The following is a 56,641-nucleotide window of genomic DNA, read 5'->3' on the forward strand; positions in this document are numbered from 1 at the left end:
GATCCCATTACAGATGGTTGTGAGCCACCATGTGGTTGCTCGGAATTGAACTCAGGACCTCTGGAAGAGCAGTCAGTGCTGTTAACCACAGAGCCATCTCTCCAGGCTCCTTCCTTCCTTCCCTCCCTCCCTCCCTCTCTCCCTTCTTCCTTTCTTCCTTCCTTCCTTCCTTCCTTCCTTCCTTCCTTCCTTTCTTTCTTTCTTTCTTTCTTTCTTTCTTTCTTTCTTTCTTTCTTTCTTTTCTGAAAAACACCAAAACTGCCCTGTCCCAGAATGAGAGTTAAATGCATTTCTGTAACATTGCCCAAGCCTTTTGTCCTACCCCTTGGTCATTCCGATGAGGTCCCTTTGCTACTGGAGGGTTGAGACAGCAACAGTTTGTGATCATTCATTCATCCCAAAACAGACTCTATCACATCCCTGGGACCGCGCTACACCCTGGGGTTTCACCAGTTCACAAGGCAATCTTAGATAAACTTAAGGATAGGGTGGACGGGTGTTGGATGATGACAGTTGACTAGGAAACAGGACAGGTTTAGATGTTAGCAGGCAAGCCACACAAGCTGGTGTGCACCTGTAATCCCAGTGGCCAGGAGACTGAGGCTGGAGGATTATTCTGAGTCTGAGGCCAGCCTGGGTTATACATCAAAATGCTGTCTCAAACAAATAAACATATAAGCAAAATACCACAAAAAAGGTGGGGCTCATCAGTAGAGCATTTGCATAGCATATACAATACCTTGACCTTGGCTCTCAAAACCACAGTAAACAAACTCAAACAACCCCCAGACAGACTTCCTCCAAGAAAATCAATCAGAGAACGGAAGCTAGATACAATGGTGCATGTCTGAAATCATCAAATCTAGTCTTTTTTACTTTTAATCATGCTGGTTTACCATACTTTCATTGATGTATTTCATTAAATATGCAGCACGTCTTTTAAAATAACGAAGTAACCCAGGTGGAGGCAGCACATGACTTTAATCCCAGCACTCAGGAGGTAGAGACAAGCAGATCTCTGTGAGTTCAAGGCCCACCTGGTCCACAGAGTGTGCTCCAGGACAGCCAGGTCTACCAAAAAGAAAGAAAGAAAGAATGAAAGAAAGAAGGAAGGAAGGAAGGAAGGAAGGAAGGGAAGAAAGAAAGAAAGAAAGAAAGAAAGAAAGAAAGAAAGAAAGAAAGAAAGAAAGAAAGAAAAAGTATAATAAGGGCTGGAGAGATGGCTCAGCAGTTAAGAGCACTGACTGCTCTTCCAGAGGTCCTGAGTTCAATTCCTAGCAACCACATGGTGGCTCACAACCATCTGCCATGAGATCTGATGTTCTTTTCTGGTGTGTCTGAAGACAGCTACAGTGTACTCACATACATGAAATAAATAAATAAATCTTTTTTTTTTAAATAAACAAGTTTTTTTTAAAGATTTATTTATTTATTTATTATATGTAAGTGCACTGTAGCTGTCTTCAGATACTCCAGAAGAGGGCGCCAGATCTCATTATGGATGGTTGTGAGCCACCATGTGGTTGCTGGGATTTGAACTCTGGACCTTCGGAAGAGCAGTTGGGTGCTCTTACCCACTGAGCCATCTCACCAGCCCAAATAAATCTTTTTTAAAAAATAAAGAATAAATTAACCATAGCATTTGGAAAGTAGGAACGGGAAGAGCAGGGGTTCAAGGTTTGCTTGAATTACAAAGTGAGTTTGAGGCTAACTTGGTTTATACGAAATTCTGAGTAGACAAACAATAAAAGTGACTGAAGATTTATGCATACTTAAACATTATGGGGGGCTGGAGAGATGGCTCAGCAGTTAAGAGCACTTGTCAGCTCTTCCAAAGGTCCTGAGTTCAATTCCCAGCAACCACATGGTAGCTCACAACCATCTGTAATGGGATCTGATGCCCTCTTCTGGCACCCAGGTGTACATGCAGAGAGAGCACTCATATGCAAAAATAAATAAATCTTTTTAAAAAATGTATGACTGTTTTGAAATGGGGATCCAAAGACTGTTAAAATATGAGGGCTCATTTTCACACGAAAATTATCACATGGCGGAGTGACTTTCAACTTACAGAGGGCAATGGAGCCAGGAATATCTGGTCACACCTGTAATCTCAGAACCTGGTAAGTAGATGCAGAAATATTAGTTCAGAGTTGACCGTGGCTGTAAAGAAAGTTCCAGGCTAACTGGGACTTGAGGAAACCCAGCCTCAAAAAAAATAAAACGAGAGGAAGTTGAGAGAAGTTGCTGTTCTGTCATGAGATCCCAACATCCATAACAGATGCTCCATAATCGACGTGCCAGCCTGAGGTACCTAGCAAGACCCTATTGGAGAGGACTGTAGAAATACACTTTTTTTTTTTTTTTAAATACACTCACTGTATAGCCCAGGTTAGCATTAAACTCCTGATTCTACTGCTTCAGCAGTTGTGATTACAGGCATATTCCATCACCCCACCTCATGGTTTGCTTGTTTTTGTTGTTGCCATTTATAGATTTCAATCCTCACAGGTCCACAATTTCAAGTTTCTTTCCTTCTCAGGACCAGCTCTTCTCAGCCCACATCCTGCCCTTGTTCCCGCCTTCCCTACAAAAGAATCAGAAGCCACCAACTGGGAAAACTCTTCCCATTAGTTCATCAATTTTTAAACATCATTTTTAAACATCCACTCTGTAGACCAGGCTGGCCTCAAACTCAGAAATCCACCTGCCTCTGCCTCCCAAGTGCCGGGATTAAAGGCATGCGCCACCACTGCCCGGTTCATCATTAATTCTTAATTGTAATAGTGACCCCTGAGTAACCAGTGACCCTGGCAGGTCACAGGCACAATCTGACTTCCTGGTTCCGGAGGGAGGGGGATCGAGGTAGGTTAGGCGGGATTCCCGAAAACATAGCCAAAGCCGGGCAGGCCACCCTAAGCCTCGCGGGGACACAGCGCCACCGAGTGGCGGAACCCGGTATGGTGCGAGAAGACCGAGCTAAGTAGCCTCTGTGTCATGCGCAGAGCGACGTACCGGTCCGGCACCTCCTGCGCAGGGATCCACCCGCCCACAGCCCAGGACACAGGAAAGGGGGCGGGACACGAGAGCGGCCTGAGTGTCCATTGGTCAATTGTAGGAAAAAAAAGAGGCGGGGTATCCACGCGCCTAGACTTTCTATTGGCCAGCGGCAAGCAGAGCGCGAGAGAGGCGGAGCTGGGCGGCGCGCGCTCCGGGGCGTGCGGCTTGACGGGCGTGGAACGGCCGTTAGGCGACCTGAGGAGCGGATTCGCCGCTCGTGCGGACGTGGTCTTCGCCGTCAGTGTCCCAGAGTGAGGGGGGTCGCCGCTCGCTCTCAGGCCTGTGTAAGTTCTTTTGGGGGTCGGGTGGGGACTCCTGCCGAAGCGGCGGTCCCTGTCCCTCATTCCGTAACCCCGGGAAAACCTTGGAAAGTCGGGACCTAGCTACTTGGGGGTGGGGGGTGAACCCCGTGGAGAGCGAAGCGCATGCGCAGACGGACGGAGCGGTAATTCCACCCCAATCTCTCCTCTCACCGGCTGAGGTCCCTGGCTAAGGATCCTCACACGCCCCCCTCGCGTCTCCGTCCCCTTTCCCCCTGCACCTCGCATTCCCCTTGTCAGTGACCCCACGGCGGGTTCCATACTTGGGTGCCAGACGCCCCCTGCCCTGGGTAAGAGCCCACGGCCCGCGGGAAGAGCCGGGCAAGAATAGACGTTCGGCAAGTTGTCACTCGGGGGTGGAGACCTTTCACAAAGGGCCGGGAAACTGAAGGCGCCGGTGTGGTGGGGTCAGCAGGCGATCCCCGCGGAGGTGGCGTCTGAGCTGAGGGGTAGTTGAGGGGCAGAGGATGCCTGGGGATGGCCTAGACCAGGGCTTTGCTACTCCATCTAGCACCAAGAGGCTAGCGATGCTGCTGGATTCCTGTACGTGAGACAGCCCCCTCGCCCCGACCCGCAGTTCGCCGGAGCTAAGGTCAGCCAGTCAGTGGTGGGCAAGTTGAGTAACCTGGTCTGAGGTTTGGGACGAATCAGAACTTTAGCTGAGTGTTAGAACATTTGACTTCGGTAAATCAGGAAGGTCAGACGGTGTCTTGTTTTGTTGTTGTTGTTGTGTCTGTTGTTGTTGTTGTTGAAATACTGAGCATTAAATAAGCCCTTAGCCCAGACAGGCACTCCACTACTTAGCTGTGTCCCCTGCCCGCCCTCCCTATTCTTTCTGTTTTTAGGTCTTGATATGTAATCTAGGCTGGCCTTTAGACCAGGCTGGGCTTCTGCTGTTGTTGTTTTGGATTTTGAGACAAGGTCTCACTATGTAGTCTTGGCTGACCTCGAACTTACTATGTAGCCCAGGGTGGTGTTGAACTCACAGAGATCCTCCTGCTTTGGTCTCCCTTGCTGGGATTAAAGATGTGCAGCACCATATCAGGCCCAGACTGTCTTGAATTCATGTTAATTTTGCCTTAGCCTCCATAGTTAAGATTGCAGGCTAACATATGACCAGTAGTTTTTCTTTAACAGGATATATTTCTAACTTGGTGCAGAAACAGGGAAATAGTAGGTACTCAGTAACTTTGGGTTGATGAATCAGGTCAGGGTTTCTTAAACACACTCTCTCTCATACTGTTCATTAGTGGTTTGCCGCATGCTTGTCTGTGTGAGGGTGTCAGAAGTCCTTGAACTGGAGTTATAGACCATTGTGAGCTGCCATATGGCTGCTGGGAATTGGGCCTGCACTCTGGAAGAGCAGCCAGGGCTCTTAACCAGTGAGCCGACTGTCTTTCCGGCCCTTACACTGCCACTCTTGATCCCGTTTTTTGCTGGAAATTTTTTGTGACATCTTGAGTGTGTAAGTATATTAAACATTACTGATAAGTGATAAACTTACTTTGAAACAATTATTTGAAGCTTGTTTGGTAGCTCATGCTTGTAATCTGAGCACTCAGGAAACTGAGGCAGAAGAATTTGTAAAAGTACTGGCTAACTCAGTTGGTAGAGCGTGAGACTCATAATATCAGGGTGGTTTAAGCACCACATTGGTCACCAAATGTAAATGTACTGGGGACTTTTCTATGCCCACCCTTGTTCCCAAGTAATGACAGAGATTTTTATGTTTATTTTAGATCATATATATATATATATGATATACATGTAATAATATATATATAATAATATATATATATTATTTATTAAAAGGCTTCAGCACTATAACTGGGCAGGTTTGAGCTATTCTAACATGACTATGTTGGCCTGGCATACTTTCCAGCCATGAGGTGCTACCTGTCATCTTAGACTCACTCTAGCACTTCTTTCTTCATATATATCTTAATGGTGACTTCCTCTGTCCCACCTGAGACACACACTCTCTCTCTCCCTCTCCTTCCCTCTCTCTCTCTCTCTCTCTCTCTCTCTCTCTCTCCCTCTCTTTCTCTCTCTCTCTCTCTCTCTCTCTCTTGCTCTCGCTCTCTCAGTCTCTCTCTCTCCATCTCTGGGCTTGGAAGACCCACCTTACCCTCTCCTACCCAGTTACAGACTGATCAGCTCTTAATTGACCAATCAGAAGATGATGGAGAACAATGTGACAAAATTCTGAGTCAGGAAGCACTTCCTAATAATGACAGTGCCAAGTCCAGACTGCACGCAGATCTCTGGGGTTGCGTTGAATACACAATGCACAAAACACCCCCACCATCATTGCCTGGGAGTTCAGTGCTAGCCTGAGCTGCACATTGAGTTCTAGCCAGGCTACATAGAAGACCCAAACTCAAAGCAAGAAAACACAATTCTTTGGTATGTGTATAATTTTTATTATTTATTAAAGACAGCAGCTAAATTGTTTATTAGTGAGGTGCTTATTTTTACATAATTAAATATTGCCGGTATGGTGATCCATGCCTGTATTCTCAGCACTTGGAAGATAGAGATTTGAGGATAATCCTTGTCTACACAGCAAATGCTGGGCCAACTTGAGCTACATGAATTCTTGTCACAGAAACCAAAAGCAGATTTGGATGACAGTTTGATACTGCAGGATACAGACCATCTTCAACATCTATCAGAGTTGGTATTTGATGTTATTACTATTAATACTGAGAACACTGCTTCCCATAAATACATAGTACAAAATGGCAGAAGTGTGTTTAGGTATATGTGATATTTAGCAGAGTGAAGTGTGTGTGTGTGTGTGTGTGAGAGAGAGAGAAAGAGACAGACAGACAGACAGACAGACAGACAGAGAGACAGAGAGGTGGTCTATAAAGTTAGTTCCAGAACAGCCAGGGCTACACACAGGAAAACAAAATGAACAAATATAATGTGCTGGGCCTTCAGGATGGCTCAATAGATAAAGGTGTTTGCTGCCAGGCCTGAGAATCTGAATGTCCATACACACATGCACACACGATTACACAGGTCCAAGGTTGATGGCAGTAGTCATCATTGATTTCTACCTTTTTCATCAAAGCAGGATCTTATCTCAGTCAAACTCGGAGCTTGCCAATATAGTTAGTCTTGTGAGCCAGCTTGCTCTTGGGATCCCAGGTCTCTGCCTTCTGAAGCTGGAATTACAAATAAGCTCCCACTCCCACTTGGCATTTCCTGTAGTTCTGGGTGTCTGTACTGTTGTTCTCCCTGTGTATGTGTGAGCATTTGAACTACTCTGCCGTCTTCCCAGCCCCTCAGTCTAAACCTTTATTTTCTTATCTTTAAAAGGAGGCTGATAATAATAACTGACTCAGAATTGATGAGTATCAAACAGGGCGCATAATGTATATATAAAGTATTTAGCACAAGGTTTAGTAGGAAGTTTTACCTACATGTTACATTTTTTATGAGTGAACATTTTTGTAGTGTATGCACTTTTAATTTAGTGACCAAATTCTTCCTGTTTACATTCAGTTGTATTTCTTTAGCTGTATAGTTGATTAATTGTGTTAGGGTTTTGTTGTTGTTGTTTGTTTGTATAATATCTTATTTTAGAGAATCTATAGCCTTCAGTGAGTCCTAAAAATCTATTTGTTGTTGTTCTTTTGGTTTTTCCAGACAAGGTTCTGTATGTAGCTCTAGCTGTTCTGAAACTCACTCTGTAGATCAGGCTGGCTTCAAAATTGTAGAGATCTGCCTGCCTCTGCCTCCCGAGTCCTGAGATTAAAGGCAGAACGGCATCAGGCATCAGTCCTTGTTTTTAACTTGTTTGGGACAAGGTCTTTGTTGTTTGTCGCTGCACACACCAGACTAACTGGCCCACAAATCACTAGGGATTCTTTTGTCTCTGCCAGCTCAATGTATAGGAGCACTAAGAGATGAGCTACTGTCTTAGACTTTTTCTTGGTTTTGTTTGGTATGTTGTTGTTATTTTAGATTCACGCACAAGCATACACCTGTGAAATTTCTGCAGAGATCAGAAGGGGGTCTTGGATCCTTTGAAGCTGGAGTTATAGGTTGTGAGCTGCCTTACATGGGCCCTGAGCAGTAAGCACTTGTAACCACTAACCTATCTCTCTAGTCCTGATTTGATGTTTTAGGACAGATATTCTCTGGGTAGTCCAGGCTGAAGATCCCCTGTGTAACATCCAGAGTGCTGGGTTTACAGTGTGCACTATGTTCAGCCTAAAAAAATTTTATTGTTGCTCATCTGATTCTAAGCTTATTAAGAAAAAGTCTAGAATAGCTTATACAATTTATTCTTTATGGGGATACTTTTTAAAAATTTATTCACAGATTTTTTTTAAATTTTTTTTTTCTATTTTTAAATTTTTCATTGATTCTTTGTGAGTTTCACACCATGGACCCCAGTCCTACTCATCTCTTTGTCTCCTTGTGTCCACCCTTCACCCTTGAAACCCCACCAACTAACACACACACACACACACACAAAACAAAGTCAAAGCATAGAAAACATTATGGAAGCTGTAGTATGTCACAGTGTGTCCCACAGTGTATCCCTCTGTCCACATATCAACACTAGCAAATGTTTATTGCAATGAGTCATTGGTCTGGTTTGAGAGATCTCTGACTTCTGTGACACCATCAATATTGGATCCTCACTGGGACTCCCCCCAGTTATCCTGCAGCTTTGGATCAGCAGGACTGGCCCTTTCATGTATCTCAACCATTTGCAGATGATACAGATTTGCCCTGGATCTGGGCCTGGCTAGTAAACTGAGCTGGTCAGCCCCCTGCTCTCCCTTATCAGCACCACCAGGGTGAGTTCTACAGCACTGCTCTGGGTAGGCCACCCAGTGCCACCATCAGTAGGAGGCAGGGACAGCTCTCCCTCTCATGACCTGGGCCAGTTTTCCCCAACTGCTGCAGATAGTGAGGGGTAATGGGGAGAGGGCATCACCCCACTCCCATACCACATCACCACAGATGAATCATGGAGCCCTCTCTCTCTCTCTCTCTCTCTATATATATATATATGTGTGTGTGTGTGCTTGAAGATGGCTCATGGAGCTCTCTCTCTCTCTCTCTCTCTCTCTCTCTCTCTCTCTCTCTCTCTCTCTCTCTCTGTGTGTGTGTGTGTGCTTGAAGATGGCTCATCTGCTGCTTCTCAGTCAGCCCAGTAATACTGTGCTGCCCAGGTGAGGCACAGGGCCCACTCTTCCTGAGTGCTTCCTGAGTGCTGCTACTGTTGATGTACAGAACTAGCTCTCTGGCTCTCATGATCTCTGCCCAGCTGCCTCTGCAGACTGAGGAGGCGAGGGGACAGAGAGCATCCCCTCCTCCCACCCAGCCTACCTCATAGCAGAGGGGTGCCTGGGCCAGCTCTCTTGCACTTTTGGGGCTGGCTCACCTGTGTCCCCTCTACCAGGGCCATCTTTATTTACTGTGCTGCCCAGATAAGGTGCAGGGCTTGCTCTCCCAAGTACTGAAGCTGTCAAGGGCTCACCAGCTCTCATCACTCCAGAGCCAGTTCTCCTGACTGCTGCAGGAGGTAAGGAGGGTGGTGAGGGCATCAACCACACCACCTCACACTAGACTAGTGGTGGGACTGGCTCATCTGCTTCCCCCATCAGGGCCAGCACTACTGTGCTGCTTAAGCAAGATAAAGGACCCTCTCTCCTGAGTGTGGCAGGCAGCAAGGGGCAGAGCCAGCTCACTCTAATGACCCTGAGATCAGCTCTCCTTACTGCCACCGGAAGTAAGGGGCAAGGAGGGGAAGGCATCACCCAGGGGCCATCACCCATCTACTGTCATCTCATGGCAGATGTGGGGCAGGGCCAGCTCTTGCTTACCTGTCACCCTGCCTCCAGGGTCAGCTCTAATGTACTGTTTAGGCAAGGTACAGGGCCTGTCCTCCTGAGTGCTGCCAAGGGGGTAGGGCTAGCCCTCCTGAGTTCATGATCCTCTTACATATGACTGACAGAAGTGTGGTGGCAGGAAGGGTGAAAGTCACCTCTGTGCCTGTGCTGCCTCACAGTGGATAAGTAGCAGGTCCACTCTCCTGAGTGGTGCCATTAGTGAGAGATGGGGCAAGTTCTCCAGAGCATTGCATCCAGTGAAGGGTTATAGCAGTTACACATAGCTGCTGGACAGCCACATGCTCCCTGCCTGCTGTCCCAAGCAGGGACATCCAATAGGGATACTTTAAAAAAACAAAAACAAAAACAAAAAAAACTTTGAAATACAAAGTGACATGATAACCCAAGCCTCTAATCCCAGAGATAGAGGCAGGCCAACTTCCACCACATATGGAGTTAAAGGCTAGCTAGAGCTCCATAAGACATGTCTCAAAACAAAACAACATAGGGGGGGTGCAGAAATTGTCATGCATGCCTGTAATCTGTCTCTGCCTTCAGTGATCTTCAGTAGTTCTCAACCTGTGGGTCACAACCTCTTTTGAGGTGGGGCAGGGGGGGTTAACTGACTCTTTCACGGGGTTTGTATAACACATATTTACATTATGATTCATAATAGCAAAATTATAGTTATTAAGAAGCAATAAAAATAATCTTATAGCCGGGCATGGTGTCGCACACCTTTAATCCCAGCACTTGGGAGGCAGAGGCAGGCGGATTTCTGAGTTTGAGGCCAGCCAGGGCTAAACAGAGAAACCCTGTCTCGAAAAACCAAACCAAACCAAAACAAAACAAAAAAAACCTTAATGGTTTGGGGGTCACCACAGCATGGGGAACTATATTAAATGGTCATAGCATTAAGAAGGTTGGGAACCACTGCTCGGGAGGATGGTTCTGAAGGCGAAGACTGAAGAATCACTGCAAGTTTAAGCTTAGCCCAATTTACATAAGACCCCAAAATAAAAAACAAAACTCTGAAATACAATTGGCATTTGTTTTATGCAAACATTGTAGTTTTTGAGAGAGCTGTGATTGCATACACTAACATAAATTCACTGGTTTTTTAATATGTCCCACTGTAAAATCTAACCCCTAAATATTTGATCACCCTGAAAAGGAAGATCATATGTATTCGCAGTTACTCTCTATTCCCTGCCTGCTCAGCTCTTATTTCTGTGAAGTTAGCTCTTCTAGACATTTCATATGACTGAGACCATGCAAAATGTGGCTACTGGTGTTTGGCGTTTGTGCAGGTATATCTAGGGGCCATTGGTCAGCCTCAGACATTGTTCCTCAGGAGTTATCACTTGTTGAGTCAGGCTTTCAGTGGGACCTGAGGATCCCTGATGACGCTTGGATATCTGGCCAGTAAGCTACAGGGATCCTTCTGTCTCTACCTCTCCAGTGCTGGGATTATAGGCATGTGCCACCATGCCTAGGTTTTTATGTAGGTGCTGGGGATGGAACATAAGTCCTCACTCTTGTATAGTAAACATTGTATTATCCTACCAACTCCATTCCATTTCATATATGTGTGGGATGTATATTTACATGTACATGTTTGTATGTATATATGTGGGTATATGTGTAGGTTAACGGTTGATGGTAGGTGTCTTCCTCTATTGGTCTCCACCTTGTTAAAAATGTTTTATTCTTCCCTCAGATACTTCATCCCATCTGCAGTCTTCCCCACTCCCTTCCCCCGAGTCTCTCCCCCACACCTTCCTTCTTCCCCAACTCCTGACAAATGCCTTTCCTCAGACATGAGCAGGCCTTCCAAGGATATCAACCAAACATGGTGTAACAAGTTACACTAAGACCAGACACATACTGTCACGTCAAGGCTGAACAAGGCAACCCAGTAGGAGGAATAGTGTCTCAAAAGTAGGAAAAAGTCAGGGCAGCCCCACTCCCTCTGTTGGGAATCTAACAAGAACACCAAGCTACTCAGCCATAGCACATATGCAGAGGACCTAGGTCGGACCCCTATAGGCTCCCTGAGCTCTGTGAGCTTTCATGAATTCTGGTCACTTGGTTCTGGGGGCTGTGTTCTTGTATGCCTAAGCCCTGTGGTTCCTTCTATTCGTCCTCCCCTTCCTCCAGGACCTCTAGTTCTCTGGTTTGGCTAGACTGCCTGGCCAGCAAGCCCCTGGGATCCTCATGTCAATGCTGCTGTAGCACTAGGACAGCAGGCAGGCATCAGCTTTTGCATGGGTTCAGAGGATTTGAACTCAGGTTCCTCTGATTACAGTCAAGCACTTAACTGCTAAACTTTCTAGTTCACTTCATTCCTTTTGTAGCCAAATGATACCCGGATTTACAGTTCTACCACATTTATCCATCATATCTGATTAATGTACTTAGGATTGTTTATACTTTTTATATATAATTATTTACTTTTTCTTTTTCTTTTTTAAACAGAAGTTGTTCTTTTTTTTTAAGATTTATTTATTATATGTAAGTACACTGTAACTGTCTTCAGACACACCAGAAGAGGGAGTCAGATCTCATTACAGATGGTTGTGAGCCACCCTGTGGTTGCTGGGATTTGAACTCAGGACCTTCGGAAGAGCAGTCCGTGCTCTTAACCACTGAGCCATCTCTCCAGCCCTATTTACTTTTTGTAAGTAATGTTAAGGACATTCACAGGGATTCTTTGTGCCTTAGCTTTCTCAATAGTTAACAGTGGACTATTATTACCTAGTCTCTAGGGATGATTCTTTACAATGGACAGGTAAATATGGACAGCTGTTACATGCAAATGCTGTACCATATAAGGAGCATGAACATCTGCATTTTACTGCATTCCTGGAATTCGTTCTAAATGGTTATAGGAGGACCATTGTACAGTAGAACCACTGGGTTCCTAAAGAGCAGTTTTAGGGGGCTCTGGGAGTTCTTTTTTCACTTCCTTCCGAATTTAAAAATGTTTTAGAATCTACTGTGGCTTCTGTTTGGTTCTTCTTTAAAGGATAACAAAATAAAATTGATATTTTGTACCTAGTACTGGGGTTGGCAGCAGAGAAAAACAATTAAAAGTTCAAAGTCATCCTGAACTTCATAGTAAGACCCTTTGTCAAAAAAAAAAAAAAAAAAGGAAAGAGAGAGAAGGGCAAAAGAGAGGCCCAGGGAGAGGGTAGATTGGTGTGGACAGGAAGCATCACTAATAAAGTGGGGGGTTATGCTGTATCACTGACTCACTGGCTGTCAGTTGAATGGCTAGCTATAAGTTGATGATAACTAGCCATAAGTTGAAGATTTTGTTGTTGTTGTTATTTTTAAGGGTTTTTGGTCTTTATTTTTAATGGGTGTTTTGCCTGCACACATGTATGTCTGCACTATGTATGCTGTGCCCACAGAGTCTAGAAGAGGATGTCAGCTCCTCTAAAACTGGAGCTAAAACTGCTTGTTTTGTGGTACTTTTGTGGTGGGTGCTGGGATCCAACCCAGGTCCCCTGAAAGAGCAACTAGTGTACCTACCCACTGACCCATCTCTCCAGCCCACCCACTGACCCATCTCTCCAGCCCACCCACTGACCCATCTCTCCAGCCCACCCACTGACCCATCTCTCCAGCCCACCCACTGACCCATCTCTCCAGCCCACCCACTGACCCATCTCTCCAGCCCACCTCTGACCCATCTCTCCAGCCCACCCACTGACCCATCTCTCCAGCCCACCCACTGACCCATCTCTCCAGCCCACCCACTGACCCATCTCTCCAGCCCACCCACTGACCCATCTCTCCAGCCCACCCACTGACCCATCTCTCCAGCCCACCTCTGACCCATCTCTCCAGCCCACCTCTGACCCATCTCTCCAGCCCACCTCTGACCCATCTCTCCAGCCCACCCACTGACCCATCTCTCCAGCCCACCTCTGACCCATCTCTCCAGCCCACCTCTGACCCATCTCTCAAGCCCATTTGTTTTAGAGACTCAGTGTGTGGCTCAGGCTAACCTGGATCCTCAGGCTTCCGGTTTGTGCTTCCTGGGTGCTCACTTGATACTTTTATGAAGGAAATGTGGCTTTAGAGTATGGTTCCATTATGTTAGTACTGTAGTGAGTTGATGGCCCCTTGGGTTGTTGCTAAGATAGCACTGTAGAGATCAGTAAAGTACATTAATTAGTACCATATAACCACCTTTTTTCAAACCCTTTCAAAAATGAATTTCACCTCTAAGAATTGTATCCTGTAAATTTTTTCAAATTATTTTGGGCACTCATAAATTCAGAGTTTCTGAATTCCTGTTGTGCCCCCCCCCATTTTTGTTTGCTTTCCTAATGACATCTCAAATAATGTCATTAAAAACAACAGATAATTGTATACTTAGGGCTGGTGTGTTTGTAGTCTTGAGTCTACCATATTAGTACTTCCACAAATCTAAACAATGCACCTCATGAAACGATCTTACAAAAATAACTAAATTAGGTAATATATTTTTACTGTAATCTTAGACTTTGCTTAATGGTAACTCTTGTTATAAATTACATTCTTTGAGCAAAAGGACTTAGCCACAGCATCCTAGCTGTTGTAAAGACACCTTAACGAAGTCCTCTTGAGAAGCCCATACCCATATCCTGCATGTATACAGTGTTTTTTCCTATGTGTAGCTGTTTAAATACTTAATAAATGGAACTTAGCTTCACTTAGTGACCTGAGTGAAGGGCTGTAAGGAGAAATTCCACTCATTGCTGGCCACAATGCTGTCTCCTTGTTAGCATTGACAGTTGACTTCATCCTCCTCTCTTTCCATCCCTCCTTCCTTCCTTTGTTTATTTCATTTTGGTTTTCTGGGATAGGGTCTCATGTAGCCCAAAATAGTCCTTGTTTGTTTGTTTTTCCAGACAGGGATTCCTGGCTATCCTGGAACTCAATCTATAGACCAGACTGGCCTTGAACTCAAAGAGATCCACCTGCTTCTGCCCTCTGAATGCTGGGATTAAAGGCAAGAACCTAGAATAGTCTTAACCTGTGTCTCCCAGATAGCAGTGTTCAGGCAGGCATGGTGTAAGAAGAGCTGAGAGTTCTACATCTTGTTCCAAAGAAGACTGAACAAACACAAGACTGGCTTCCGGGGAGCTAGGATGAAGGTCACAAAGCCTATGCCCACAATGACACATTTCTTCCAACAAGGCCCCACCTTCTAATAGTGCCCCTCTCTGGGCCAAGCTTATTCAAACCGCCATAGCTACCCACTTATTTTCTACACATGCAGTATGGTACACATACACATCAGAATGATAATCATAGTATGAATAATTTGTTTGAAAATTTAAAACATGGTTTCTTAGGTCTGATATCTCTGCAGTCAGGAATTAGAAGGATGAAGATCACAAGTTCAGGGTCATTTTTAGCTACCTAGTAAGTTTGAGGCCAACCTGGCATAAGTGAAACTCTGTTTTATGCCCTCACCCTAAAGTTTTCATGTATTAGTACTTTGAAAGAAATAAACAGAGAATGGCTTAAGAAAACCCGTGTGAGCCGGGCAGTGATGGCGAACACCTTTAATCCCAGCACTTGAGAGGCAGAGGCAGGTGGATTTCTGAATTCGAGGCCAGCCTGGTCTACCGAGTGAGTTCCAGGACAGCTAGGGCTACACAGAGAAACCCTGTCTTGAAAAAAAAAAAAGAAATAAAGAAAAGAAAAAAGAAAACCTGTGTGGGACTTAGGGAGCTGGCTACAAATCACGAGGAACTGGATTTGGATTCCCAGTAGGCTCAGCAGTATGCGTCTCTGACCCGAGTACTTTGGAGGTAAGGGTAGTATAGCCAGCCAGTCCCGCTGAATCAGTGTAAAGAGACATTACCTCAGAAGAGGCCTCCACAGTTTGGGTGAGGTGAGTAGCATGTAGAGGCCCTTGTCTCAAGCCCAGCCATCCAAGTGGGATCCTCATCTGCATGGTGGAAGTACAGAACTGACCCTGACAGTTTGTCCTCTTGCTTCCACAGGTGCGCTGTTGTGCACACATACAGTAAATGTTAGCTATTTTATTTTATTTTTTCTCTGTGTAGCAAGGGCTGTTCTGGAATTCATTCTGTAGACCAGGCTTGCCCAAACTCTCAGATCCAACTGCCTCTGCTGTCTGTGTGCTAGGATCAAAGGTGTGAGCCAAAAAAAATTTTTTTTTAATTTTAATTTTATGTATATGTGTGTGGTATGAGCATGTGAGGTGTGAGTGCAAGGGCCCATGAAGTCCAGAATAGGGGATTGGGTCCCCTGGAGCTGCAGTTACAGCTTGCTGTGATCTGTCTGACATGGGTGCTTAGAACTGAACTCAGGTCTCCTGTGAGAGTAGTACACTGACTGACTTAACCACTGACTGAGCCTCTTTCCAGCCCCTGTTTGTTTTTTTGAGATGTGATCTTGTTAGGTACTTCCCAGGTTATATATTTCTTGAACTTTTTATAGTATCCAGCAGTTTTTCTATCCCAGCCTCTTGAGTAGTTGGGAGTACATGTGTGTGTCACCATGCCCCTGTTTACTTAATTTTTGCTGTTGGGTTTGGTTATTTATTTATTTATTTATTTATTTAGACAAGGTCTCTGTGTAGCTTTGTGAATCTGGAACTCTCTGTCTAGGCCAGGGTGGCCTTGAACTTACAGAGATGTCTCCACCTCTGCCTCTTCATGCAGGGATTAAAGATTTATATACGGGTGTTTTGTCTAGATAGTTTTTTGGGTTACGTATGTGTACCTACTGCCTGCCACCAGAGACCTGAAAGAGTGTTGACTTCCTAAAGTTATAAGTAGTTATGAGCCACCCAGGGAATGCTGGGAATCAAAGTTTTGTTTTTTGTTTTTTTTTAAGTGATTTCTTTTTAAAGATTTATTTTATGTATATGAGTACACTGTAGCTGTCTTCAGACACACCAGAAGAGGGCATTGGATTCCATTCTATACATGGTCATGAGGCACCATGTGGTTGCTGGGAATTGAACTCAGGACCTCTGGAAGAGCAGTCAGTGCTCTTATATGCTGAGCCATCTCTCCAGCCTGGGAATCAAAGTTTTGTCCTCTAGAACAGCTGGTGCTCTTAACCGCTAAGCAGTCCCTCTAGCCTTAAAATACTGTGCAGTGTAAAATATGGGAAAATGAGTATATGGTATGCTTTTGTAAGATAGGTTTTTGTTTCTTCTCTTGCTTGTTGTATACTAGTAAAATAGCCTTAAAATCTTCAAAATGCTATGTATCTTTCATATGCTAATAAGTATTTGTTGACTGATAGCCCCTGGGTAGTTTTTGTAGTTCTTTTTTCTGGGGTGGGGGGAGGTGGTACCCAGGATTACTCTGCCTGCCTGGCAGAACTCACTCCTTTTGATTTGGCAGTAGAGCTTAATGGGCAGCAGTCTTGGTGGGCAAACCTTTACAAACCTTTATAACATCCTTAGTAACTCTAAGCTTCTAATTGTTAGGAGTAAAGCCCTATTTTCTTAGCTTTCTACAGTGCCCAGCAAATCTGGTTAGTGTGCCACCTATATCTTCCAGTCATATTTGAGGCAGTACTCCTTTAGCTAAATTCTACTTTTGTGTAACTTATATTTTCTCAACCAAGTTTATTCGTAAACCCTTTATGAGACAGTTCATCATTTCTAACTTCTCCATCAGTAGCCAACGCAAGGGAGTGAGTTCTCTTTGAAGCTTATTTGCCTTTGACATATGCATCTCTTTACCTGTGTCTCTTGTAATATCCCACTTTCCTCCTTTTTTCCTGTTTTGTTTTGTTTGTTGAAGGCAGTCTCATTGTGTTGCACAGATTTGTGGTAATTCTTCTGCCTCAACTTCCCAAGTATAGTATTATGGGTATGTAGTACCACACCTAGCTACAATATCTTTTCTTGGGGGCGAGGGGGTTTGAGACCGAGTTTCTCTGTCTAGCCCTGGCTGTCCTGGAACTCACTCTGTAGACCAGGCTGGCCTTGAACTCAGAAATCCGCCTGCCTCTGCCTCCCGAGTGTTGGGATTAAAGGTGTGTGCCACCACTGCCTGGCTTGTAGTATCTTTATAATAAGACCATAATTTATTTTTCTAAACAAGGTATATAGTTCTGATTGACCTGGATTATTATTATGTAAACTAGGCTGGCCTTGAATTTGTGGTTAATTCTCCTGCCTCTGCCTCTTGAGTGCTGGAATTATAGATGTGTTCCATCATGCCTAATCTAAACTAGTAAAAATAAAGATTCCTTGAGTTCTGTAAACCATTCTAGCAAATAAACTCTAGGAGGGAGTCATGGGACCGTTGATTTGTAGTTAGTTGATAAGCATGGGTATCACTAGCTGAGAATTGGGCAGTTGGAACACCAACACACATACACACATAAACACACATACACACATGTGTGCGCACACACAGTCTAATGTCAGAATATGTTAGAGTTAGGAGGGAACAGAATTTGTTATTCTTATGTCAAGTTTATGGTGGGTTTTGTTTTGTTTTGTTTGTTTCATCTAATGGGAACAGAGATATACATAATTTTTACAAAGATACTGGAAATTCTGACTGGTTACTCTTTCATTCTGCAGTTGTCTCAGGTAACTGATGGCCATGCAAGAAAAATACCCAAATGACAGGACTCATGCTACTTCACCAGGTAAGTCGTCTTCTGTATTAAATTTCGACTTCTTCTATTTGTGTGTGTGTGTGTGTGTGTGTGTGTGTGTGTGTGTGTGTGCAGGTATGCTCTCTTGTGCATGTGGAGTCCAGAGGTTAAGTTCTATGTCTATGAGACATAGTTCTGAGTGAAGTCAGGGAGGAACAGCATGAATCACTGTGTTCTACTTTTGTGCTACTCCACAAAGACTGGAATTCTTGAATGCCCGCCATCTCTTGTACCAAGAGAGCTGTGAATTTATCTCTAGAATGGATTGACACACTTTTAAAAGCTCAATGGATGCACACTGTAGGTATATGAAGTATGTGTATATAAATACACATACAAATACAGAGAGGGATTTAGTTATGGAAGCAAATTTCAGATCAGAATAGTAAAATAACTTGATTTTTTTTTTGAGATATTTGTCAAGAAATGACATTTTTATTATTATTATTATTCAACTTTAACTAGACAAATGCTTTTTATCTTCAGAGTCTCATAGAACCTGGCTCATGGTAGACCCTGGTACATTTTTGTAGTATCTTCTTAGGTTTGCCATCTCTTCTTTCTCCCCCTCCCCCCTTTTTTTTCCTTCATTTTTATGTGTGTAGTGTGTGTGTGTGTGTGTGTGTGTGTGCGCTCGAGTGTGCAGGTGCCATGGAGGTCAGATAGCAACTCTCAGGGTTGTTTTCTCCTCCCACCTTGTGGGATCTGGGCATCAGACTCATGTTGCCAAGGTTGTGCCTAAGTGCTTCTCCCCTGAGCCTTTCTGTTGGCCAGCTTGCTTCTCACAGTAGGCCTCATGATAAGCATCTGCGTGACTTCAAGATGCCTTCAGTAGTTATTGAATATTTGCCATGTGCCCTGCACTATCTTATAGGTAAATTATAATTTTAATATTAATGCAAGATAGCAATTCCTAACAAAGTTTCCTGCCTTTTTTGTTGTCTCCAGTAGCATGTTTTTCAGATTTACAGCAACACAAGCACATACACCAAAGGGGGATTTTGTTGGTTTGGTTTCAGTTTTGTTGGCTTGGCCGGGGTGATGATGTCCTGAGGTCCTGGCTGACCAGGAATTCACTGTATAGACCAGTCTGACCTTATACTTGAGGCAATCACTCTATGCCACCCCACCTAGTTATACAGATGCTGCTGGTGACGTTAAGCTTAAGACTGTATACCCCAGGCAGGTCTGAAACTTCATTTGTAGCCAAAGGTGACCTTGAAATCCTGATCCTCCTGTCTTCACCTTCCAAGTGCTGGGGTTATAAGTGTGGGGCACCACACCTAGGTATGAAAATATAGTATAAGTAACTCAAATACGTCAGATAAACTGGGCATGGTGGTACAATTTTAATCCCAGCACTCTGGAGCAGAGGCAGATGAATCTCTGAGTTCAAGGCCAGCCTGGTCTACAGAGCACATTCCAGGCCAGCCAAGGATACACAAAGAAACCTTGCCTATAAAACTATATATAAGGGCTGGTGAGATGGCTCAGCAGGTAAGAGCACTGACTGCTCTTCCGAAGGTCCTGAGTTCAAATCCCAGCAACCACATGGTGGCTCACAACCATCCGTAATGAGATCTGATGCCCTCTTCTGGCATGTCTGAAGACACTACAGTGTCTTATATGTATTATAATGTATTATAATAAATAAATCTTTTAAAAAACCCAACAACTATATATAAATAAATAATTTGTGTGTATATAGAGCAGGTATATTTTTTCAAATCAGAGTATAATTCAAACAGTGGGAGTCCTTAGAGAAAGGCTGCCTTCAGGAGAAACTAAGAGTGTGCGCTGTGAATAGGAGGTAAGAGGAAAATGGTGAACGTGGCAGACGCACTAACCTTGACGGAACAAGGCGTTTGCCAGCTCTAGGATGAATAGTCTGTAGAGCCGTATTCCAGTTTCAACTTAAGCTTTGGCACCTAAGTTACATGGAGAATAAATCGCTGCTGGTGCATTTGCTTATGTGGCTCTTCTGATACAACTTAGGAAATTAACAGGTTTTAAAAATAATGTAACTGTAAGCTGATCATGATGTTGTGTCCACATGCAGCTCTTGGGAGGCAGGCAGGTTGCAGGTTCAAGGTCACACACATACACACACACCCCGGTGTTATTTTATGTGCACATCCTGAACCCACCTCAAAGAGAAATAATATATTTGGTTTATTTTTTATTTTAATTTTAATTTTTTGGTGTTGCTAGACTTGAGCTTTGTAGATGCAAGCTCTTCTACTGAGCTACAAAGAAAAAAAAAAAGAACAAATAAACAAATGATTTTTAAACAAGCCGGTACTGGTGGTACACGCCTGTAACACCTGCAGCCCCACACTTGAGGTCAAGGCAAGAGGATCAAGAGTTTGAAGGCATAGGTGAAATTGTCTCAAAAACAAAAATAATTTGGATTTAAGTCTTTGTAAAACTTGGTTTATTTTTTGCTTATTTGTTTGTTTCGTAGACAAGAACTGGCTGAGTCCAGGCTGGACTCAGAACTGGGAACAACTTCTTGACTTGGATTCCCAAATGTTGAGATAGATTTTAAAGACTTTCAAATGAAGTATGTGTATGCACATGACTACAAGTGTCAGGCCAGGCCAGAAAAAGGATGATGGATCCCCCTAGAGCTGAAGTCACAGGTAGTTCTGAGCCACCCAGAGTAGGTGCTGGGAACTGAACTTAGATATTCATCTAGAGCAATGTGTGCTCTTAACCACTGAGCCATTTCTATGACATGTTAATTTTTAAAAAATTCTAATCCAACTTGCCTAACAGTACATTAAAGAAGCTTTGAAGTCAGATCCTGTTAGTCTTTTTTTTTTTTTACTTGCTCAAAAACTGGAGTGTTTTCTTTAACTTTTTTCATTTAAATTTTTTAAAGATTTGATGTGTATAAGAGAGCTCTGCCTGGGGCTGGTGAGATGGCTCAGTGGGTAAGAGCACCCGATTGCTCTTCTGAAGGTCCAGAGTTCAAATCCCAGCAACCACATGGTGGCTCACAACCATCCGTAACGAGATCTGGCGCCGTCTTCTGGAGTGTCTGAGGACAGCTGCAGTGTACTTACATATAATAAATAAATCTTTAAAAAAAAAAAAAGAGTGTTCTGCCTGCATGTATGTCTGTATACCAAGTGCATGCCTGGTGCCTTCAGAGGCCAGAAGAGGGTATCAGATCCCATGGAACTGGAGCTAGAGATGGTTGTGAGCTGCCATGTGGGTGCTGGGAATCCAGTCTGGGTCCCCTGGAAGAGCAGGGGCTCTTTTCTCCAGCCCCATACATGGGGTCTTTGTAGTGTCCTCACTGTGTAACACTGGCTGGACTGCAACTTGCTCTGTAGCCCTGGCTAACCTTGAACTCAGTGAGATGCCTAGCTCTGCTAGGACTAGATGCACTACCACACCGACTCACCTTAACCTTTTTGGATTCATTTTCAAAATTTATCCGACTGACCTGTTGTGGGTACCCTGGTTCAGACTGGCAGTAGTTTTCAACAAGGACCCGAAATAAATATCTGTTCTTTGGGTGACCTTGGGACATGTAGGGTAGGTAATTCACACATCATTGTGATTGAATGAGGGTTGCTACTGATAATTAGTTTGTAAAGACCAGGGATATTAAATCATTCTGTGCTATGTAGGCTACATAAGCTGTACATTGAAGAATATTTAGGTTCAGAATGCTAACCTCAGCCATTGAGAACCCATGTAAAGTATGCAGATATTGGACCTGGACATGTATACCACTGCTCTCTTCTCTGTAAACTAGGTAAAGTAGTATAGTTTCAAGTTTTCAATAAATTGTGTGTGTGTAGTGAGGCAGGACTCTATTGCCTGCTTCCTCCCCCACCCCCACCCCCCAAAAAAGGAAAAAAGACAAGGAAAAAAACCAAAATCCCTTAAGATGACTTGTTTTTTAAGACAGGGTCTCTCTTTGTAGCCTTGACTGGCTTGGAACTAGCTATATAAATGTGGCTGTCCTTTTACTTTTACCTTCCAAGAACAGGATTATGGGTATGTGGCACTATACCAGGCTTCTTGGCAGATCTTATTTCTATCTTTTAATATTTTCAGGTTTTATGTTATTTTCATTAAAAATCAGCTAACTCGCCGGGCAGTGGTGGTGCACGCCTTTAATCCCAGCACTTGGGAAGCAGAGGCAGGCGGATTTCTGAGTTTGAGGTCAGCCTGGTCTACAGAGTGAGTTCCAGGAGAAACCCTGTCTTGGAAAAAAAAACCCCAAAACCCAAACAAACAAACAAAAAATCAGCTAACTGTGGTGAGCCCAGTGGCACACATTGTAATTCCAGTTACTCAGGAGGCTAATATAGGCGAATTGCCATGAGTTTGAAACCAACCTGTACTACAGAGTGATAAACATATAGAACATGCCTTTAATCCCAGAATTCTGGAAGCAGAGACAGGCTAATCTCTGTAAGTTTGAGACCAGCCTAGTTGGCATGCATAGCAAGTGCCAGGCTAACCTAGGCTTCATTTTAAGATCATGTCTCAAAAGCCAAAACAAACTACAACAGTAGTAAAATAAAACTAAACAACAAAAGTAAATTAAGGGGGACTAGAGAGATGGCTCAGTGGTTAAGAGCACTGACTGCTCTTCTGAAGGTCCTGAGTTCAAATCCCAGCAACCACATGGTGGCTCACAACCATCCATAATGAGATCTGACGCCCTCTTCTGGAGTGTTTGAAGACAGCTACAGTGTACCTACATATAATAAATAAATCTTTTTTTTAAAAAAGTAAATTAAGGAGTTCATAGTAGCTGAAATGGGGCTGAGAATAAGAAAGATGTGGCCTGCTGCTGTTTTACAGGTTTAATCCAGTTTGCCGTGGACATAGCCATTACAAAATAAGGCCCTGGGGTTTTCCATGTACTGCTTTGTTAGCAGTCAACCTGCTTGGAATGTCTTATTGCTGATTAGGTTTTCAAGAACTACATTGCAGTATAGTGCATGCTTAGAGCATGGCTCTATTGTGAGTCTTTCTATGTTGTTATGATAAGGTTTTATATGTCAGTAGGTATAACTGAGGTAGAATGTAGCTCTAGGTGTTTGATTATTAAACTAAATAGTTTGTTCTTGTAATACAGGGCTAATAATACAACTGGATTAAGCACTAATTCTTTGAAAGGGGCCTATCTTGAGAAATCTTGAGCTTCAACAATGTGGATAGTCAGTTAAGGAATTGCATGTGAAGTCACCTAATAAAAATTTACTGACCTTACACTCCAAAAAAGTGCTTAATTCAATTTCATCAGCTGGCTCACACTAAAGTGAAAAATGCCTCTTGTTACAGGTTCCAATGTGATTCAAAAAGGCAGTTCTCTGGGAACTGAGTGGCAGACACCAGTTATCTCAGAGACCTTTCGGAGCCGCTTCAGCCGCTGCTCAAGCATTGCTGACAGTGGGGACACAGCCATTGGGACATCATGCTCAGACATTGCAGAGGGTAAGTTTGATTCCCGATTTGACTGTCAGCATGCACTGCCATTTTCCATTTGAATTCCACATAGTCATTTACAGAATGATTGTAAGAACAGGCTATTCAGTCATGGAATCTGAATAACCACAAATAATCTCAAGCATATTTATTTATTTATTATATACAGTGTTGTGCCTGCATGTGTGCCTACATGCCTGAAGAGGGCACCAGATCCCATTACAGATGGTTGTGAGCCACCATGTTCTTGGTGGGAATTGAACTCAGGACCTCTGTAAGAGCAGTCAGTGCTCTTAACCTCTGAGCCATCTCTCCAGTCCAAGCTCGCTTACTTCTTTCTTTCTTTCTTTCTTTCTTTCTTTCTTTCTTTCTTTCTTCCTTTCTTTCTTTCTTTCTTTCTTTCCAAGCTTCCTTCCTTCTTTCTTTCTTTCTTTCTTTCTTTCTTTCTTTCTTTCTTTCTTTTTAAGACTTATTTATTTATTTTTATGTATGTCAGCACACTGTAGCTGTACAGAAATTTGTGAGACTTCATGTGGTTGTTGGGAACTGAATTTTTAGGACCTCTGCTCGCTCGTTCCGATCAACTCTGCCTGCTCAGGCCCAAAGATTTATTTATTATATGTAAGTAAACTGTAGCTGACTTCAGACATGCCAGAAGAGGGCATCAGATCTCATTATGGGTGGTTGTGAGCCACCATGTAGTTGCTGGGATTTGAACTCAAGACCTTCAGAAGAGCAGTCAGTGCTCTTACCTGCTGAGCCATATCTCCAGCCCCAAGCTTATTTCTTAATAGCACCAAATTTTCTGTCTTACTATGGTGTGTGTACACACCTGTTCTTTGTTCTTGGTTCTGTGGTTCTTGAGGTTGAGCCCTGGGCCTCACACATGCTCCAGGTGTCCTACTATTCAGACATAGCCCTGGCATAGTGTTTTTTTGTCAATGGCCCTTTTTCCATTGTTAATCTAGGCCCATTTGTACTATTCCCATCTTCATCTATCTGCTAGCTAGTCCACTTGTACTATTATGCATGCTCTAGTAGTCCCACAAGGCTTTCCCCGTGCCCTCTCCTTTACTGAGCTCCTTCCATATAACCTCTATTTTTTTTTCTTTTTGTGTCTCTAATGTCTCTGCCACTTGCTTTTGCACATGTGTACCAATTACCCATAAGTACTTTACAAGGCATTTAAATGGGGCCTAGAGGGCAGAAGATCTAATGATAATAATTACTATTTATGGGGCCAGACATAGTGGTATATGCCTTTAGTTCCAGCACTTGGGAAGCAGAGGCAGGTAGATCTCTGAATTCAAGGCCAGCTTGGTCTGAGTTTAGGACAGCCAAAGCTACATAGTAAGACCCTTTCTCATAAAAACAAACAAAAAATTACTATTTTGGGGGCTGGAGTGATAGCTTATCAGTTAAAAGCACTTGTTGCTCTTGTAAAGAAGCCAAGTTTAATTTCTAGCTCCCCCTTCAGGTAGCTCACAATAGTTTGTAACTTCAGTATGGTGCACATGCATACATGCAGACAAAATACTCATGTGAATAAAATAAGTCTGTTTTTTAAGTGTGTATATTATTTTGTGGTTTTGGTACAGTGTCTTATATAGACCAGTCTGTCTTTGAACTTGCTGTGTAGTCAGGTATAAGTTGATTTCCTGCTTCCATCTCCCAAGTACTTGTTTGACAGGAGTGTGTCACCATGCCATCTTGTAATAAAAAAATATAATGAAGCAGGAATGGTAGGAGGTAAAAGTAGCTTTTATTCTCCTATTGGGAATTGTCGTCTCAGAAGTGTACTGCCTCTGTCTGCTAACCTTGGCTTTGCCCTGGAAGCTTCTAGCCTCCAGTAATCTTATCTAGGCCTAGATTGTTTTCAGCCTCTGAGACCTACTGCGGAATAAGCTCACCCTTTCTTTTTCTTTCCGAGCCCTGACTGGCTGGATCAGCTCAGCTGTTTTGGCTCAATCTCCTCTCCACACTAACTGATTCAATCTGGCTTCTCTGTCTCTCTGCTTCTCCTGAACTGCTCTGCTTGGCCTCAAACTAACTTTGGCAATCTGCTCTGATCTTCTGCTCCTTCTCGTTCTCTGGCCCATTCTTCACCTGTGTCTAGTTTGTTCTCTCTTGAACCTGTCTCTGTAAAACTCTCCCGTTGGGAGAACACCAAGTCCCAGAAGTTACCTGTCCTCTAGCCTCCTATAGGTGCACTGTGGTGTGTTTGAGCCCATGCACACACATAACCAATTATCTTTTTTTACAATGTAATTTTAAAACAATTAAGTTTGAGGTTAACCTAGGTTACTTTGTAGTCCGTGTTCTAATAAAACAAACAACCAAGAGGACTCAGCACTTGCCTACCATTCATTCAGGTTCTACCATCTCTCATTCCTCCCACCCCACGGCTACATGACACTGTCTCCAGAACTTAAAAGAGAACAAGGATGTTAAGTCTGTTTCATTTTTATTGAGGCTAAGGGAAAGTGCCAGAGTTTAACTTCCAGCACCACAAGCATGCAGTGATTTTGTTTACTTGCTTGCTGAAATCTTGGCCTTCCATCACACACACACCCTCTCCCTCCCCTCTTCCTCCTTTTTATTCTTTCCTTCCCTTCCCTACGCCCCCCTCCCCTTTCTTTCTTTCATAAGGTGTCTCATCTTCCCAGGCTGTTCTAGAACTTATATGTAGCAAAGGATGGCCTTGACCTTCTTCTCTTCCTATCTCCACTTTCTGTTTGTGGGCATATGCTATACTACCCAGTTTAAGCAGAGTTAGAGATTGAACCCAGGACTTCATGGATGCTGGCAAGCAGATGCACTCTACCTCCTGACCCTAGAGCTCATTGACTCAGCTAGACCGTGTCAGACAAGATCGTGTCTGACAAGCCTCGAGGATTCTCTTGCACTAGGATGAAGAGCTTTTGCTACCTTGCTCAGCTTTTTGCCTGGGGCTGGTAATTAAACTCAGGTCACCAGACTTTTCACAGCAAGTATTTTACCAACTAAACAGTCTTCCCCCAGCCTACTTGTCTGTCGTTTTTGTTTTTATACTGTGACTCTGTGTTGCTGGAGATCAAATCAAGGGCTTTTGTACATGTTAGGCAAATGCCCTATCACTGGAATATAACCCAGTCTTATGCCATAAGAATTTAATTTTTTTCAGATTTTAGAGACAGTGTTTCATATAGTAGTTGGACTGACCTCGAAGTCACTATTTCAAAGCTTGGAAGACAACTAATGGAATTACAGGCATTCGGTACACCATCCAGTCTAGCTTGATTTGATTTTTTTTTTAATTTATTTTTATTTTATGATCTATATGAGGATGTCACATCCCCTGGAACTGGAGTTACAGACAATTGTGAGCTACCATGCGGGTGCTAGGAATTGAACCAGGTCCTTTGGAAGAACAGCCCACTCTCTAGTCCTCCCGCTTGATTTTTTTTTTTTTTTTTTTTTTTTTTTTGGTTTTTCGAGACAGGGTTTCTCTGTGTAGCCCTGGCTGTCCTGGAACTCACTCTGTAGACCAGGCTGGCCTCGAACTCAGAAATCCGCCTGCCCAAGTGCTGGGATCAAAGGTGTGCGCCACCACCACCCAGCTCAGCTTGATTTTTTAAAATTAGGCTTTCTAGATTTTAGAATTTTGTGTTATGGATGCCCAACCAGTCAAATCTGCAAATATCCCCAAATTACCCCGTCTCCTTCCGACATTTGTACCACTTTTGGTCCCAACTGCTTCAGAATAGAATTATTCAACCTATAGTTGCTGAGCTGATTCAAACTAAGAAATTTAGAATTACAGCCTTGAAATGTCAAACGCTCCATGATTTGGGGAACTGTGGCTGTACATAAAAATCCCGTAAAGTGAATCTGGAATCTGGGAGCTAGAAATTAAACTTGGCTCCTTTACAAGAGCAACAAGTCCTTTGAAAATCATAGAATGTAGTGCAAGTTTGAAAATAAGTACTACTTTCAAAATATTCTAAAAGACAATTGAGACTTCAGGTGTGACTTGCTGTCTTAAAGCCTGGGTCTGGTTCCTCGTTTTAGCAGTGCTTACAGTCTCAGTGTCCTCTCTCATTACTGAGCAGTGGGGACAGCCGGGACCTCTTCTGAGAGCTGGGAGATGGTGCTTATCCCAGAGCTGATACTGAGAACATGAAATAGATTACCTGCTGGGCTTAGACACTGCAGCCTCCTTCAGCCTTTAATCATACTGAAGTCCTGACCTACCCTACAGAACCTGCCCTTTAACTCCGAAGCTTTCTTCTTGCTGATCCTAAGAGGCTAATGAATGTTATCAGAAGTTATCTGCTTTGGGGGAATTCTATATGCTTTCTTGTTTTTAACAGAGTTTGACTGTGTAGCCCAGCCTGCCTGGAATTTCGTAGCTCAGTCTGGTCTTGAATTTGTAGTCCTCCGACTTTAGCCTTCCAGGTGTGCTACAAGTTAGGTATGTACAAGCACTCCAGGCTTAGTTGTTGGTGGTGGTACTGGTTTTGTTGGGTTTTGTTTTGTTTTGTTTTTAGTATAATCTCTTATATACCTCCATGATAACCTGAATATAGGAAGTTGTATACTTCACATAATTACAAGGGATAATTTGAATTGAATGTAATTGTTGTTATTTCTTTTGGTTTTAGAGATATTTTGTTTTGTTCTGAGACAGGGTCTTACTATACAGCTCAGGCTAGCTTTCAGCTAGCTATGTAGCCCAGGTAGGCCTCAAATAAATATAAGTCTAGTCTGAAAAAAAGTTTAAAATCATATTCTAGTACAGACAAATAGGCAAATGGACAACAAAATAAAAACAGATTTCTGTATTTACCCACTTGAGCATGCTCAGTGTGCTAGAGTGAAACCTGAGAGTTACTAAAAATAACCTCGAATGTTCAGGCAGTCGGCTCTGGGGTGTGGGAGAGAGCGAGCCTGACTCAGATGCTGCACGCTCCTGCCTGGATCCTCAGCCGCTCCGTCTCCCTCCTAGCTTCACGGTAGCTTGGACTCATTGCTCACGTCACTGGGGAGCTCTTAGAGGTCAGAGGACTTTAGCACTCCCTGGAAGGAAAATTGTTTTTATTAAATTAGATTATAATTTAGATTTGCTTAGCTTCCAGAGAGTAGCCTATTCCATTTCCCTTAAAGTAAGTGATTTTTTTTTTAATTTAGTTTTCAGCTTTCTCAAGTTGTTGTATGATTTTTTTTTTCTCTTCCTTTTTTAGGGGGCAAGGGTTTTATTCTGTAGCCATGGCTGGCCTGGAACAGTCAGTGTAACCCATACTGGCCTTAAACACAGGATAATTCTTCTACTCCACCTCCAAGTGCTAGGATCATAGGCATAAGCCAGGCTTCCCCCTCCTCCCTGCTCCTTCTGATCACACTCTCTCTACTTGGTCTGAAAACAAAGAATGTCTAGCATTGCCACCAAACAAGAAAAGCTGCTGCTTTAATCTTAACTCACGGAAGACTCTTCTCTCCACAGATTTTTGCAGCTCCAGTGGCAGCCCTTCCTTCCAGCCAATCAAAAGCCACATAACCATTCCAACTGCCCATGTGATGCCTTCTACTTTGGGGGCCTCTCCTGCCAAACCAAATTCTGCACCTTCCGGGCCTTCTTCCGCTAAGCTGCCCTTGTCAGGATTGACTGAAGGCGTGGGGATGACAAGAAATGGAGACTTCGGTGCCGTGAAGCGCTCTCCAGGCCTAGCAAGGGATTTTATGTACCTCCCTAGTGCTGCCGGGGAGAATGGGAGTCAGCAGTCCTGGTTCCCAGCAGTGGGCCACGAGAGAGAGGGAGAGATGAGGAAGTTCGATGTTCCTAGCATGGAGTCTACCCTTAACCAGCCAGCCATGCTAGAGACGTTATACTCAGATCCACATTACCGAGCCCATTTCCCCAACCCAAGACCTGATACAAATAAGGATGTATACAAAGTATTGCCAGAATCCAAGAAGGCACCGGGCAGTGGTGCAGTATTTGAGCGGAACGGACCACATGCTAGCAGCAGTGGGGTGCTCCCTTTGGGACTCCAGCCTGCGCCTGGACTTTCCAAGTCACTATCCTCTCAGGTGTGGCAACCAAGTCCTGACCCTTGGCATCCTGGAGAACAATCCTGTGAACTCAGTACTTGTCGACAACAGTTGGAATTGATCCGTTTACAGATGGAACAAATGCAGGTAAAGAACTGTTTCTTGAATTTTGCATGTTGTGTTCCTCCTTGAACTTCATAATCTTTGTCTTACACGTTTTAGGATTGTGGGTGGTTGGGTTGGGTTGGGTTGGTTTTTTTGTGACAGTGTTTCTTTGTGTAGCCCTGGCTGTATTATTACATTTATATGTTAGTGTGGGTTTGTGCATATGAGTACAGTGACCAAGAAGGCCAGAAGAGGGTGTGGATCCCCTGGAGCTGGAGTTAAAGGCAGTTGTGAGCCACCTGACATGGGTACTAGGAACTGGACTCAGGTTCCCTGGGAGAATAAGACATGCTCTTAATTGCAGAACCATCTCTCTGGCCTACTTTGCCCTTAAAAAGTGTTAACTGTAATATAAATCAAGATAATGTTTGTAGACAGGAAAAGAAAATGTAGTTGTTGGCCATTGAACCTGTTGTAGTGTGATAAAAGACCAGATATGTTCTCTAAAGTAGAGAATTAGAGGGAAAGCCAAGAGATAGGCCACTAACACCGATCACATGCTCATGGTATGCTGCTTGCTTGCTTTTTTTTTTTTTTAAGATTTATTTATTATTATATGTAAGTACACTGCAGCTGTCTTCAGACACACCAGAAGAGGGCATCAGATCTCATTACAGATGGTTGTGAGGCACCATGTGGTTGCTGGGAATTGAACTCAGGACCTTTGAAAAAGCAGCCAGTGCTCTTTAACAGCTGAGCCATCTCTCCAGCCCTCTTGGTTGGTTTTGTTGTTAAACTGTCCTGGTGCCTCCTCGCCCCAGCGCTGCTGAAGAATGAGAAGGGAAGGGCAGGAGTCTTCTCCTTCCCTGATCTGTGAGCTCCTGAGTTAACTGACCTTAGAAACTAGAGACTTTCTGAGCAGAGTTTAGTTGGCAGACATCTGCCTGGCAAGTTCTTTCCAGTCTTGCATCAGAGCTAAAATTATTTTTAAAACATCAGGCTGAGCCTGACTAGACCTTGACTTCCAGTGCTGACTGAGTGCTGCCCAGGTGTTTCCAGATACCTTTGGTCAGGCTCAAACTTCCTGGCCTGTTTGCCTTCCAGCTTCAGAACGGAGCCATGTGTCACCATCCTGCTGCTTTTGCTCCATTACTGCCCACCCTAGAGCCAGCACAGTGGCTCAGCATCCTGAACAGTAACGAGCATCTCCTGAAGGAGAAGGAGCTCCTCATTGACAAGTAAGATGGCGGGGCCCGTGCCAGGGCGGTGACCCCACCTAATCCCTTTCCTCATGGTAGAGATGGTAGAGCATCTCCGTCTGGCAGGGCTTGGGGGTGGGTGAGTGATTCATTGCAGTTCGTCTTTCCTTGGTTTTTCCCATTAAACTTTTTCTCATTCGATCCTACCTTTTCAGCAAAATATAATGTCCCACATACTTTTGGGACATAGTAGAATAGCATACATAGCTGCCTTCCAAACTGTGACGTCTAGAATCAAGGTCTGAGGATTGGCACCCATCTCTCTAAGGAAAGGGGCTCATACTATAAAGGAGTTAATGTCGGGATCTCAAATCTGACTTTGTTGGGTTTGCAGGCAAAGGAAGCATATCTCTCAGCTGGAGCAGAAAGTGCGCGAGAGTGAACTGCAAGTCCACAGTGCCCTTTTGGGCCGCCCTGCCCCCTTTGGGGATGTCTGCTTATTGAGGCTACAGGTAAACATAGCCCCCACAACAGCACTCTTCTTCCTATAGTTTAGTATTTTTCCTGTGCTTAGATATCCAGGATATACAAAAGGAGTCAAACGACAAAGGTGTCCTGTCCTTAAAGAGAAAACATCGTAAACTTTGCTGAGCACTTGAGAGATTAGAAAAGACTTTGGGGGAAGGTCCAGATGTCTTGGTATCAGAAGATATTTGGAAAACAGAGGGATAGAGCGATCATCTTAGAAGTCCTTGTGTTTTCTGTGTTTGTTTGTGTGTGGCGGTGGGGGGGTTAAAAAAAAAAGAGGTTGATGTGTATGAATGTGTTGCCTGCATGTATGTAAGTGCACAGTATTCATGCCTAGGGCCTGAGGAGTCAGAAGAGGATGTGCAATTGCTACAAGTAATCTAAACCAGTGTGCCGGCTGGGTAGCCCCTGTGTCCCTGGAAGCCAGAAGAGGGCATCAGAAATCCCTGGAATTAGAGTAGCAAATGATTGTAAACTGTTACATGGATGCAAGAATCAAGCCTAGGTCCTCTGGAAGAGAGCATCCAGTACTCCTAACACCTGAGCCATCTCTACAACCTTATAGAGCTCTTTTGTTTGTTTGTTTGTTTTTCTTTTCTTTTTGGTTTTTCAAGACAGGGTTTCTCTGTGGAGCCTGACTGTCCTGGACTTTCTCTGTAGACCAGGTTAACCTCGAACTCAAAAGATCTGCCTGCCTCTGCCTCCTGAGTGCTGGTATCAAAGATATACGCCACCGTTGCCCTGCATTCTTAGAAGTCTTAATCTGTCAGCCTGGTCAAATAGAGTGGCAGAGGCAGTGGCAGTTTTAGAGCTTTTCTCATTTGTATTCCTTTGTACCTAGGAACAGCTTAGAGAAAACTGTTTTCTCACTGGGGCCACTGTCCATTAGGATTGAGACGGAATCTGCTTTGTAAACAGAGATTGTGCTGTTTGTGCTTTCGGGTGATGAATATCAGATTATGGTAGTAAGGCCTGTTGAATCCAATAGCATCAGAATATCACCTACTTTACAGATGAGACCAGGATGAGGAGAGGGAGCCAGGCTTCCAACCTGAGTCTTGACATGTTTGTCTGTGGTCCTCTCTCAGTGCTGGGTCTCCTTGGTATTGCTGTGGGCTTTGTTTTGATTTAATTGTATTTTAATGTGTATGAGTATTTTGCCTGCCTGTATGACTGTGTACCATGTGTGTGCCTGGTACCCATGGAAGTCAGCAGGGGGCTTCAGATCCCATGGAACCAGAGTTACACATGGTTGTTAGTTGCCATTGGGTGGTGGTACTGAGCTGGGGTCTTCTGTGAGAGCAACAAGTGCTCTTAACCACTGAGCCATCTATCCAGCCCCCAGTATTGCTGTTAAAACAGTGCTTCTCATATTTGACAGCACATCTGAGTCACTTGCAGGCCTTACCACAGCACAGATTACTGAGATCTGTCCCTAGCATTTCTGATTCAATGGGCCAATGAGTAACAGATTCCAGGAATGAGTGGTCCTGACTCTCTTGGTTCTAGAGAAGAAGCACTGCCTGTAGAAATCACTGGAGAGGGATGACAATTGGCCTAGAGTGGTGGGAATGTGTAATTACAGGACCCAGTTACTTATTAAGAATTTTTTGGCAGGAGCTGCAGCGAGAGAACACTTTCTTACGGGCACAGTTTGCACAGAAGACAGAAGCCCTGAGCAAGGAGAAGATGGAGCTTGAAAAGAAACTCTCTGCTTCTGAAGTTGAAATTCAGCTCATTAGGGAGTCTCTAAAAGTGACACTACAGAAGCATTCGGAGGAGGGGAAGAAACAGGAGGAAAGGGTAAGCTGAGAAGCTGATGGCTCTCTAAACCACAGGAGAGTCGGGAGGCAGCCCTCTCTGCCAGAGTCTGTTCTCAACCAAGAGAAGTCTGGTGAGACTTCCTTGGTTTCTCACACGGCCAATCTAGAGATGGACTCCACTTCTCTGCCTCATTTCTACAAGATTGCTCCAGTCAGGGAGAGCTGTACAGTCCCTCACCAGCCCAGGGTCTGTTGTGTTTCCCTCTCTGGGCATAGATGTAACAGATGGCACATAGCAAGAGGTTTAAGTGCCTGGGGTAAACCTAACTCCATCCAGCCTGGTATCTCTTCATCCTGCTGAGAAGAGGAGAAAGATTTCCTGCTTGCAGCTAGATTTGAGTTTGTCAGTGCTCTTAGAACTCCTTAGGAGAAAATTTGTCACCATTGGGGAGGGTCTTTAAAATTGTGGGATTCTGTTGGTTCTAGCTTTCTCCAGAAGTATTCCTGGGGACTAACTGTGCTCTAGGCTACTTATATAAAACTCAGTTCCAACAGTGCTGCTGTGTTTGTTTTTGTTAGCAAGGTCTCTCTGAGTAGCACTGTAGAGTGCTGGAACTCGCTCTGTAAATCAGGCCAGCCTCAAACTCCTGAGTAGTGGCCACCACCACCCAGCCAGTGCTTCTATCTTTAAATTCCACTTGTTCGTGTGGGGCAGGTACACAGAGGGTACTGTGGAAATTGGTTCTCTCTCCTTTCACTGTGTGGGTCCTGGGAATTGAACTCAGGTCATCTGAGTTGGTGGCAAGTGCCTTACCCATTGAGGCACTGGCCTTAATTTCATAGAAACCTGCTTCTGCCACAGCAGGCTCTCTTTTGCCCTTTTATTCAGTCCAAGACTCCAGCCCATGGTGACACCACCTGGGGGTGGGTCTTCCCACCTCAAGTTACCTAATCTAGAGAAATCCTTCACAAACAAGGCAAAAAGATTATCTCCTCAATGGTTCTCTATCCTGTTGAGTCAGTGTGTAAGACTTTCTGCTAAAAAATTCCCACAATGGAAGGAAAAAACCAACTCCTGAAAGTTCTCCTTTGACCTCCACACATGTGCCACAGGTACCCTCACACACACCATATATAGACACAGTAATCATTTAAAGGGAGGAGATGTCAAGCACAGTGGTACATGACTTTAATCCTAGCACTCAGGAGGCGGAAGCAGGCATAGGCCAACTAAGACAGCATAGTGAGAACCTGTCACTAAAAAATAAAAATAAAGGGGCTGGAGAGATGGCTCAGTGGTTAAGAGCACTCACTGACTGCTCTTCCAGAGGTCCTGAGTTCAATTCCCAGCAACCACATGGTGGCTCACAACCATCTGTAATGAGATCTGATGCCCTCTTCTGGTGTGTCTGAAGACAGCTACAGTATACTCATACAAATAAAATAAGTCTTTAAAAAAATATAACACCTACATTTTATTTTAGAGATTTTAGTTTTATTTCTTTGTGTGAGTATATGCCATATATGTGAAGATGGCTCCTGCATTGGCTCTTCTGGAACTGGAGTTAAGGAGCAGATGAGCTGCCTGACATGCGTGCTCTCTTAACTGATGAGCCAGTTCAGGCAGCCCTGGAGTTTTTATTTGGTGTGGGTCTTGGTTTTTGGTCTTACTACTTTACATTTGTATCTGTACGTGTGTGTGTGTGTACAAGTTGTTAGATAACTCTAGAGCTGGGGTTACAGGTGATTGAAGCCTGCTTGATGTGAGTGCTAGGAACCAAACTGAGGTCCTTTAGAAAAACAGTATCTCAAACAGATATATGTGTAGATCACCACACCTAGGTAACCTACTTTTGTCTCTTTCTTTCTTTTTTTAAAGATGTATTTATTTTATTTATATGAGTACATATGAGTAACTGTCTTCAGACACACCAGAAGAGGGCATCATTTCCCATTACTGATGGTTCTGAGCCACCCTATGGTTGCTGGGAATTGAACTCAGGACCTCTGGAAGAGCAGTTTGTGTTCTTAACCACCCAGCCATCTCTTCACAACCTCTTACTTTTTTTTTTTTTTTTTTAAGATAAGGTCTTCTATGTAACTTTGCTGGCCTCAACCTCAGGGATATCCACCAGCCTTGACTCCTGAGTGCAGTTCCACACCCAGCTTGTCTTTATTGTGACCACTTTATCTTTTTGGATTTCAATCTAGAATGGATTTATCATTTTTCAGTAACCTTCCAGATGATTTTGGTATAGCCTGCGCTGTAGGAAGTACGGCTTTAGAGCTTGATGGTCACCACTTAGACCTGAGGTGAAGTCACTTTACAGACTGCGCTTTATTTGGTCATAGCCTTGGGGGAAGAGAACGGCTATGTCTCTGCTCTGACAGGAACCACCTGCACCAGTTCTCCTGGTTTCTTGTTCCCCCAGCTTCCTTATTTGTAAGCCAAAGAAAGCATCTTCATTCAACAACACTTTATTGGATTCCTGCTGAAAATTCAATGCTTTAGGAGTAGGATAATTTAACAAAATGGATATAATCCATAGAAATAGCCATTCTTAAACAGTTTATCCTATCAGACAGGTGATTATAGCATGACAGTGCCACAGTTTGTTTTTAATGCATACCTGTGTTTTGCCTAAAAGTATGTCAGCTTGCCACATTCATGTAGTGCTCTTGGAGCCCAGAAGAGGGTACCAAATCCCCTCAAACAGGACATACAGGTAGTTGTGAGCCACCATGACAGTGCTGGGAATAGAACTTGGGTCCTCTGCAAGGGCAGCTCTTAACTGCTGAGTCATCTCTCCAGCCCAGATACCAGTTTGGTTTTTGTTTTGTTTTGTTTTAATAAAGTCAAAATTTTTATTGAGGGACTTTGATTCCTTTGCTATCCATCCAGGCCAGTCAGGTTCAAGATTTCTGAAAGCAGCCCCTTTTCGATGAAAGATGTTTAGCCCACTTGTGCTGTCAGCCTTTTATGCTTTTATCTCTCTTTCTACTAAGGACATAGTCCTGACAACTTCAAGGCTCTCCACCAGAGTATTTCTGGCAATTTCTTCAAACAGTTTGCTTTAGAAACCATTTTAAAGTAGATCTGCCTCTCACTTGCTAATCAAGGGTAGAGACAGCAGTCACTGAAAAATGTTCATAGCCTTAAAGGAATAAATAAAAACAGACTTGATGTTTCTTTCACTAGGTCAAAGGTCGTGATAAACATATCAATAATTTGAAAAAGAAATGTCAGAAGGAATCAGAGCAGAACCGGGAGAAGCAGCAGCGTATTGAAACCTTGGAGCGCTATCTAGCTGACCTGCCCACCCTAGAAGACCATCAGAAACAGACGGAGCAGGTAGCAACCATCTCTGGCTATACCGGGAGTAAATGGAGTGGCAAGGCAAGGGGATGGTCTCATTATCCCTGAGTTCTTAAAAGGACTATGGCGGAGGAGTCATGTTAGCTAGGTTTACAACTGGATGCATTTTATTTTTTCAATTGAGACAGTCTCTCTATTTAGTCCTGGCTGTCCTAGAACTTGCTGTGTAGAATAGTCTGGCCTCAAACTGAGAGAGATTACCTGCTTCAGCCTCCTGAGCACTGGGATTAAAGGCCTGCCCAACTTGGTTTGTTTCTGAGAAAGAGGGGGTCTCATAGAAAAGCCCTGGCTGGTCTAGAACTCACTATGTACAGCAGACTGGCTTGAACTCAGCGAGGTCACCTGCCTCTTGCTGGGATTAAAGACATGTGCCACCACACCCAGCTTCAGAGCTCCAGATGTTGAGATAGCTACTCATAATTCCTTGGCTAAGCATGGGGTCCTGTCTCCTAGCTTAAGGATGCTGAATTAAAGAACACAGAACTGCAAGAGAGAGTGGCTGAGCTGGAGACTCTGCTGGAGGACACCCAGGCAACCTGCAGAGAGAAGGAGGTTCAGCTGGAAAGCCTGAGACAAAGAGAAGCAGACTTCTCCTCTGCTAGACATAGGTAATGAATGCCCTGTGTACTTGGGGGAAGGGGGGAGTTCTGTTCTGGTGCCCTGTTAACAGTGTTCATTTCAAGTTCCTTTTCTTCTAAGAGCTTTGTGCTCTTTGAATTGAAAGTCACTTATGGCCAGGCGTGGTGGCGCACACCTTTAATCCGAGCACTTGGGAGTCAGAGGCAGGCTAATTTCTGAGTTCGAGGCCAGCCTGGTCTACAGAGTGAGTTCTAGGATAGCCAGGGCTACACAGAGAAACCCTGTCTCGAAAAAATGAGAAAAAGAAAAAGAAACTTATGAGCAGGGAATTTGTCTTTGTAGTGTAGTGGGGTTTTATCATAGTATTATTGGGAGAACCCATCTCAGTGCTTGAAACAATCTTTGAGAGCCTGGCGTGGTAGTGCGCACCTTTAATTAAACCAGTTGCCTTTGGGAGGAAGAGGCAGGCAGATCTTTATGGGTTCAAGGCCAGCTAAGGCTGTGGAGTGAGACTGTCTCAAAACAATGAAAATGGTTAAAGTAGGAAATGAAGTCATCTGGATTTTCAGAAGAGAATCTTGGTGCTAAGGCCTAGGGATTATCCACATTTTGAGTCTCTAAGCTGAAGGCTACCAGGAGCATGCATCTGTCTTTCAGAATTGATTTGGGGGGGGGGGTTGTTTGTTTCTACAGATTTATTGATTTACAGTACACTGTAGTTGTCTTCAGACACACCAGAAGAGGGCATCAGGTCCTATTACAGATGGTAGTGAGCCACCATGTAGTTGCTGAGAATTGAACTCAAAACCTATAGAGGAGCAGTCAGTGATCTTTTTTTTTAAAGATTTATTTATTTATTTTATGTATATGAGTACACTGTAGCTGTACAGATGGTTATGAGCCTTCATGTGGTTGTTGGGGATTGAATTTTTAGGACCTCTGCTTGCTCTGGTCAGCCCCACTCACTTAGGCCCTGTTCGCTTCGGCCCTGTTCGCTTCGGCCCTGTTCACTCCGGCCCAAAGATTTATTTATTATTATACATAAGTACGCTGTAGCTGTCTTCAGACACACCAGAAGAGGGTGTCAGATCTGGTAATGGATGGTTGTGAGCCACCATGTGGTTGCTGGGATTTGAATTCAGGACCTTCAGAAAAGCAGTCAGTGCTTTAATCACTGAGCCATCGTTCTAGACAGTTTTGTTTGTTTTTAGGGGGCGGGGTTGAGACAATGTCTTACTCTGTAACCTTGGCTGGCCTCAACCCACCTGCCTCTGTACCCTAAGTATTAGGATCAAAGATGTGAATCACCATTTCCAGTCCTCAGAATTGTTTTTGATTGCTTGGATAGTCTCTGAGAGCAAAAGAAGATGCTATAGTGTACTCCCAGGGCATCTTGGCAGTTTATAACACTTCCTGAAAGGATGGATGTATTTCAGCAGCCTCTTGGAGTAGATGTTTCCAATGCGTAGATTGGATTGCTCATTCTTTGTCAGGCACAGTGGCCCTCTTGTTTATCTCTGTGGTGAGTTCTCCTAGAAGGGATTTAGAGGAACCAGAAATGGAGGATTGTTATAATTTCATCTTTGTTGCTATGATAAAAATGTACTGACTAAGCAATATAGGGGGAGAAAAGGTTCATTTCATCTTACACTTGCTTTTATAATCCATCACTGGGGGAAGGCTGAAACCTTAGAGGAAATCTGCTTCCTGGCTCAAACACAGGCTCATGCTTAGTTAACTTTTTTTAAAGGTCTTATTTGTATTTACGTGTATGTATCTGTGTGTGGGTATATGTCCATAAGTACAGATACCTGTTGTATTAGTCAGGGTTCTCTAGAGTCACAGAACTTATGGGTAGTCTCTATATAGTAAGGAAATTTGTTGATGACTTACAGTCTGCAGGTCCAACTCCCAACAATGGTCAGCAGCAGCTGTGAATGGAGGTCCAAGGATCTAGCAGTTGCTTAGTCCCACAAGGCAAGCAGGCAAAGGAGAGAGAGAGCAAATCTTCCTTCTTCCAGTGTCCCTCTGTAGGTCTCCAGCAAAAGGTGTGGCCCAGATTAAAGGTGTGTGCCACCATGCCTTTATTCCCAGATGACCTTGAACCCAGAGATCTCCCTGTCTTAATCTTCTGGAATTCATAGCCACTATGCCTCAAGATCTCCATGCCAAGATCCAGGTCACAAACTTGTATCTCCCAGCCTCCAGATTAGGATCACTGGTGAGCCTTCCAATTCTGGATTGTGGTTCATTCCAGATATAGTCAAGTTGACAACCAGGAATAGCCACTACAATCCACCCCTTGTCAACTTGACACAAACAATATCTCATGTTCACATGAAACAATAACAAGGTCATTAATGCACCTAAGATGATATAACTATTCCTAGTACAATCACAAGTGTATTTGTAAATTTACAATGGGGCAATGTCCCTTGGAAACATCCTTTTAGTGTTTCAACTTAAATCCCAATTGATTTTAAAGACATTGGAAGAAAGACAAATATATTCTTAGCAAAATATGACAGAAACATTCATATTAACTTTATAATTCTCGTTTCTGCAACTGGTTACATGGCCTTAGCTAGTATTTATAACTACCTTCCTCTACTACCCATTCTGTATTTCCTTCACCCTCGGCAAGCACCTCAGCAGGTCTTGGAACTTTTCCTGGAGGATTGATCCATACCTTCATTCCTGATGGGTCTGCATCCTTTGCCATCCTGCTTGGATTAGGCTGTTGTAGTTTCCCATTGACTTTAATCACAGCACATGGTAGTACTAAGAGACGCTCTAAGGGATCTCCTACACTCCAGACATAATCCTGTCTACCTCCATTGTGGAGAGGCAATCCAACTTCCCCATGGTAATCTGGATCTATTACCCCTCCTAACACTGTTATTCCTTTCTTACACTGTTGGTTTAAGGGCATTAGAAGCCCAAAATGACCAGGGGAAAGTCTGAGCTTCCAGTTCAATGGAATGTTTGTTGTGGCTCTTGGTAGGAGCTCTGGAACCAAAACCTCTAGGCCAGCAGAACCTAGAGTTGTGGGGACAGGAAGCAAAAATTTTCCTAGAGGGTCACTAGGAGTGATAGTGAGTAGAACTATTCCCTTTCCACCCCTTGATTCCTGGACCCATGGAGCCTGGCTGTGGGGGAAACTGTACCATATATCGAACGCTGATTCAAAGCATATACTGCCTTCTGAAGAACTCTGCCCCAGCCCTCCATGCTGTTACCACCTAATTGGCGCTGTAACTGCGTCTTCAAAAGGCCATTCCAAGCCGGGCGTGGTGGCGCACGCCTTTAGTCCCAGCACTCGGGAGGCAGAGGCAGGCGGATTTCTGAGTTCGAGGCCAGCCTGGTCTACAAAGTGAGTGCCAGGACAGCCAGGGCTACACAGAGAAACCCTGTCTCGGAAAAAAAAAAAAAAAAAAAAAAAAAAGGCCATTCCATCTTTCTATCAGACCAGCTGCTTCAGGATGATGGGGAACATGGTAAGACCAGTGAATTCCATGATCGTGGGCCTACTGTCGCACTTCTCTGGCTGTGAAATGAGTTCCTTGGTCAGAAGCAATGCTGTGTGGAATACCACGACGATAGATAAGGCATTCTGTGAGTCCACGGATGGTCAGGTGGTTTTAGCAGAGGCATTAAGTGCAGGCTAGGCAAATCCATAGCCAGAATAAGTATCTGCTCCTTTCCACAGAGGAAGTGGGCCAGTGTAGTTGACCTGCCACCAGGTTACTGACTCGTCACCTCGAGGAATGATGACATATCTGGGGCTCAGTGTTGGTTTCTGCTGTTGGCAGATCTGGCATTCAGTGGCAGCTGTAGCCAGGTCAGCCTTGGTGAGTGGAAGTCCATGTTGCTGAGCCCAAGCATAACCTCCATCTCTGCCACCACGGCCACTTTGTTCATGTGCCCATTGAGCAGTGACAGGGATGGCTGGGGAAAGAGGCTGACTGTCCACAGAACGGGTCATCTCATCCACTTGATTATTGAACTCCTCCTCAGCTGAAGTCACTTTTTGGTGAGCATTGACACAGGACACAAATATCTTCACATTTTTTGCTCATTTGGAGAGATCTGTCCACATCCTTCTTCACCAGATGTCATTCTCACCAGTTTTCCAGTCATGATCTTTCCAAGTCCCTGGCCATCCAGCCAATCCATTGGCTACAGCCCATGAGTCAGTGAATAGTCATACATTTGGCCATTTCTTCTTCCAAACAAACTGTAATACCATGTGAACTGCCTGAAGTTCTGCCCACTGTGAAGATTTTCCTTCACCTGTATCTTTCAGGGTTGTTCCAAAAAGGGGTTGTAATGCTGCAGCTGTCCACTTCTGGGTGGTGCCTGCATAACATGCAGAGCCATCAGTAAACCAGGCCCTAGTCTTCCCTTCAGTCAGCCGATCATAGGGAACACCCCATGAGGCTATAGGCGCATGCTTGGCAGCAGATGGCATTGTAACAGGAGTAGAAACCATAGGCATTTAAGCAAATTCTTCATGTAATTTGCTTGTGCCTTCAGGACCTGCTCTGACCTGATCACATATATACCGCTTCCAGTTGATAATAGACTGCTGCTGTGCACATCCCACTTTATGACTTGCAGGGTCTGATAGTATCCAGCTCATGATGGGTAATTCAGGTCGCATAGTAACTTGGTGTCCTGTTGTCAAACTTTCAGTTTCCACTAAGGCCCAAGAGCAGGCCACGAGCTGTTTTTCAAAGGGAGAATAGTTGTCTGCAGATGATGGTAGAGCTTTGCTCCAAAATCCCAAAGGTCTCTTCTGTGATTCACCTACAGGGGCCTGCCAGAGGCTCCAAAAAGCATCTCTATCTTCCACCAACACATCAAGTACCATCAGGTCTGCTGGATCATATGGTCCAAGTGGTAGAGCAGCCTGCTAGCAGCCTGGACCTGTTGAAGAGCCTTCTCCTGTTCCAGGCCCCACACAAAGCTAGCACCTTTCCGAGTCACTTGGTAAATAGGCCTGAGTAACACACCCAAGTGAGGAATGTGCTGTCTCCAGAATCTAAACAGACTTAAACAGTGTGCTTCTTTCTTGGTGGTGGGAGGGGCCAGGTGCAATAACTCATCTTTCACCTTAGAAGGAATATCTCTGCATGACCGACACCACTGGACTCCTCTAAGAATTTCACTGAGGTAGATGGTCCTTGAATTTTGGTTGGATTTATTTCCCGTCTCTGATACGCATATGTGTTACCAATAAGTCCAAAGTGGTTGCTACTTCCTGCTCACTTGGTCCAATCAGCATAATGTCATCAATGTAGTGCACCAATGTGATATTTTGTGGAAGAGACAAAAGATCAAGATCCCTTCTAACTAAGTTATGACACAGGGCAGGAGAGTTAATATATCCTTGAGGCAAAACTGTGAAGGTATACTGCTGGCCTTGCCAACTGAAAGCAAATTGCTTCTGGTGGTCCTTATGGACAGGTACTGAGAAGAAGGCATTTGCCAGATCAATAGCTGCATACCAGGTACCAGGAGATGTGTTAATTTGCTCAAGTAACGAAACTACACCTGGTACAGCAGCTGCAATTGGAGTTACTACCTGATTTAGTTTTCGATAGTCAACTGTCATTCTCCATGATCCATCTGTCTTCTGCGCTGACTCGATAGGAGAGTTAAAGGGAGATGTGGTGGGAACCACCACCCCGGCATCTTTCAAGTCCTCGATAGTGGCAGTAATCTCTGCAGTTCCTCCAGAAATATCATACTGTTTTGTTTTGTTTTCTCGAGACAGGGTTTCTCTGTGTGGCCTTGGCTGTCCTGGAACTCACTTTGTAGACCAGGCTGACCTCCAACTCAGAAATCCACCTGCCTCTGCCTCCCAAGTGCTGGGATTAAAGGTGTGGGCCACCACTGCCTGGCTACGATACTGTTTTTGATTCACTATTTTCTTTGGCAGAAGCAACTCTAAAGGCTTTCATTTAGCCTTTCCAACCATAATAACCCTCACTCCACAGGTCAGGGAACTCTGCCAATTTATGTGTATATTTATCCCAGTTATACATTCTGGAACTGGGGAAATGACCACAGGATGTGTTTGGGGACCACTGGACCCTCTACCGTGAGTCAGACATCAGTCAAAACTCCATTAATCACCTCTCCTCCATCAGCCCCTACTTTAACTGGAGGGCCACATGTTTCTTGGGATGTCCTGTGTCGATTCAGGGCCAGTATCCGATCGACCCCGGGAAGTCTGGTTTATTTCCTTTCCCCAGTGCACAGTTACCCGTGTAAAAGGCCGCAGGTCCCTCTGGGAAGAACTGGAGAAAGACTAACAGCAAAACTTTTAGGTGTCTTATCAAGATCCTTCCTCGAGGGAACCTAGTCACCCCTTCATTCAAGGGGTTCTAGATCTGCAAACTGGCTCAAGTCTGGAAATTGATTCACTGGCCAAGATTGCCTTTTGCTATGATCCAGTGTAGCCTTTCTTTCATTTGTTTGAGAATTTTTCTGCTTATACAGATCAAACAGATATGCAGTAGGCTTCCTATCTATTTTGTGCCTGGAAACACCGTGATTGATTAGCCAGTACCAAAGGTCCAAACGAGTCATGCCATTATAAATTTCACCTCTCCTGTGAAATTATGACCATTATGGGGTGTTATTATAAACATTGCTTTCTCTACGCTGTCCATTATAACTATAATCACCTTGTCTCTAGCAATTCAGTGCTGCACTTGGCCCCTGTTACTTTGGGGCCCAATTAAACCCATTGCATTTAATTCATCTAATTGAGCAGCAGCATCTCCAACCCTAAGGTCTGGCACAAGGAAAGAAGCAAGGACAAAACCCTTCAAATGTGCTGGTGCCCCTCTCACCAGTTTGTGTCTTACAGGACTGGTAAAGGGCATTGTGGAGGATTAGGTTTTACACAGTGTATCCACTCTAGCATTGCAGTTTCCCTAAGCCTTAACACTGAGCCAAGGGAGATCAAGCATCTCTAACTCCTTTTCAGTAGGCCATCTTTTGATAAACACTTCAGCCAGCCATTCAGACAAACTTCTGACACCTTTTTTAACTGGGTGAGTTTCCATAGTAAATCTAGAATCTCCACTCAGAAGGCCCATGCCAATAAACTCAGCCTGCTCTAGTTTTATATTCCTTCCACCATTATCTCACACCCTTTCCATTCCCACACATATTCCCCAGACTTCTGCTTGAATGAATTAGCAAACTCATTAAGCTCTTTAGTAGTGCAGTGCACTTCCTTATGTTCTAGAGGCCTAGTTTTGCCTTGAGTCTGGTTATAGGTCTAGAAGAAACTATTACTATTAGTGGACCTTGAGAAACATCAGTATTGTCTTGTCTGGCATTTTCTTCAGTGAAAGTCATTGCTGGTTTATCAGACTCTGGGGGATTAATTTCCTCATGTGGAGAAGGCTTTATTTCAAGGGGTGGGGCTGAAGTTACTATTTCCTCAGGTGGGGCAAACCCTTGAGAATCTGAAAATTCAAAATTCTCAGCTTCAACAAGGTCTTCCCACACATCCCCATCCCAAGTTATGGGATCCCAATCTTTGCCAATTAGTGTCCTTACTTTAACTGCTGACACCCTCTGAGGCTTGAATTTTTGCTGTAATTCAGCCAACCTTATAATGAGGGGTTCAGTTTGAATTTCTGCAACTTGAGCTCTCTCTATGGTTGCTGGAGAAAAGAATCTCTTCAAGGATGCGTAGAGCTGTTCAACTTTATCACACAACTCCTTCTTTTCCTTCATCATTTTTCCCAAGATGCTAAGAGCAACCAGCCATTTTCCGGTTTTTTTCCCCATCTTGTAGAAAGCTTTGTACACTGAATCACCTAATTCATCAAGATAATCAAGGGAAATAGCTTCTTTAAGCTTGAAATATAGTTTCAACCACAGATCTTCAATATTCTCTGAGCTCCCAGGAGGGAGAGACTCTGGAGAGGTTTCAGTAGTTGAAGATGCTGGTTGTCAAACCAACTCCAGAGTTTTAAAAGATTCATCCTTTTACTTCTCCTCCTCTAGAACCACTCCCAGTACCAACTTCTGAATTAGTTAGGGTTCTCTGGAGTCACAGAACTTATGGGTAGTCTCTATATAGTAAGGGAATTTGTTGATGACTTACAGTCTGCAGGTCCAACTCCCAACAATGGTCAGCAGCAGCTGTGAATGGAGGTCCAAGGATCTAGCAGTTGCTCAGTCCCACAAGGCAAGCAGGCAAAGGAGAGAGAGAGCAAATCTTCCTTCTTCCAGTGTCCTTATGTAGGTCTCCAGCAAAAGGTGTGGCCCAGATTAAAGGTGTGTGCCACCATGCCTTTATTCCCAGATGACCTTGAACCCAGAGATCTCCCTGTCTTAATCTTCTGGAATTCATAGCCACTATGCCTCAAGATCTCCATGCCAAGATCCAGGTCACAAACTTGTATCTCCCAGCCTCCAGATTAGGATCACTGGTGAGCCTTCCAATTCTGGATTGTAGTTCATTCCAGATATAGTCAAGTTGACAACCAGGAATAGCCACCACACCTGTAGAGGCCAGATACATCAGATCCTCTTGGAGCTGGAGTGGCAGATGGTTCTGAACTGCCCAACATAGGATTCAACAAATTCAGGTCCTCTGCAAGGACACTGTGTTTTCATGCTGGCTGATCCATGCTTCAGCCGAGCTAGAATTCTTATGCAGCCCAAGACCACCTGACTAGACATGGTGCCTTCCCATAGCTACTCTGATCTAGAAAATTCTTCAGTCAAGCCTTTAAGGGTATCTCAAAATGAGTTCCCCTAAGATGATTCTAAGTTGACCATTAAAGATAACTTAGGACAGGGACAAAGCTGGCTCTGCCTTAAATAATATGCATCAAGAAAAAAAGAGGGACTGGAGAGATGGCTCAGCAGTTAAGAACACCGACTGCTCTTCCAGAGGTCCTGAGTTCAATTCCCAGGAACCACATGGTGGCTCACAACCATCTGTAATGGGATCTGACATTCCCTTCTGGTGTGTCTGAAGACAGCTATAATTGTACTTATATACATAAAATAAATAAATCTTTTTAACAAAAAGAGATGTGTTTTGTTTTGTGACAAGGTCTTGTAGCTTGACTTCATACTTGCTGTGATGTCCAGCAAATCCCTGCTTCCTCTGTTTTCCAGGATATGGTAGAATTTCAGGTCTATACCACTCTACCCAGCTAAGAGAGTTCTTGTGTATTTTTCAATTTTTTTTATATTTTCATTTTTTAAACTTTTTTTGCTTTTGTGTTTTGAGACAGGGTTTCTATGTGTAGCCCTGACTGTCTTGGAACTCACTTTGTAGACCAGGCTCGCCTCAAACTCAGAGATCCACCTGCCTCTGACTCCCAAGTAACGGGGTTAAAGGCACGTGCTACCACCATCCAGCTCAAATTTTATTTTTCTATATGAAAACAGAATACAAAAGCCTTTGGCAAATACAAAGTTAATATATTGTGCAGATAGATTCTGGCTCCTTGTAAAGAAAACTGAATTTAGCCGCGCATGGTGGCGCACAGCCCACGCCTTTAATCCCAGCACTCAGGAGGCAGAGGCAGGCGGATTTCTGAGTTTGAAGCCAGCCTGGTCTACAAAGCAAGTTCCAGGACAACCAGGGCTATAGAGAGAAACCCTGTCTCGAAAAACCAAAAAGAAAAAAGAAAAAGAAAGCTGAACTTTAGTATCTGTCAGTATCTGCATCACATGATCCTCAGCTGTGGGTTGGAGGTGTAAGACAGAAAATAGTAGAACCAAGAGTTAAAAGCTACAATAGGGCCTGGGGGAGATGGCTCAGTGGTTAAAAGCACTGGCTGCTCTTCCAGAGGTCTTGGAGTTCAGTTCCCAGCACCCACATGGTGGCTCACAGCCATCTATAGGGGATCTGACGCCCTCTTCTGGCATGGGAGTGTATATTCAGCAGAGCACTCACATTAAATAAGTAAGATTTTAAAACAACAGCCACAATAGTTCTGATTTCATAGTTCTAGAAGAAGAAATTGTCTTTCAGCTCTCAAGATAAACAGTCTGTGGAAGAAGCCAATGGAGAAAACCTCAGAGTGGACATGGAATCCCAGCAGAAGGAATGTGACTCCCTCCGAAAGGTGACTAGGCTTTCTGAGTCTGGCCCGGGCAGGCTGGGAGGGAAGAAGAGAATGCATACTGGGAAGGAACCAGGAGTTCCTGGTCTTAAGCTACCCAGGGTCTGCTAGAAAGAGCTTTTCTCTCTTTTAAGAAGTCAGCCTTGTGTAGTAAGTTTACATTTTAGATATTCAATCACAGGCAGATTGCTTATCAAGAATATACACAAAAGTTAGGGGCAACATACCCATCAAGTGAACCAGAATGGTGTGCACTGAATCCCAGGAGCACTGTGGGTTCAGGGCCTGGAGAAGCTGCTAATGTTCATCAAAACTTCAGCACTGGGGAGGTGGCTCAGTTTCTCAACTCAGCGAATAATAGAGATCCAGTAACCTGCTGTGGGACAAATGGTTCAGAAACTATGTGAACTCTTGAGGCACAGAAAGCTGACACTATTTAGAGTCTCTCCTGGAATAGTCACTAAAAAATAGTGACCAAAGCTCTAACCCCATACGCACTGTAGATAGCCCAGGATAGGGAGAACCAGTAAGCTGACTTTGTGCTTTTGAAAAACATGTATACTGAGAGTTCCTTCCACTGACCTGCAGTCAATAGGTGAAGGTCTAGTGCATTCCTCTATGTCTTAGTCAGGGTTTCTATTCCTGCACAAACATCATGACCAAGAAACAAGGTGGGGAGGAAAGGGTTTATTCAGCTTACACTTCCATACTGCTGTTCATCACTTAAGGAAGTCAGGACTGGAACTCAAGCAGGTCAGGAAGCAGGAGCTGATGCTGAGGCCATGGAGGGATGTTTCTTACTGGCTTGCTTCCCCTGGCTTGCTCAGCTTGCTTGCTTATAGAACCAAAGGCTACCAGCCCAGGGATGGCACCATCCACAAGGGGCCCTCCCTGCTTAATCATTAATTGAGAAAATGCCTGACAGCTGGATCTCATGGAGGCACTTCCCCAACTGAAGTTTCTTTCTCTGTGATAACTCCAGCCTGTGTCAAGCTAAAACAGCCAGTACACTCTGTAATCTCTGTTATGGCCAGAGCACAGTCAGGGAAGATCAGGAGTCTGAAGTAGATTTCTGTAGGTTATGCCAATCAATCCTCATCCTGGTCTCATAATGGGCTATAGATGGTCTTGGGTCACCACATCAGCCCTATGCTTGTAGCCTTTCTTGATAACTTTGCCTTTCAGGTGGTAGAGAGGCAACAGCTGAAGATGGAACAGCTGCACTCCCAAGTCCAGGTGAGCAGGAGCCTCCGGCCCCCGGTGGGTAGGACTGAACCAGCAGAAGCTTAGAATTCAGCTCAACTTCTCATTCCTTTCTCCACCATATGATTTAGTTCTTGTTTGCCATACAAGAAGGAAACAGTGCTTCTGAGCCTCCTGTTTTGTTGAGATGACAGATATGAGCCCAAACTCAGAAAACCGTTATCATATCACCTGGGGGGGGGGGTGAATTCAGGAGAGTCAGTGGGAGGGAGGGGAGGTCTCAGACAAGATTCTGAAGATCCTAGGATGAATGATCAGGCATTTGCGAGGCAAAGAGGAGCTGACTAGGATGGTACTAGTATCCTGTGGGAGGAGCATCAAGGTGTGAAACCCCATAGTTTAAACAGGAAACTGCAGCCACTTTGATGCTGTTGAACTACAGCACGTACTGCTTACCAGTGAGGAGACCTTTTGAGAAATGTGCAGTTAGATGATTTCATCTTTATGAATGTCACAGAGTGGACTGCTAAGACACTTCACTAGGCTGTGTCTGACAGGCCTCGTTGCCTGCTGCAGTCCACCTTTGATCGGAACATCCTTATGCAGCGTGTGCCTAGGTTGAGTTTAAGTGGAGAGCTGAGCATAAGAGATTATGGGAAGGCCTTCTCTATCCTACAATGTTAGCATCTGTTTTTATTATTTTTCTATTTTATTTTGCCTGCATGTGTTATGCGTATGTGTTCCACATGTGTGCTGGTACCCCCAGAGGTCAGAAGGAGTGTCAGTTCCCTGGAACTGTAGTTCCAGATGGTTGTGAATCACCATGTGTGCCGAGGGCTCATCCTGGCACCCAGCTTCCCCAGGAAGGCAGCAAAGGTGTCAGCGATTGAGGCCAAACTGCTTTATCGTCGACAGTTCTTTAACTCTTTGCTGTTGTGGGCCAGAAGCTACTCACTTTTGGTCATTCATCTGCCCTTCCCCTTTGCTCCTGTGTAGGCCAAAGCTTCTTACATTTGGTAATTCTTCTCTTCCCTGTTTGCTGTTCTAAGGCCCAAAGCCTCTGGCTTCTGGTAATGTGACTCCAACTTATAACAGCAGGGGAATTAGAAAAAAGCTTAGTTTCTTCCGGTCTCAAGGGCCCCTCCCTCCCTGGCCAGGGGAGAGGTTTGGAGTTTGTTAACTCTTTGTGAGCCATATAGAAGAGAAGAGGAAGAAAGAGAATATAAGCATACACATAGACACAAACGACACACACACACACTTTGACTGGGCCTGACCACCTGTCTCAACAATTCCATAAGAGTTCATGCACACTTAAATATATACACATTATACCTACACATGTATAGACAGACACACACACATTCGGTGCATGGGGCTAAGCCCCAAATGCCATACATTATTTCTTCTCTCTGACCTTCTTATACCTCCTTAGACAAAGATTCTTTATAAAATTACCTCACAGATGAAGCGTTAGGGGGCTTAGAGAAGGATATAGATAGTCAGCTCAAAGCGGTGCTTCCTTCCATAAGCAGATTCACAGCAACAGCTTCCCAGGGCCTTGCTGTATCACACCTGTGGCTTCTTCCTTGGGCCAGACTTAGAATGAATGGTTTTCCTTGATCAAAACTTGTTCCAAGCCTGCTTTCTTATCCTAGTGCAATTAACCCATGACACGTGTAGTTTTACAGAGCTCTGTTTGTAGCTTTATTTTATAGGAGACTTGAGACTACTTGTATTAATTTGAGAGTTCTATAAAATCATTACCAGAAATTGTGAAATCATCAGTTTGTCTGTACAGCCTTACTACAAGAGAATACATCTTCATGCTGATCTGTAGAAAATATACCCAGTAGGGGGGACTGATGCCCAGGAATCATTAGGCTGTGTAATTATGTGATAGTGGCAGGAAAGGCAGATCAGCAGCAAGAAGCTATCTTGGGATGAAGTCTCTGGTGATCTTGCATCTCAGAGCTCACTCATCACAAGCCATGAGAAACAGTGGGCCATCTCCAGCAAACTCACTTGCATGTCTCACCCTCTTCTAGATGGCTTCTGACACATGTGTGTTGGGAATCAGACCCAGGTCCTCTGTAAGAACAGCAAGTGCTTTTAACTGTGAGCCATCTCTTCAGCCCCCTGCCATGTTAACTTTTAATCTCTAGTGGGTGATGTGAATCTTGCTAGAACATTAATTGTAGTGTGGGATGGTGAGGTTTACAGTTCAGGCTCGGCGAGAAGCTTGGCCTCCTATGAGGAGGCAGCAAAAAGTGTAGTGAAGTGTGGGGAATGTGGCACGAGACATGGTGACAGAGAAGAGGTATAAGGAGACAGATGGGAGAAACACCTAGAAGGAATCAGTGAGTGACAAGAATAGGACTTAAGGAACAGCAAAGAGCCATGCTACACAGGGGCCCTCTAGCCAAGGATAACTCCTGGTCCCTATATTTGGCCACAGTAGGAGTGTTCATTAATCCATTCTCTGAGAAATCTTGAATGAAATAGACTTAGGTTTTTTGAACTGTAAAAGGTTTTACATAGGCATGTGATTAGTGGGGAAAGCACTTCCCTGTGTGTCAGGACCAGAATTCAGACCCCAGCACCCATGTACATGCTGGGAGGGTGGCAACCCACGTGTAATCCAGTGCTGGGAGTCAGAGCCAGATGCAGGATCCGTGGAGCAAGCTAGTTAGCTAGACTAGCTGATGCTTAGCACTGGGCTCAAATGAAGGCCTTTCCTCAGTCCACAAGGTGAAGAGGAATCATGAAAAGACTCATCAACCTCTGGCCTCCATACAGAGTGAACATGGGCAACACACACATGTATATGCAGAAAATGAAAGTGTTTCACATCAAACTGTTGAAATGCAGGAGGAAAGCTGCAGGCCCCCCCTCCCCCCCCCCTTTACGCCTGTGCCTGTGTAGGTCTCCATTTCTCCATTTCAGTTCTCGTCGGGAAGTACTCACACCGGTAAGCATTTAAAGGCCAGGGTTTTAGTTGTCCATGGCTTATTGAGTGGAAGGGTTTTAATCAGCGGTGCTCAAAACTGTGTGTGTGACCTCTTTGAGGTTGATGGACCCTTTCACAGGGGTTGCCTAAGACTGTTGGAAAAATCAGAGGTTGATATTATGATTCATAACTGTCAAAATTACAGTTATGAAGTAAAAATGAAAATAATTTTGTGGTTGGGGTCCCCACAACATGAGGATCTGTATTAGAGGGAGGGGCTCAGTATTAGGAAGATTTAGAAGCGGGCTGGAAATGGAATGTAGCGGCTCTCAGCTCTTCTCACACAGCCCTTAGAGCAGCTGTGTGGTAGATGCAGTGTGGGTGTGCAGCCTAGGTGAGGTGACAGCATACAAGTCAGACTTGTTGCTCTTGCTTGTTCTCTACAACATCTTGCCATGTGGTCTTTAGAGCCAAAAGCAAGAACTGGCACAAGAAGAAGGAATCAACCAGGCACTGAGAGAGGAGGCCCAGCGGAGGGAGACAGCCCTGCAGCAGATGCGCACAGCCGTGAAGGAGGTGAGCATTGGCTAGGCCCTCAGAGCCTCCGAGAAGGTGATTTCTCCCTTTGCCCAAGAGTGTGGAAGAGGATGTAAGCTTTTAGCAAAGGAATGGGTAGTAGCGGTGTGTTTTCCTTTTATGTTAAAAGCCCTAGGTTTGTCTGAGAGTGGCCATAATCACCTAGGAATGCTTTTCAGAGGTAGGATTCCCCTCCCTTCCTCCCCTCCCCCCACCGCAATATTCCTGCATCCACAGGTTTGTGAGATTGGGGGTGGGGGGAGAGGTAAAAAACTGATGACTAGGGCGTGTAATCCCAGCAGTTGGGAGACTGAGACTGAACGCAAGGCCAGCATGTCTCACACATACACCCCCAAAATGAATGAGGATTTGGTGGTACTCATGGAGTGAATAGAGTTGTCTGTAAGGCCCACTGAGCTCACTGGCCAAGTACCTAGGAGGACATCTCCCAGAACTAGGACTGTTACATGGCCCAGTGTGCATGAAGGGCAGAGAATAGAGGTGTGGGTGTGTTAAGGTCTCGGGATGAGAGAAGGCGAAGACAGCCTTATAGACGTAGCTGCTCCGTCTAGGAAAGCCTGGCTACTACAGTGAGAGCTTGCAATGTAGAACGCTAGAACTTCACCTCCCTAGAGGAGGTTCAAGAGGACACAAGGTCAAAGCCAGTCTGAGCTGGGCGGTGGTGGCGCATGCCTTTAATCCCAGCACTTGGGAGGCAGAGGCAGGCAGATTTCTGAGTTCGAGGCCAGCCTGGTCTACAAAGTGATCCAGGACAGCTAGGGTTACACAGAGAAACCCTGTCTTGAAAAGAATTTTAAAAAGCCAGTCTGGTTTATATAGTGTGTTCTAGGCCAGCTGTAACAAACAAAGGAAGGAAGGGTTGGGGTATAGCTCAGTTGGTAGAATGCTTGCCTTGCATACAGGAAGCCTTGAGCTATAAACAGGGGGTAGTGGTATATACTTGTAACCCCTGAACTCAGAAAAGGTGGAGACAGGAGGATCAAAAGTTCAAGGACATCCTCAGTGATGTAGGAAGTTTGAGGCCAAACTGGGCTGTGTGGCCTTGTCTCAAAAAAGGGGTGGAGGCAAGATGCCTTTTAGCTCTGTATCTCCAGGTCTCTTATCTTTGCCGTCGACACACCCAGGGGCCACTAGCAGTCTTACTGTTTCCCTTGCCCCCTTTATTCCTCTGACAGCCTGTTATCAGGCTGGCTGGTGGCCACTTTTGTCGGGGTGGCAGGGAGAGATTGAAACCAGTGTCTCCTCAGATTTCACTGTTCACTTTAAGCCATCTCTAATGGCCTGGCTCACAGAGCTGCCCAGGGACTGGCTTCAGATGGAGTTCCTGGGGGTGGGAGCATCTTCTCTGGTTCCTGGGCCGAAACCTGGAGGCCGGTGACTCCGATCCTGCTGAGGAATAGTCTCCTCTTCAGCGCTGGATCCCTAAGGGCCTGGGCTCAGCCTACACACGGGAGGAGCGAGTATTCATAGACGAAAGGGGTTGGGGAACATGGCACCAAGCCTGTGTGGGTAGCAACGGAGAGAGACATTGTCTGTGACTCCATTTCTCTTCCACGCATATTCACAGCCATGTACACTCAAATACACACTTCCTAGGGCTCTCTTGGAGTCTTAATTAGTTTATCATTTGCTTACTTAGCTTTCAGTGCAAAACCAGGACCTGATTGAGAAGAATCTGACGCTGCAAGAGCACTTGCGCCAGGCCCAGCCAGGGTCCTCATCTTCACCAGACTCAGCCCAGCTGGCCTATGAGCTGCACCAGGAACTGGCCAGTTGCCTTCAAGATCTGCAAGCTGTCTGCAGCATTGTGACCCAGAGGGCCCAGGGCCACAATCCTAACCTCTCCCTACTCCTAGGCATTCACTGTGAGTCATCAGAAGGTCTCCACCTTATCACCCAGCCAGTGTGGCTGTTCCTACAGTAACTGTGAACCAGGTGCATAGGCCTGGTCACTGCTTTGGGGGAGTTGTCAAAGTAAGTGCACGCTATAAGTGTTTCACAGACAGGCCTTCCTAGAGGGGGCTTACAGATGGCAAACGGGAAGCCAGCCTTAGGCAACAAATTATCCCAGTGGTTCTATAAAGGTATCACGACCTTAAAAAAAAGCAAGATGCCTTTCAGCTCTGTTTATCTCCAGGTCTCTTATCTTTGCCATCGACATACCCAGGGGCCACTAGCAGTCTTACTGTCTCCCTTGCCCCCTTTATTCCTCTGACAGCCTGTTATCAGGCCGGCTGGTGGCCACTTTGTCAGGGTGGCAGGGAGAGATTGAAACCAGGGTCTCCTGAGTGTGGGGTTGTAGCTTGTAGTAGTCTTTACTATGTGCAAAGCCCTGGCTCAGACCTCAGAGTGTTGGGAAGGCTGTGCCCTAAGGTGATGCGCTTGCGGAACTGCTGTATTCTGCCCGTTCTTCGTGAGTTTCAATCACCTCATTTGCTGACACTCTTGAAATTCTCTTCTCCTCAGCCACCCAGCACCCAGGGACGCAGCTAGATCTGCAAAAGCCAGATGTGATCAGGAGGAAACTAGAAGAAGTTCAACAGCTGCGCCATGACATTGAGGACTTAAGGACCAGCCTGTCAGACAGATATGCCCAGGACATGGGAGAAAACTGTGCCACACAGTGAGGAGTGCCGGGGAGGACATAGGCTGCTGCTAGGCTCGCCAGAAGGTTCCTTCCCAGACAGTTCTGCCCTCCGCTGCTGCACCCAGAGGGGAGAGCCTGTATCTGGGCCCAGGGTTGTGAGAAGCCTGCCTGTTTTGCTGTACTCTGGCTTTGCCTTATTGGGTTATGTTTTGCTTGTTATCTTAATTCACTCTTAAAGACTGAGTTACTAATTAACCTTTTTGCAGATTTCAACTGATAAAGTCCTCACAAGTTGTTCCCAGCTCTAACCTGGCATGAGAAGCAAACAGGCTGCTGGCCTCCCCTCCATCCTCCAGGATGGATCCATGTTCATTCCTATCCATACCTTGGTCCTACTGATGCTCTTTTAAGAGAGGCCTAAAGGGTAAAGTAGGAGTAGCAACCTTTTAAGAATTCTCAGGCCCCTTGTATCAGTCTTCCTGAGAACTCAGCTGGCTTTCTGGGTTTCCTCAGGTACCTGTTTCCTCAGGGCTGTTCCCACAGAGGCCTCAGGGTTATCCACCCCTCAGCAGAGTCCCTACTATGATCACTGACTTGGGGACCATGGCAGGGCTTCTCGGCCTGCCTGCTGGGCCATCTTTTACAGGAAACTCTTCTTAGCTACCCATTGTCTGTCCCTAGAACCTTGGGCATGTGGCCATGTGCTTGGGTCCGCTATGTCTTCTAGAGTACAGACTCCTCTGTGGTTGCCTTGTGGTGCCCGGGTTGGACAGTAGTTTTCCCCGTAAGACCACAGGGCAGCTGTGGCTGCTCAGTCCTTCCTAAGGCTGGGCGCTGTAGCCAGTCCTCTGAACTGTGCCTCTCATTTGGGGTTAGGAGGATTCCCTTTTCCTGCTCTAACCTTGAGAGTTCGGAGCACCTAAGGTAAAAAAGTGTTGAGTGTTTTCTGGTGTTTTGTGTTTCTCTAGGGCCTTTGAGCCTTAGCTTTCTGGTTTTTCTTGCCTCCCAATTTAGGGATCGTCTCACTTGTATCTGGTTGTTTGGCCAGCCCTTATCCTCCTCTAGTTTGGATCCAAGGGCCCTGTACGTATGAGGAGTAAAGCAGTTGTGGGGGTGCAGACAGGACTTCTGCTAAGCCTTGGGGCTGTTAACAGCACCATGGACCTCCAGGGCCTGAGGGGCCTCTTTGCCAGTGTTTTAACAAGTTTATGTTTTCTTATGCAGTGGCTTACCTTTCAGAGTAATCACTCCCAGCCGACCAGCCCCTCAGCCTCTGGGCTGCTGCCTCCTTAAAACAGAGCTTCCTGGTTGGTTTCCACCCTGTCGTTGGGAGCCCAGCCTCCATGCTCACGGGTATTTTTCTTCGTAAAGTTTATAAAGTTATTTATATGAATCTTTGTTAAGTCGACTGGTTTGTATTGCCTATTTTGATTACAGAATAAAACATTTAACAAACACTCCGGTTTCCCAGTGCCTCCCAACATCCCCTGCCTGCCAGCCTGCCTGTGACTCGTCTGAAGTGAGTTTAGGCAGATCCAGTGTGGGGGCTCAGTCTTCCCACTTCTGCTCTGGGTGGCGACAGATTAGTCTCGGCCCACACTCCTGTGTTGCAGAGAGCAGCCGCCACCAGTTGTCACTACAAAGTTTCAGACCTCTCAGAGGTCAGCAGCTTCTGGGTTTTTGTGGCTTTGAGGAAATGACTTCCCCAGAAGCAGACAGGCAGTTTGCCTCAGCAGGCAGCAGAATTGTGGTGTTCCTGCGCCATTATCTATGTAGCCCCAGGTCTACTCTTGGGGGCTATAGTGAACCTGACAGAGCTTGATCCACAAGCTTGGAATGGGTGCTGGACACTCTTCCACCTCATTAGCTGAATTCTTAATGTTCAAAGATGTGGGGTGTCATTTGCAATGTAAAGGTAGAGTTAAGTTGGGATCACCCCAAAAATAGCTGTGCCAAGGGCCAGTGCAAGCCAGGTTAAGTCGTGGCACCAGCCTTCGACTCCGCACACTAGCACGCTGTCCCGCAGCCTACCTCCTCCCCCTGGCTCCTGAAGGGTGTGTGCCGCTCCCCCACCCCCTCGCTTACAGCCACCACCCCTTTCTTGTCTGAGCCTGTTTGAGTGGAGAGGTGCTTTAGAGGAAATGTCCTGGCTGCACTGGCCCTCCTCGCCCTCCAGCGCCCCACCACAGCTTCTCCCGGCCCTTGCTGTCTAAGCTTGCGGACCCGCCTTCCAAAGTTCCATACTGAGCTGTGCTA

At 44.9% G+C, this 56,641-nt stretch overlaps 1 protein-coding gene across 3 annotated transcripts; it reads left to right on the forward strand.

Moving 5' to 3' along the window:
• The first annotated feature begins 3,207 nt into the window (after positions 1-3,207).
• Positions 3,208-55,778, forward strand: Cep85 (centrosomal protein 85). Of its 3 annotated transcripts, none has more exons than XM_021160249.2 (14): positions 3,208-3,344; positions 17,820-17,887; positions 23,210-23,362; positions 28,836-29,530; positions 30,593-30,726; positions 31,082-31,199; positions 32,833-33,018; positions 36,178-36,330; positions 36,808-36,962; positions 46,958-47,051; positions 48,234-48,284; positions 51,670-51,777; positions 53,438-53,663; positions 54,265-55,778. In XM_021160249.2, exons 2-14 carry the CDS (start codon positions 17,836-17,838, stop codon positions 54,423-54,425), a joined length of 2,286 nt encoding a protein of 761 aa, XP_021015908.1. In that variant the 5' UTR covers positions 3,208-3,344; positions 17,820-17,835; the 3' UTR covers positions 54,426-55,778. The 3 variants fall into 3 exon arrangements, with proteins under 3 accessions (XP_021015908.1, XP_085694989.1, XP_029332164.1); XM_085838863.1 differs by lacking the exon at positions 3,208-3,344 and adding an exon at positions 3,917-3,972; XM_029476304.2 differs by lacking the exon at positions 3,208-3,344 and adding an exon at positions 5,911-6,056.
• The last annotated feature ends 863 nt before the right edge of the window (positions 55,779-56,641 follow it).

Source organism: Mus caroli, unplaced genomic scaffold, assembly GCF_978045245.1.
Source record: "Mus caroli unplaced genomic scaffold, Mus_caroli_1 scaffold_6, whole genome shotgun sequence".
Classification (NCBI taxonomy): Eukaryota; Metazoa; Chordata; class Mammalia; order Rodentia; family Muridae; genus Mus; species Mus caroli.

Bases quoted from the DNA above. Each gene is read 5' to 3' on its own strand.
- Cep85 (XM_021160249.2), top strand. From the start codon at position 17,836: ATGGCCATGCAAGAAAAATACCCAAATGACAGGACTCATGCTACTTCA. The intron at 17,888-23,209 runs GTAAGTCGTCTT...CTCTTGTTACAG, and splicing joins GACTCATGCTACTTCACCAG to GTTCCAATGTGATTCAAAAA. The intron at 36,963-46,957 runs GTAATGAATGCC...ATTGTCTTTCAG, and splicing joins TTCTCCTCTGCTAGACATAG to CTCTCAAGATAAACAGTCTG.